Below are 66,428 nucleotides of genomic sequence, written 5' to 3' on the forward strand. Positions count from 1 at the left end.
GGCCTTTGCCTTTCCACCAGCCCCTCCTCGGTCAGAGGGTCCTGACAAAGGGTTCTCCCCCGAGACTCTGGGTGGGCCGTTTAACTCCCAGGAGAAGCAGATGCAGACCCACTGCAGTTTCACTGCTCTGAACCCTGGGGCCCCTCCCCCATGAGTCCCATGGCCTCTCAGGCCCCATGGGTCCTGGGGCCCCTCCTCTGAGCGCTGTGGCCCTGGCCTCTGCCCCCAATGTCTCTCTCTGTTCCAGCTTCCCCTTCCCTCCTCCCAAGTCAAGGCCTGTACGAGGCTGCCCAGACGCTTGACCCCCCAGGATGGACCCTCAGCCTGGGCGCAGGTGGGAGGGAGCACGTGCCTGGCTGGCCTCTGAGCGGTGCAGGTGAGAGCCAGATGCGGTCCCACCCAAGGAACTCAGCGCACGCACCCCAGGGTGGAGTTTCCCATGACCTCCAGTGACTCTGCAAAGCAGAGATGTTTGTAATAAATCCTTGTGCCAAAAACATGACACACCAAGCAAAACAAACATAAAATTACATCAAGGTCTGTTATAGCCAAATTGCTCAAAACCAATGATAAAGGCAAAATCTTCTCTCAGAGAGAGAAGACATCTTGTGTGCACGGGAGCAAAGATGAGGACGATAGCAGAGCTCTCGCTGGGAACAGTGCACGTGAGAAGACAGCGGAGCAATGTCTTCAAATACTAAAACCTGCCAACTTACAGTTGCACTACAAGAAAGATTTTAAAAAGCCCTTACACAGTAGGAAAGTGATACCAAATGGAAATATGAATGTACCAAAAAACCGAAGAGCACCAATAACTGCAACTACATGGAGGAATGGAAAAGGCTTTTTCTTATTATTTAAATCTCCTTAAAAGGTAACTGGTCGTTTAAACAGAATGTAGTGTGACGTTTATAACATGTAGTAGTAAAAGGTATGACAACCATAGCACAAGAGTCAGAAGGGAGAAATGGAGATACCAGACACTACTGTAAAGTTCTTATACTGTACACAAAGCAGGATGCTATCACTAGAGGTACGTTGCGGTAAACTGAAGATGTATACTGTCAACCCTAAAGTAGCAAAAAATAATAATAATAATAACAATAAAAGTTATAGCTAATAAGCCAACAAAGGAGATATGCTGGAATACTTTTTAAAATATTCAATTGATCCAAAAAAAAACAGAACAAAGAACAGATGGGAAGTTATAAAATAATTAGTAAGATGATAGATTTAAACGTAACCTATCAGGACTTCCCTGGTGGTGCAGTGATTAAGAATACGCCTGACAATGCAGGGGATATGGGTTCAATCCCTGGTCTGGGAAGATCCCACATGCCGTGGAACAACTAAGCCCACACACCACAGCTACTGAGCCTGCACTCTAGAGCCTGCGAGCCACAACTACTGAGCCCGTGTGCTGCAGCTACTGAAGTCCATGCACCTAGAGCCCATGCTCCGCAACAGGAGAAGCTACTGCAATGAGAAGCCCACGCACCACAACAAAGAGTATCCTGTGCTCGCCACAACTAGAGAAAAGCCCGCATGCAGCAATGAAGACCCAAAACAGCCCCCCCCACAAAAATGTAATTAAGCTATAAAAAAAATTAAAAATAAACCTAACCTATCAATAAGTACACCAAATGTAATTGGTCTAAATACCAAATTAAGAGTCAGAGGCTGTCAATGTGGATAAAAGAGCCAAACTCACATGCACAGAGCCTACACAAAGCACTCTTTAAAGATAAATACACAACTATGTTGAAAGTAAAAGCATGGAAAAGTGAAAACCATGCTAACACTAGTCAAAAAAAACCTGGAGTCTCTACACTAACATTAGATAAAGTTGACTTTAGAGCCAAGAAATTACAGAAATGAAGATCATTTCAAATTGATAAAAGCGTCAACTTGTCAAAAGCATGTAACAATCTTAAACATTTGTGGACCTAATAAGACAGCTTCAAAATAGGTGAAGTAAAAACTGGTAGAATCACAAAGAGAAATAGACAAACTCACAATTACCACTGAAGTTTTCAATACTCCTTTCTCTATAATTGACCGAACAAGTAGGCAGAAAATGAGCCTATAACCCTACAGTACCAAACAATAAACACAGTAGGTAGGTGCTTATCAACCAATTGACCCAATTGATATTTATTGACCACCCCACCCAGCAACAGAAGAATTCATATTCTTTTCAGGGACGACAGAAGACATTGACCAAGATAGACCATATTTGGGGCTGTAACACAAGTCTCAATAAATGTAAAAGGACACATGTCAAAGTGTGTTCTACCAAATGAATGTAAAATGAAAACCAATACAGAAACATCCCTAAAAAATCCTGAAATACTTGGAAACTTAGTAACACACTGAGTGACCCTGGATGAAAGAAGAAATCAAAAGGGAATTACTATTTTGAACTAAGATTGAAAACATATCAAAATTGTAGGATGCACCAAAGCAGTACTTAGGGGAAAATTCATAGCACTGAGGGCTATATTAGAAAAGAAGAAAGGTTTAAAAAATCAATGACAGCTTCCACATTAAGAAACCTGAAAAAGTAGAGCAAACACAACCCAAACTAAGTAGAAGAAAGGAAACAATAAAGATCACAGTAGAAATCAATGAAATAGAAACCAGGAAACAATAAAGGCAATGAATCTGAGAGCTGGTTGCTAGATATCAGTGGCATTGGTAAGCCTCAGGCTGCCCAAAGAGCTGGCACCAGGGAACACTTGTGGGCTTCTTAGTTCACTTCCGAGGCATGGTCCTACCCTGTCCAGCCTACTCTAGAGCACAGGCCAGAAGCCCTGGGTCTAATTACTGTCCCGTCTGGGGCCTTGGAGCCGAGGAGCATCAAGCTTGGAGTGGCTGCTTGGTTCCTCCTGTTTCTAAAACCATCCTATACTCATTCCCGTCTTCTCCTGCATGGTGTCGTTTTCCCCCCCCCCCCATCTGCCGCCTGTTTTTCAAGCATCTCCAAAGAAAAGTTGTTAACCCTCAAAATAAAGTAAATATTTACAACTCAATAATTCCAAAATAGCATCCTCTCTGCGGAGCTTCATGGATTCTTCCAGCCGTCCTACACTCGGGCCCACACCTGGGGCTGCACGGTGAGCCCTTCCTTAGGGCCCCACTGTTTCTGCACACGGTGGCTTCACTGGCCCACTTCTGTCCTGTGCCCACCGAGGCACCCAGCTCTGCCTGGTCTCTGCAGTCAGACGCCCAACAGCCAGTTCCCCCAGGAGAGAGCGACACCCCCACCGCACACAGGCAGTCTGACTCTCAGCTCTGCCAGCAGAGGCGACTTGAGCACATCCCACCTGGGGGCTTGGAGATGGGCTGGGCAGGCAGAGCGAGGGAGGCAGCAAGGAGGCTCCAGGATGCACCGGGGGGCCTGGGCTCTGGGAGAGCTGGGGCCAGAGCAAAGGTCCCAGGTGCCATGGAGCCCTGGCTCCCTGCTGCCTCTGACCCATGGAGAGTGCTAGGCCCACCACCCCAGGCAGAGCACGGACTTGAGAGTCACTCAGGGCTGGGCCCACCCTGCCTGACCCCCACTGCCAAGTCATCTGTCTCTCTGAGCCTGTTTCCTCTCCCACAAAAGCAGGGGTGATAAGAGGTGCCTCAGAGGGGAGACCAGCTCCCTACTGTTGCCGTAACAACTGACTGCAAACAGCCCAGATTTACTGCTGCACAGTTCTGGGGTCAGAAGCCCAAGTGGGTCTCCCTGGGCTAAATCAAGTGTCAGCGGCCTGGGCTGGTCGTGCTGGAGGCTCTGGGGGACCCCAGGCCTTGGAGGCCGCCCACCAAAGCCAGCTATGGCTAGCTCATTCCTTCCCAAGCTGCCATGTCTCTGGGCCCTTGAGGACCCTCATGATTAGATTGGGTCTACCTGGATGCACCAGGATGGTCCAGCCCAAGGGCAGCTGATGAACAATCTCAATCCCGCCTTTGCCACGTACACTGACATATTGCCAGGTCCCAGGGACTAGGCTGCAGACCTCCTGGGGGGGTGGGTCATTCTGTACCGGACAAAACTATAGGCACCTATTGCTCTGGACAGAGGGGTCACTCAATAAAGATGCGCTTCTCCTCTGATTTCCCCCACCAGGAGGTTTGGCAAAGTTTCAAAGCCCTGGATGTAAAGAGTAAATGTGAAAGTAAATTGGCAGAGAAGATAGAGGTGAACAGGAGAAAAGAAGTGATGTGGGGAGGGACTTCCCTGGCGGTCCAGTGGTTAAGACTCCACGCTTCCACTGCAGGGGGCGCGAGTTCAATCCCTTGTCAGGGAAATAAGATCCCACATGCTGCAAGGTGAGGCCAAAAAAAAAGACGTGGGGAGACACTATGAAGTGATGGGGTCGCAGGATGAGTCCCAGGGCCTTCTCTCCTCAGCTCCCACTTTCATCTGAGCCTTTCCCATCTCATGGGCCTCATCTGACTGGGAACAGGTCCTCTCCTGAGTGACGCCAAAGCATCCACCTGGGGAGGTAGACCTCATGCCCCACCTGGAGGACCTCACGTCCCACCTGCCTCTCCTTTAGCACACCCACTAGCTGCTGGAGCTCATGTCACCTAGTCCCCCTCTGGCCAGAGTCATGGGTAAAGTACCACTTGTGTTTGGAGCAATTTTCCAATAAGTTGAGAAGGAAAAATTCAAAGGCTCCAACACAGATGCCTTTGAGGAAGGGAGTGGCCCCGGCCTTTCAGGCTGAATAGGAGGCTCTCTGGGGCCTCAGCAATGACAGCAATGACACAGAGGATGAGGCACAAATCGATGGTTTCTAACATGGTTTCCCCTGGAGATTACACTGTCTGGGAAGTGCGGCCCTTTGGAAGGGGCCCTGAGGAGTGGGTGGTCCCGCCCTGGAGCAAGACCCAGGAGATAGGCCAGTCATGGTCCCTTGTGTGCAAACTGCGCTACCACGGTGGAGACCGCATCCAGCACGGGATGGCCACCATCCACATACAGAAGGGGACAATCGCTTTCTTCAGTAACGTGGTATCGCCTTCAATCCTGCGGCACCGTCGGCGTGAGCTCGACGTGACCTCACCTCCACAGCATCAAACCCTCCCCTCCACCAGGTTTTAAGAGGAGGGAGAGCATTTCTGTTTGAGTCCCACCCAGTACCAAACTTGCCCGGATAAATCCTACAACACAAAATCCGCTCTCAAGAATCATCTCGCTACACTGACTCCACTGAGGAGGCCCCTCAGGGCTTCCAATCCCCCCGTGTCTGTACTCGTCACTCATTTCTGGAAGCCAAGGATGTGTTCATTCCTCATGAATTCAGCACCAAAAGGAGGCACAGGAACACAGGAAATAAAAGTGTCTGGGCCTTTGCTTGACCTCCTGTCCCCTCATGGCTCAGAGCAAACTGCAGGAACAATGCCACTCGAACTGGGGACAGTGTCTGCCCCAGGGTGGATTGAGTGGGGCAGTCTTTGGGGCTTTGCCGTCATTTCAGGGGCTCACCTGGGACGGGGGGGTGGGGGTGGGGGTGGGCTCCTGTCCACACAACATGCCTGGCTGGCCTGCTCCTGGGCTGCTGGGAAGCCGGGTCCCTGCAGGCGTCTTCATCCCTCCTGGTGGCCAGAGACCACCTCCCATCCCAGGGCCCAGCGGGGCTGGAGATGACACTGTGCTGGAGGCCTGTTTGTGCTCAGTGTTGGGGTCTGGGTTTTGATATCTAAGCCCAGGGGCTCTCCCCCAGCCCCACATCCTCCCTCCCTCCTTCCTCTATCCCCCTGCTGGAGCCAGTGCCAGTCAGGGGCCTGGTCAGCACTGGCCCAGCCTTGCTGGGAACTAGAGACACCAGTCCAACACCCTCAGGGAGCCGGTCCTGAAGGTCGGCCCCTGCGCCTGGCCCCATGGCCCCATCCCACCCCCAGGCTAACCAGGCCGCAGCCAGGCCCCCACTTCATCCTCCCGGAGGCCACCTCCGGATTGTCCTGAGTGGACATGGGGCAGGCGGAGGCAGCTGGCTGTCATCCTCATTAAAATTCTTTTTCAAACGCTCCCGTGAGTGGCCTGCTAAAGATAAACTATCAGGAGAGAGGCCTTCAAAGAAAGTGCTCTAATGATGCAATTATCTTCAATCAACTCAGAACATCTTTATTACATTAGAAAGGGGCAATCCATCTTGGAATGCAGAAAGAACTGATCTAGCCACAGACGCAGGCCTGGCCTGGAGGGGTCTGAGGGCCCCTTTCAGTCATGCTTCTAAATTTGCATGGAGAGAAACTTTCTAATTGATTTTCTCTAGCTGAACTGGATAAAGTGTCACCCAAAGCTAGATTTCATTAAACAACTTTGGTTTTTCAAAAATAAACACGTACGGATTTAGGTTGCTGTTTCCGTGTTCTGGGATATTAATCGGACATAAAGGCGTTACCTGCAAACCAATCTCATGATTTATTCTAAAACGCAGTCGGGGTTTCTTCCGTTCCGGGAGAGGCTGCAGAGCGGTGCCTCGTCTGCAGCACCCCAGAAGGTTTTTAAACCAAAGATTGGTTCAGTTTTGGAAAAATAATCCGAGTAAGTGCAAATCTCTGTCGGGCCTTGGCTCCACCTTCTACGAGCCGGGTCAGGGATCCCTCTCCGCCAGAGCCGCGGGGGCCCCGGGGACAGCCCGGCTCCGTCTGGCCGCGTCGGTCGGAAGCCCGCGCCGCGGGGCTTTTCCCAGGTCCCAGGTCCCGCGACTCCGGACGATTCGGCCGAGCAAGTGCGGAGCGGGAGAGGCTGACGGTGAATCCGACACCCAGCGACTGACCTCGCGCCCCGGCGGCCCGAGGCGCCCTGCCTGTGCCCCAAGCCCTGCGTCGCAGGCGGGTGAGAGGTCGGCCCCTCCGCCTTCTCCGCGGCTCCGGGCCCTGCCCGGGGACCTTCGACGTGCCCCGCCGGCCGCTCCTGGGGCCAGGCCGTGGGACGCCAGGGAGAGCGCTCCGCAGCTACGGGTGCCTGAAAAGCCATTAGGGTCAGGGCACCTGAGGCCCGACCACAAGGCGACAGAAGCAGGGTCCTCAGTCCGGGCGCAGGGTCAGGCAAAAGCAGCCCCCAGGGTTCGGAGGGAACGCCTGGGCCACAGCAGGCACGCGCCGAGGGTTCAGGCTCCGGGCTGGGCGCAGCGGGAAGAGCAGCCGGCGAGCGACAGAGGGACGACAATACGGGAGGCGCCGGCGCCGCCTCTCTCATGGCGCCGAGCTCTCCGCGTCTCAGGGTCCGCGCGCGGTCCCGACCTGTGCCCGGACCGCGGCTCAACCAGGTCGCGCCCACTGTGGGCTCCTGCGCGTGGGGAGGCTGGGGCCAGCTCCTCGTGCTGCCCGGGTGTACCAGCCACCTCCCAGCCGGGCCTCAGCGCTCCGGGAGAGGACAGCCGGGCTCTGGGGAACCGACAGGCGTGCGCCAGGCAGGCCGGGGCTGGGGCGCACGAGTCCCAGTCGGCCGTCCCGCCCTCCCGGGTCAGCGAAACCAATGGACGCCTGGGCCCACGCGGCAGCGACAGCGGCGATTGGAGAGCTGGGCATGAAAGGGGCGCCGCCTTTTTATAGGGTTCTGAGGGCGGGTCGCCGTGGAGCCCCCGGCAGTGTCGCGGCGGGCTGCCCACACGTCGCGCCTGCTGGGCCCCGCCAGCCCCGCGCCCGCAGGCCAGCGCATGGCCCCGGCGTCTCTCGGCATGAACCCTGCTGGGCTCAGAACGTGCAGCGGGGACCGTGCAGGGCCCGGCCCGTTGCCCTTCAGCGTCGAGTCGCTGCTGCAGGCAGAGCACTGGCTGGGCGCGGAGCCCGCGGAACCCCGGGAGGAGAGGCCGCGGGGCGCCGCGGAACCCCGGGCCTGGGTCCCGGCGGCCGCCCCCTTGCCCTCCCCACGTAAGTGCCCTGTCGCACGGTCCTGGGCTGCGAGAGGAGCCCGCCCGGCCCGGGGTCGAAGGACTAGGGCGGGAAGGACGCTGTCTCTCCTAATTTTGGAAAGTAACCAGCCACTAACGCGCCGGCCTGGGCGCAGAGAAAGAAACCAGCCCACACGAGCCCACCCGACCCCTCCCGCGCGCGCGAACCCCACGGCGGCTCCCCGGTCCCACGCCAAACAGGCTTCTGCTCTACCCTGGGGCGGAGCCCGCAACCCAAGACCCGGGGCTTCTTGCCTCGGAGCCTCTCTGGCCGAGCACTCCCCGCGATCGTTGACTTCTGCTTGGCCTCTGCGCTCACCGCTCAGTTCTTGAGGCGGCTTCCCGCCCAAGTTTTTCGCTTCTCCAAGTGGGCAGAGTTCCCCTCCTCCCGAGGGACGCAGGGCCACCGATCTGGGGAGCAGAGCCCGAGTCCACAACGGCCCCCCTCTCCGCGCGGCGTCTCCCCGGTGCCTCGCTTCTATTACCCCGGAGGTTTGGGGGGACCTTGTCTCCACTGAGGCCCGCGATCACGAAGCCGGGACACGCATCCGGAACCGTCCTTGGCGCGCACTGCTGGCGTTTGAGCGCCCGCTTTGTGCTCTTTCCCCCCAGGCGCCCCCAGCCCTCCACCCTGCGCCCTCAGGAAACACAAGAACAACCGCAAGCCGCGGACGCCCTTCACCACCGCGCAGCTGCTGGCGCTGGAGGGCAAGTTCCGCCAGAAGCAGTACCTGCCCATCGCGGAGCGCGCCGAGTTCTCCAGCAGCCTGAGCCTCTCCGAGACGCAGGTCAAGATCTGGTTTCAGAACCGCCGGGCCAAGGCCAAGCGACTGCAGGAGGCCGAGCTGGAGAAGCTGAAGCTGGCGGCCAAGCCGCTGCTGCCCTCGTTCGCCCTGCCCTTCCCGCTGGGCGCCCACCTTCACGGCTCCCCGGCCGTGTATGGCGGCGCGGCGCAGGTGCCGGGACTCCTCGCCGCGCCCGTGGCCGCCTACGGCATGTATTACCTGTCCTAGGGCTGCGAGGCCGTGTGCCCTGGGGGTCCGCTGGGGAGGAAGGACCCGCGCGCGGCGGGGGGGGGGTGTTGTCTTCCGCCACCGGGGCCACCCCGTCCCGGGGCCGGAGACGGGTCCCCGCGAGCGAGCGGCGCCCCGGCCGGGTCCTTGCTCCTGGTGCGCAGCGGGCGTCTCGGGGTTCTCTTCTTGTCTCGTTTTTCAGGTTTTTGTTTTTGTTGTTGTTAATACTGTGTTAAAATGGATGCCGCAAGACTATCTGTGGGTATCTTACGGATATTTAAAAACTGTTTTTAAAAAGTTATGTTAGTGCAAACTTGTCTGAAAGATAGTGAACATAGTTTTATAGTGTCCTCGAAATGGACAAAATAGGGCTTTCCAATGTGTACAAAGCAGCCAATAAAGTATTCTGAGGTTTACTCTGTGGACCTGTCTCGGTAACCGCGGCGGCTCCGAAGAACTTAGTAGATTGTTTCTGCCTGCGGCGGCAGGAAACTGATTCGGAACAAAGAAACGACAGGAACAGTTTGGTGCCGGAATTGCTAAAGAGAAACTTACCAACTACTTTCACTAACTAGGTTTCTCAGCGTTGTGAGCGAGTGGAAACTTTCACGCTTATTTTAGGGAATTTTTCCCGCGTTCATTTATTTATTTATTTATTTTACTAGAGAACTTCCGAGGCGAAGTGCTGTCTCTGTGGCATCATGTGCGCGAGGGTGCGTGTGGTGAGTGTGCGCGGGGCGTCCACGCGTGGGCCCCGCGGCCTCGGAACCGCGGACTCGGTGGAGCGCGCACCGCACCGCGGGCCTGGCGCGGTCGCTTGGCTTCCGCGGGGACGGAGCTGGAGCGGGACAGCGGTCGGCGTTGTCCGGCGGCGGAGAGAGAAGGAATCGCCGCGCACCCGTAGCAGGACCGGCGGCGCCAGCGGCCAGCTACGTCCAACCGACTCACCGGGATTGCCGGCGGCCGGGGACCTGCCGCTCAGCCTTCTGCTGCCTTTGACAACGTGCTGACATAACTTAGGAATCGGGCACCCAGGCGCCAAGCAAGAGGACGGTCCGACCCTCTCCCCTCTCCGAGGGTCTGCCCTGCCGCCCCCAATCCTCCGACTCCGGGCTGGGGCCGTGGCAGGCGATCTTGGGGTTAGCTCACCTCCCCTCCCTCACCCGCAGGGCTGGAGGAGTCACCTGGGCGGCAGACCGCCTCGGCCGCGTGGGCGTAGGGACACGCAGTGATCACGCGAGAGGCCAATTCCAGGCCCTTCTCTCCCTGTAATCACTGCAGGGCTGGGGTCCTGCCGCCTGCGAAGGGGAAGCACTGACTTTTACTGGGCAGGCAGCGGAGGTGCCGCTCCACGGGAAGCAAGGATATTACTGCATTAATTTGCATGTCGTAACCATCATTCTCCCTCGGTTTCCTGGAAAAATGCAAACTCAGGATGAATTTGAAAGAGAAACTAACGCAGTTCTTGAAGTGCAGCTGCTAAGAATGAAGGCCTGGTGATGGGAAGGGGGAGGAGGCCAGATGCGTCCAGTGCCTCCTGGGGTGTGGGCCAGTGAGTCCTGAACCTGTGCTGCTTAAGCTCAGAACCCAGCTCCAGTCACGATTTTCAAGGGGCCAGACCCGCCTGTGGTCTGGAAAGTGCCAGAGAAGGCAGGTGGGGGCCACTGCACCAAGGGAGCTGGACGAGGGGCCCAGGGGCCCTGAGAGCGACCACCCGCCTTCTGTGTGTGCCCAGGCACCTGCAGGAGCACATCTGCAGCTTTTTAAGGCCCGTCAATACTTTGATCCTCTTCTCCACACCCCAGAGCGCTGGGCAGCCCGGGGCTGGCAGAGGAATCGGCTGCATCAGTTTGCTACGGGTCTGCGTAACCAGTTCTGACCAAGACACCTCCCCAGGGGGCCTCTCCTCTCAGGACCCCACAGAGCCGCTCGACCATCCTTTGTCTGGCTCAGGGCTTGGCCCCCAGACCACTGGAGGGTGAGGGAGGCTCTGTGGAAGCCCAGAGCCCACCAGCTGGGTGCCCTTGCTGGGAAAGGCTGAAGCAAACTTCTCAAGACCAGGACTTTTCCGTTGTCCTAGACCAGGCTCCCGGCCAGGGCAGGAGCATTGTGGACCTCTACTGCCTGGCCACCTTCTCATAGACAACTCGGGCCCCTGAACGCCCTGGGCCAGGTCCTGGGGCCGGGGGACACTGCGGGCCATCTCCTCGGCTACTGTGTCTCCAAGGCCTTGAGGCTGCCCGAGCTGGCCGGAGCCAACGCGGGAGGATTCACCCATCAGGACCCTGCATGGAGGGGTCCGAACTCCAGAGTCCTGCTCCCCCCAACCCCGCTGGTTCCCAGCCACCTGCCTCATGCCCGGCTGCTGGATATGGGGACAGCAGCCCTGCCCTTGGGAGACCACCTGGACAGGGGGACAGGAGAGCAGTTCAGGGCAGACCACGCCTCTCTGGAGGTGCAGGGGCCACCTGATCTGGGGACAAGGAGTGGGCCAAGTTATGCAAAGGTGTGGACTGTGGTGACCCCGGTAGTGCCAGAGTGGGGAAGGTGGGACCATGGAGGACCCTAGACAGTGACCCACCCAGCAAGCCTGGGTCTCAGGAAGACTGCCCTGAGGCTCCCACGTCAGGGTCACCTCTGGTTCCTGGGTGGGGATCAGGCTGGACCCCAGGGTCCCTTCCTGGCACCCAGTCAGCTCTAGGGCCCCTGCTGGCCCCCGAACCAACCTTGCCTACTCTGTGTCTGGGGATGCTGCTCTTGGCCCACCCCAGGCAGGGACCCCAGGCCACAGGTCTTGCGCCTGTGGACTGCTCAGAGGGTTGGGCCAGGTCAGTCCTGCTTCAGTACTTCTGGGGGAGGGACTCCCGCAATCTGACCATAGGTTTTGAACGATCATAAAGAAGCAGTTGCCGGGAGGGTAGAGGCCCTCTCATGGGACTCGTAAAAGTAAACACTGGGTGCTTCTTAAGCTGGGTTGTGGGGCTGTGGTATCTACTGTCCTTTCCAGGACGTGTGATTTATTTTATTTTATTTTTTATTTTTATAAATGTATTTATTTATTTATTATTTATTTTTGGCTGCATTGGGTCTTCGTTGCTGTGCGCGGCTTTCTCTAGTTGCGGCGAGCGGGGGCTACTCTTCGTTGTGGTGCGCGGGCTTCTCATTATGGTGGCCTCTCTTGTTGCAGAGCATGGGCTCTAGGCGCGCGGGCTTCAGTAGTTGTGGCTCGCGGGCTCTAGAGCGCAGGCTCAGTAGTTGTGGCGCACGGGCTTAGTTGCTCCACGGCGTGTGGGATCTTCCCGGACCAGGGCTCGAACCCGTGTCCCCTGCATTGGCAGGCGGATTCTTAACCACTGCGCCACCAGGGAAGCCCAGACGTGTGATTTTACATTTGCTTTTGTGCATTTAAAACGTTTCATAACAAGAAAACACTACTTAGGCAGTACTTCCTCCCAACAGACTGTAAAGGTAAAATGATTGGCATGTTAAGAAAAATGCCATTTCTGCATCGCCAGAGATGCCATGCTTCATGGACACAGCCAGGGGCAGGCAAAGGGCAGGGTTCTCTGCTGGCCTCGCTGGTCCCAAATCTGTGCACGCCCTCAGGAAGTATTTCTGAATCACTGTACTGCACTGTGTTTCCCTGGTGTGATAATGCATAATGCTATCCAGATGGCCTGAAGCTCTGGTACTTTCATTTGACTTTTAAAAAAGTGTTGCCTCATTGACTAAATATACACAGTGTTTGCTATTTCTGATATTCCATACATTATGCTGTGTTTCCATTGATTAGACCATTAAGAAAAATAACCATATAACAAATTAACCGACATGGCCATGATGATAAGATGCTAAATTTCAGAGGCAGTAAAATGTGGGCAGGAAATGTCTCAGCATGTTATGAAGCACGTGTTTTTAAAAACCACACCAAACAGCTGCATTGTTCCTTTATGCATCCAAGGGGTGTTACCGTTCTTCCAGGTTGACTTTGAAAATCTGTAGAACGAGGAACCATGTACTCACCCCTACCCTCGGCGAGCCCCTGTTTCCACAACTTGGGGCGGTGAATGCTGCACTCAGAGGCCCAGAGGCAGCGCCCCTGGACCCTGCAGGAGGCTGGGGAGGCCTCAGGGGCCAGAGAGGATTGCGTTCCTACCTGTGTAAGCAATTGTTTGGGTTTTCCGTTAAATGGAACTGAAACAAAGCGCAGTGGTACCCGTCTCTTACCTCTTTCTCCTGTCTTACTGGGCTGGCTAGAGCCTGCAGTGTGAGTGTGTCTAGAAGTTTCCAGAAGGGGCATTTTGTCTTATCCTTGCTTTTTAAAGGAAATACTTTTAACATTTCACCATAAGCGTGATATGTGCAGGGGGGTTTTCAAAATACCTTTTCCAGGTAACCTACATTTCCTTCTGCAACTAGTTAATAGGACGTTTTATCATCAGTGAATATTGTACTTTATCAAAGGTTTTTTCTGCATATATTGAGATGATCAGTTGATTCCCCCATTCAATCTGTTAATGTGGTAAATTATAGTGGAAAGTTCGATTTCTCCATATTCTTTCCAACACTTGCTATTATCTGACATTTTGATTCCAGCCAGCCTAGTGGATGTGAAGTCTCAGGCTTTAATTTGTGTTTCCCTGATGGCTAGGGATACTGACTATCTTCTCATGTGCTCATTGGCCATTTATACATCTTCTTCAGAGAAACATCTATTTAAGTCCTTTGCCCATTTTTTAGTTGGGTTGTCTTTTGTGTTGAGTTGTAGGAGTTCTTTATACATTCAGGATATTATAATCCTCATCAGATACAGGATTTGCAAATATTTTCTTCCATTATGTGGGTTGTCTTTCCACTTTCTTGATTGTGTCATTTGAAGCACAAACTATTTTAATTTTGATGAAATCCAATTTATCTATTTTTAATTTTGTTGCTCATGCTTTTGGTGTCATACCTAAGAATCTTTTGCCAAATCCAAGATCATGAAGATTCACTCTGTTTTTTTCCTAAGTGTTTTATAGTTTTGTCTCCTACATTTAGGTCTTTGATGCATTTTGAGATAATTCTTGAATATTTTGTGAGGTAAGGGTCCAACTAGATTCTTTCTCGTGTGGTTATCCAGTTATCCCACACCATTTGTTGAAAAGACTACTCTTTCCCCATTGGATGGTCTTTTTATGCTGTCAAATATTACTTGACCATAGGGGTATGGGTTTATTTCTGGACCCTCAGTTCTATTCCATTGATCTATATATCTATCCTCCTGCCAGTACCACAGTGTCTTGACTACTGTTACTTTGTAGTAAGTTTTGAAACCTTCCTATTTTGTTCTTCTTTCAAGAATGTTTTGGCTCTTCTGGGTTCCTTGCAATTCCATATTAGAATTAGGTTGTCAGTTTCCACAAAGACGTCCATTGGGATTCTGATAGAGATTGCATTGAATCTGTAGATTAGGGACTGTTTCAGGAAATATTGACATTTTAACAATGTTAAGTCTTCCAGTCATGAGCGTGAGATGTTTTTCCAATTATTTAGATCCTCTTTAATTTCTTTGAACAATGTTCTATAGCTTTCAGGGTATAAGTTTTGCATTTTTTTTGTTAAATTTATTCCTAAGCATTTTATTCTTTTTGATGCTATTGCAATTGGAATTGTTTTCTTAAGTCCATTTTTGGATTGTTCATTGCAAGGGTATAGAAAGATAATTGATTTTGTACATTGATCTTTTATCCTGCAACCTTGCTGAGTTCTTTTATCAGTTCTAATCATTTTTCAGTGAGCTCCTTAGGATTTTCTACATACAATATCATGTCATCTGTGAATAGAAATAGTTTTACTTCTTCCTTTACAATCTGGATGCTTTTTCTTTCTTTCTTTCTTTTCTTTTTCTTTTTTGCCTAATTACTCTGGCCAGAACCTCCAGTACAATGTTGGATAGAAGTGGCCAGACAGGTATCCTTGCCTTGTTCCTGAAAGCATCCAGTCTTTCAGCATTGAGTATGATGTGAGCTGTGGGGTTACCATAGATGCCATTATCAGATTAAAGAAGTTCCCTTCTATCCTTAGTTGGATTTTGTCAAATGACTTTTCTGCATCAATTGAGATGATCGTGTGGTTTTTGTTTTTTATTCTATTGATATGATGTATTACACTAAATGTTTTTCTGATGTTAAACCAACCTAGCATTCCTGGGATAAATCCCACTTAGTCATGGTGTATAATTCTTTCTTTTTTTAAAAAATATTTATTTATTTATTTGGTTGCACCGGGTCTTAGCTGCAGCAGGCGGGCTCCTCTTAGTTGTGGCTCACAGGCTCCTTAGTTTCGGCACGTGGGCTCCTTAGTTGTGGCATGTGAACTCTTAGTTGCAGCATGTGGGATCTAGTTCCCTGACCAGGGATCGAACCTGGGCCCCCTGCATTGGGAGCATGGAGTCTTAACCACTGCACCACCAGGGAAGTCCCATGGTGTATAATTCTTTTTATATGTTGCTGGATTTGGTTTGCTAAAGTTTGTTGAGGATTTTTGCATCATAGTCACAACAGATATTGGACTATGCCTCCCTTGTGATGTCTTTGGTTCTGGTAACACACTAATACTGGACTATAAAAGGAGTTGGAAAGTGTTCCCTCCTCTTCTGTTTTTAGGAAGTTTTTGAAAAATTTGTATTAATTCTTCTTTAACTATTTGGTAGAATTGGTTAAACTATCTGGTCCTAAACTTTTCTTTAGGGGTAGTTTTTTTGTGTGTTTTTTTTTTAACTAATTTAATCTTTTCAGCTGTTATAGGTCTATTCAGATTGTCTGTTTCTTCTCGAGTCAGTTTTATGATTCTGTGTCTTTCTAGAAATGTGCCCGTTTCATCTAAGTTATCTAATTTGTTGGGATACAATTGTTTCATAATATTCCTTCCTAGTCTTTTTTATATCTGTATGGTATGTGGTGATGCCTCCACTTTCATTCTGATCACTGGATGTAGGATTCTTGACAATTTTTTTTTTTTTTTTGGCTGCGCCTCAAGGCACGTGGGATCTTAGTTCCCCAACCAGGGATGACCCGTGCTCCCTGCATTGGAAGTGTGGAGTCTTAACCACTGGACTGCCAGGGAAGTCCCCTTGACAGTTTTTTAATAGCATAAGAGCACTTTGAATATGTTATCTCACTTCTTTCTGGCGTTTGTTATTTCTGATGAGAAGTCAGCTGCTACTTTTATTATGATGTGTCTGGACGCCCTTTGCATTTATCCTACTTGGAATTCATTGAGATTCCTGGATGTATAGGTTATTTGTTTTTCAATAAATTTGGGAAGCTTTCAGCCATTATTTCTTCAAATGTTTTTGCTCTTTTCTCTGTCTTCTCCCCCTGGTACTCCCATTACATGCATGTTGGTGTTCTTAATGGTGTCTCAAGTTTCACTGAGGCTCTCCTCATGTTTCTTCATTATTTTTCTTGATGTTTTTTGGCTTACATAATCTCAATCAATCTGTCTTCAAGTTCATTATTCTTTCTTCTGCTAGTTCAGCTCTACTGTTGGGTCCCTCTAGTGAGTTTTTAGAATTTTTCAGTTTTTGTACTTTTCAACTCCAGAATTTCCATTTTCTTTTTTAAAAAAATAATTTCTATCTATCGATAGTCTCTATTAGATGAGACATTGTCATCAACCCTTCTTTTCATTCTTTAATCATAGTTTCCTTTAGTCCTGTGAACATGTTTATAACATGCTTATAATGGCTACTTTGAAGTCTTTTCTGATAGATTTGACATCCTGTAATGCTCACAGGCAGTTTCTGTTGCTTGCTTTTGCAGATATTTGGGTTATACATTCCTGTTTCTTTGCATGCCTCATAATTTTTTGTTGGAGATTGGACATTATAGATAGTATGTTGTAGCAACTCTGGGTACTGGTCCCCCTCCTCTGGGGCTTATTATTATTTGCTTGTTCATTGTTTTGGTGACTGGCTGGGTTATTTCCGTGAAGACTATCTGCCGCCCCACGCCCACACCCACAGTGTTAAGCCTCTGATGTCCTGAGGGAGATGCACCTCTGGGTAGGTCCACAGTCACCTGGGACCACACCCAGCTGTTAAACTCCAGTAATTGCCAGCTGATTGCTCTACTGTTTTCAACAATCCCCTGGGCATAAATTCCTCTACAAAGTAATCCAATCAAGTTCTCTGACACAGTCTTTTCTGAGTCAGCGTTTCATGTTTGTTTCCACCCCACCCAGCTTTTCTTATCACTTGTTTCCCTCCTGTGAACCAGCCTCCAACTTAGCCTGTATCTTGACCCTCCTCCTCAGTGCCCACCACTACCTCACCGTTCTTGAGAACTTGGGCTTGAACTTCTCCACAGTCTGTTGCAAACAGAGTCAGTTCCTTTGGGAAGAAATTAGGAGTGATCTGTTTTTCCGACTTGCTCATCACACCCCCCATCCCCCCAATCTCTGAGCCGTGGCTCTGGAACTGGGGTGACGACAAGGGCAAACTTCTGTGTGACGCCCCCTCCAGGAGCTCCACGAGAGGGGTACCAGCCTGGTGTCCTCTCAGCCGCCTCTCCTGGTGAGAACCACTGCCCCACAGCCAGGGAAGGTGAGCAGGGCCTCAGCACCCTCAGTGGTGCCAAGGTAGAGCCTCCACTCCAAGAGCTGGGCTGGGCAGGAGGCAGCCCCTGCTCTCAACCAGCCTCACCCGCACCTAGCCTCAGCAGCAGGCACTGGGCAGATAGGAACACCTAGGCCTGCTGCTCAGGGAAGGAAGCCCTTCCACGCGGAGCCAGGGGACAGGAAGTCTTGTGTTCTCAACTGCAGCCTCTGGCGCAGGGTCCCTGCGTCCCCGAGCTGAGTGGGGAGGAGGGAGTGGTCTTGGGTCAGATACCCCACTCTCCTTTCTTACCAAATTTTCATAGATTTTCTTGGATAGATGCTTCTCTATTTGCTGTTTGCCTGTAGGACCATTCCCAGAGGTTGTAGGTATTGTTGTCTTTTTGTTTTTGTTGTTATAGTTTTCACCAGTTTCATTGGGAATGGGTTGTGGAGCGCCTCACGCTGCCTTCATGTAAGTTAACCCGCAGGTAGTCTTGGTTTGGTTTTTCAGTTTGTTTATTTGAACCTGGATCTCACTAAGGTCCACACACTGCCGCTGACTGGCGTGTGTCTTGGGGATTTGGTGTCTGGGTCTTGCTCCCTGCGTCCTGGGTGTGGTTCACGTGTTCTGTGTCTGGAAGCTTGACCAGGGCTCCGGTGCCTCTGTGCCCGCCTCACATCTCTCCGGCCAGCTGAGAAATGAGCAACTCCTCCTTGGGAGCACTCCTCCCAAGATGCCTGGGCCTGCCGACAGCATCTCCCACCGGCCGCTCTGAGGCTTCCCGCCCTGCGGCTTCTCTGACCACACTGACCCTTCACACTGCAGACCTGGAAGCATGAGGGAGCGAGTTCATGCCCGTGGGGACGCCGGTGGACGAATCCTCTGCTCTCGGGTCTCCAGTGGGACAGAGCCTCAATTGCCCACAGTGGGGACCACTCCAATAATGCCCCCCTAGGGTGGGCTTTCCCTCTTTCCTTGTTTCACCCTCCCAGCCCCCCACTCCTGTCCCTCAGGATCATCTCTCAAAATAAACCACCTCCATGCAACCCCTTACCTCAGGCTCTGCCTTGATGTTTTGGCAAGACTATGTAATAGGTTGTGTGGTGAATGTCTATCAGGAAACAGCCAGTGTCTGGTTCACCCTTTTCGTAATGTCCGCAGATGCTGACATCAACACCTCGTTACCCAGAGGTGTAGTTCTTTCAGGAAAGGTAAGAGAAGTCCTTGACTTTCCCTTGATTTAGCAGTTTTCAAAAGATGTCAATTCCTGATATCCTCCCAAAGGCAGTCAATGAGGTTTTGCTTTTAAAGAATGATCATGAACTCATGGATTTAAGTATATTTCATGTGTTTCATTCAATGGTAGCTACTGTTCTCAGTCCCACTCAAGCTGCCCTGTTCTCGGCCAGCAGGACCTTTGTACGGTGGCTCCTGACACCCAGCTTGGCGCTCCTCAGTAACTTCCTTGATTCCAAACAACTAGTCCAGACTTTCAGTGAAGTTACTGATTTAATAAATATGGTATATACATTATGGGTTTATAGCAACACTTCAAATTCAGGACTATGGGGTTTTTATTAACTTCAATGATCCTAAACCTGTATCTTCTTTTTCCCAAGCCAAAAAATTTCAGTTCTCAACACTACTCAGATCATTTGGTTCTCAGTAATTGGCTATTAAAAATTTCACTGAATAGTGAAATACCTTTAGGGTAGATATTTTGAAGTTTTGCCAATGTGAGTTCAGGACATATCCCCAGAAGTAGGACTGCTAGGTCAAAGGGTAAGTGCAGAAGTGACTTTGTTAGGCATTGGGAAACTCCACTTCGTAGGTGCCTGCAGCATTCAGCACCCCACTGACAACGTGCGAGAGTATGAGATGCGTGTCCCCCGCCCCCTGCAACAGGCTGTGCCGTCAAACCTTTGGGTTTTGTCAACTGGATGTGTGAGAAAGGGTCTGTGTGTTTTTATTTCTCTTTCTCTTGCTATGAGTGAAATAAGGGGGTGTGTTTCTGTCACTCAGATGCTCTGCTTTGGCTAAGGTTGTAGAAGGACAACACAGAAAAGGCATTTGCGGAAAAGTGAATTGGGGGTGAAAACTCATACCTAATGATTTTTTATTTATTTATTATTTTATAAATTTATTTTACTTACTTATTTTTGGCTGCGTTGGGTCTTCATTGCTGCGCGCGGGCTTTCTCTAGTTGCAGTGAGCGAGGGCTACTGTGTGTTGCGGTGCGCGGGCTTCTCATTGCAGTGGCTTCTCTTGTTGCGGAGCATGGGCTCTAGGCGCGCAGGCTTCAGTAGTTGTGGCACGCGGGCTCAGTAGCTGTGGCTCCCAGGCTCTAAGCGCAGGCTCAGTAGTTGCGGTGCACGGGCTTAGTTGCACCGTGGCATGTGGGATCTTTCCAGGCCAGGGCTCGAACCCGTGTCCCCTGCATTGGCAGGCGGATTCTTAACCACTGTGCCACCAGGGAAGCCCTTTTTTTTTATTTTAAATTTTATTTTCTTTATTTTTTTGGCTGTGTCAGGTCTTAGTTGCGGCATGCGGGATCTTCATTGAGGCATGCAGGATCTTTTCGTAGAGGTGCAGGCTCTTCGTTGTGATGCGCAGGCTTTTCTCTAGTTGTGGTGTGGGTTTTTTTTTTTTTCCTCTCTAGTTAAGGCGCATGGGCTCCAGGGCGTGTGGGCTCCGTGGTTTGTGGTGCTCAAGCTCAGCAGTTGTGGCATGTGGGCTTAGTTGCCCTGCAGCATGTGGGATCTTAGTTCCCCGATCGGGGATTGAACCCACATCCCCTGCATTGGAAGGCGGATTCTTTACCACTAGACCACCAGGGAAGTCCCTCTTTTTTTTCTAATAATTTATTTTAAAGTTAAAGTGGTCCTAGATCATAGCTCCCCAGTCACATGGCAGAAGCAAATACTAATTATTTCAGGAAGAACCCAGATATGTCAGAGAAACTCCAGAGGTAAAGTTCCAAGAAATACAAACTCACAGCCAAAAATCACAGAATTCACCAGGAAACAAGGCACCATGAGTGAGTCAACAGAAAAAATGGACAGAAGAATCAGACCCACAGAGCCTTCAAACATTGATATTATCAACCAGAGAATGTACAATAAGTTTAACATGTTAAAAAAGAAAAGAATGAGTTGAAAATGTGATAAACAAAAGCTATAAAGTCCAGCAAGTTAGAACAACAACATAGAACTTAAAGAATTGAAAATCGTACCTATGGAAATTAAACACTGAATGAGTTCAACAGCACATTTGATAACAGCTGATCAGAAAATTAGTGAACTGAAAAGTGGATCTTAAGAAATTATCCAGAATGTAGCAAAGATAAGGAAAGGGAAATACGGAAGGGCTGTTAGAAGACAGAGGGAGGGTGTCTGACGTACATTTGGTTGGGGTTTTAGAAGGAGAAGGAACAGAGATTGGAGGAAAGACAGTATCTGAAGAGAGAAAACCCAGATTCAAAACATTCAACAACGAGCAGGTCGGGCGACGAGGACCTTCCCCTGACATCTCAGTGGAACCACAACAGACAAAAAGGAGACAAGCAATCTTGCAAAGAACAACTTTAAACTGACAACCACCAGCCCCGACCCGTGTCTGCAGAGCTGTGCACAGGGCTTGGCGGCGGCGGTCGCAGGCCAGCACCCGCTGCCCCCACCAGACCGGAGCCCAGAGTGGGAGCGGGCCGAGCGGGGCCTCGGGCGGGCACGACAGCACTGGGCACCGCAGGGGGACAGCTGGCTGGTGGGTCCCCACTCCCCAGGTCCAGCCCGGGGGCTCTGATGCCGTCAAATCGGAGGCAAGCCAGCCGCCCGCCTAGGTCTGCGCTCCGCCCTCCCCGGCCCAGGTCCCTCCCGGCTCCCCAGCCCCACCCAAGGCTTCTGCTCACCTTGCCGAGCGCGGGTGCGAGGACCACGGGCATCTCCCTTGCAGCCCCGATGAGCTGCGCAAGCCAGTCACCCCCTCTGAGACGTGGCCGCTGAGAACAAAGTCCTCGCCAGTAATTGCTGCTGACCTCCCTCCCCCCAACACAGAACTCCGACCAGAGACCGCTAATGATAACCATTTACTCCACATGTTTCACAAGGACGTTGGGGGGCGGGGGCCGCTCCCCACACCCCAGTCACCGCACGAGGGGGCCCTTCCCGGAATCCGCGGCTCCCCCACGGCTTCCCACATAGCCACCGGCCTCGTTCAGTTGGTCACGGGCACGCGACATGGAGGGCGGCACGGGCCAGCGTCCTGGGGCCCCCGCGGGGCGAGAGGAAAAGCCTGGCAACACCGCCACAGGGCCGCAGAGGAACCGCCGTTACTGGTGCTTATTTCTCTTCTTGGCACTTTTAAATCCTCGTGAGGCACCTTGACCAAAACAGATGGTAGATGGTATCCTGAAATGAAAGACACCTTCACGCTAAACTGCTACGCTTTTGCTCACAGACAACCCAATTCATGCTGGCAGTCTCATGGGCTCGCGGGGGTCTGATTCTTGCTCTGGACATTCCCTCTTCCCCCGCAGACCGTGCAGGGTGTCCGCTCGCTCTCGCCCGGACTCTCCCCTCCCCGGCTGCAGCAGGCCAGCTGCTCCAAACCTGCTTCCGGTGGGAGACGCTCCCCGCCACTGACCACCTGCCGCCGACCACCCACCCAGGAGAATGTGTCCGGGCTCCAGCTCAGGCTGCCTGTGACCCGCCCTCCAGGTGGCACCTGGGACTCACTCTCAGGCCGAATTCTGGGCAACTGCGCGAGGGCAGCTGAAGGACACGAGTTCATCTCCCTGTCGGTTTGAATTTATTGGCGATTTTTTCCATTTCTCCAACATTTACCCCCAAATTAGATTTGAAATCAACTTTATCCCCGATGAAAGCACAGTTAATACTAGAAAGACAGACTCGTAGGTTGTAACTCGAGCAATTACACCCTGGGTCTCTCCACCCCAGCTTAGGCCACGGCCGAAGGGGGCGGTGCTTTGCAGTCCTGTGCTGCTAGGGCTCCAGGTCGTCCGAGGGCAGTAGGATGGTTGGCTTTCACCTCCCGCTGAAGCCAACGCTCCAACCCAGCGGCGGTTTCTCTCAGCGAGAACTGGGCTGGCCCAGGGTCAAACCCGGAATTCTCCAGGAGAAGCACAGATTCAGAACCTGCTTCAGAAAGGTGCCCAGGTACTGACCTGTGGCTGTAGGCCCGCCTCTCTCCCGCGGGTTCTGGCGAGGGCTCCACGTGTTCAGAGCAGACTTCCATGGCGTCGCCTTCCGACGGTGCCCGGTCATCCCCCAGGGCTTCTGCCAACACCTGCTCAGCGGCACCGGGCACGGCTGGGCTGGGGAAGACAGGTGGTGAGGGCGCTCCCAGGCGTCAGTGCCTGCAGCCCCAGCTTCCCCCACGACTGAATTCGCAAAGCTATCTTATGACTGTTTTATCAGAGAGTAATTTTCAGGCTACCAGAACGTGGAGAAGTGAATGTTCATGTGACGTGAGCCACATTCTATGAATTTAGGTATGATAATCACACTCCGTCTTTTAAAAATAGTATTTTTATGGTATCACGTGGTAAATGACTACCAACGGTACCAAACGTCTCTCCGTCACAGTTACCGAGAAGTTTACTAAAAGCAACCGTACGATACTGAGCATCTCCTTAACGCCAGTGTCTCAATCCAGCATCGTAGGGTTCTTCTCCTTCAAATGATTCCTCGGAAAGGAAGGAGTTACCTTATACTCAAGGCCTTATAAAAATCTCCCATACTGAAGTCGGTTCTCCAGATTATTCTACTGTCAACAGCAAAGTCCTGTCTGGGGACAACAATTTAGTCTGAAACGACTTCAGTCAATGCAACTTTTAGATGGTGATGAAGCTTCACCTGAAGAAATCAGTTAATGAAAAGGCAAAGTAACGTAACACGCACTTACGGGCTACTCCCAGAGGTACTTCCCACAGTGCATTCTGAACAGTACCATGTAACACGGGGCTGTGTCGTCAAGTTAGTAAACATATACTGACGGGACAAGGGAAAAACCAGACGGCCCCACGTGAGGTGAGGGGCTCACAGCCTGGGACAAATTCCCCAAGGCCCACATGAGGATGGAAGGGAGGTGATGAGCGGGGTTGAGGTGAAGCGTGAATGCAGAGGGACGCGGTGGTGTTCCTGCACGCCCGGCAGACCCCGAGATGGTACCCCAGCCACTCCCAGCACAGACCCGGGAAGGCAGGTTCTCCCCTTCCTGTCCTCCCTGCAGCCGGGGGGGCCACACACAGAACCACCCCATCTGCTTAACCCCTCTCGGTTAACGACTCCCGACTTGTCAGGGCTTCTGTAACCTGCAGCTAAATGTAACGTTAGCGGCAGGGATGCTGAACGAGGGCATCTGCACCCTCAAAGTCTACGCGCGCAAAGGCTTTCTAGGCTCGGGAGGTGGCTTCGCGGCGCACCGCCACGCACCCTCTGCTCCTCCTCGGTTTATCGAAGCGGAAGTCCGCAGGGTAGAGATGACGCATCACCAGGTGCTCCTTCCGGTCTCTGCTGGTTCTGAACTTCTCTGTGCAGCCCTCCACCAGGCACTGATACTGAAACGGAAACAGCATCACCCCACCCTGACCCCAGGCTCTGGCACCACGAGGCACACGGCTCAGGGACGAGCCCCCGTGATGACTGCCCTTGGGAGCGGGCGAGCCGTCACCCACCATGTCCTGCCGCTCGGCCAGAATCTGGAAGAGGGAGTCATGCCACTCGAGGATGTGGGTGTCCAGCAGGTGGCCGGAAGGGAAAGCCCGCTTGCAGAAGGAGCAGACGTTTCTGTGCAGAGCGTGGTAGTGGTGCTCGTAGTCCTCCAGGGCGTCGAACACCTGGCAGCAGCCGGCCACCTGACAGGTGAACTCGGGCACCCTGGCGGAGGGACGCCTGGTGGGGATGCCATTCCGCGGCGGACAGAACGTCAGGCTCCCTGTCACCACTCCCCTTTAAGTGGACTGATAAAGCTTCGGATTTTCTCTTGCAAGTCCAAATCCTACTTTCGTAACAATTACATTTTTACAGACAAGCTAGGCGGTGCTGAAGCCAGACACGCAGGCTTCGCAGGCTTCGGTGGTGCTACAAGCAAAGGGGCGGGGCGGGCACCAGGGGCGGGGCGGGCAGAGGGAGGGACCAGGAGAGGGCAAGAAGCGCACCTTGCTGGGCCACAGCACTCACCTGGGCCTCTCGGGCGCCCCGCCCACCTGCGTGAGCACATCCTGGAGGTAGAGGTGCCGCTGCACGTCCCCGTCCTGCGGGAGACAGCGTCGTGGGTTCAGACCCGGCTCCACCCCGGGCCCCGCCCCTAGGACCCCGCCCCTAGGACCCCGGCCCCACCCAGAGCCTCAGCCCCGCCCACCGGGAGTCTGCCCCCGCCCCACCCAGGCCCGCCCCACCCAGGCCCCGCCCCGAGCACTTCCCCCGCCCCATCCAAGCCCTGCCCCCAGGGCGCCGGCTCCACCCCCACCCACAACCACTCTCTCCTTCCTCCGCTCACGCACCTCGAAGAAGTCGTGCTCCCGTGGGAAGCGCACCAGGCGCGGCGCGAAGCTGAAGGGCGTGGTCCCGGCCGCGGGGTCCCGCTCCACGGGTAGAGGCTCGGCCGACCCGGGTGCCCCCGCCAGGCGTGCGTGCAGCGCGGGTGGCAGCTGCATCGCCCTGAGCGCCAGCGGCGCCACGGCCTGTCGGCCACCGTCCGCGAGCCGGCCGGGGCGGGGCCGGACGTGACGTAGAGCCCACTTCCGCCGCCGGCGGGGCTGCCCTGCGGGCTTGGCGGGCTCGGCGGGCTCGGCGGGCTCGGCGGGCTCGGCAGGCTCGGGCCGGGCGCGCTCCTGCGGTGAGTCCCGGGGCGGAGGGGCCTGAGCCTGGGGGCGGCTTCTGTGCGGAGCTGGCCTCGCGCGTCCCGCCGATGGTTCGGGTCCCTTTCCCGACCTCGAGCAGCGCAGGCTCCCGGCTGTAGAGGCTCCCTCCTTCCCTCCTCCCTCCCGTCCCGTTTGTTTCTGCTTTTCTGATAACAGCAGTGAAGGCCCTTAGGTGCTGTATTTAATCGCCACAACAGCTTCGTGGGCAGGATTTAGTACTCACCCCTTTCCAGAGGAAGCTTACAGAGGACAGGCTCCTTGTCCAGGGCCCTACAGCCTGGAAGCACCAAGTCAGGGTTCAGGCTGCCTGGGACCCCGCAACCCAGGCCCCGTGCCCATGACTGTGATCACTGTGAGCCCTCCTGGTGTAGAACGTATGCATGCTGGCGAGTTCCACACCAGCTCACATTTACTGTTCCGCTTTCGTGTTTGGAGACACCCTGCCTCTGGCCGGTATTTGACGTTTATGTAGGTGACTGTGATATTTGTATGTGGGGAACTTGTTTTCCATCACTCAGGATTAGAGTCTCTGGATGTAGAGGTACAAATTAATATCCACGTTGTGGGCGTGTGTGCCGAGCCTTCCCCACCTGCTGTTAACTCATGGTTTGTCTTCACTGGAGCTGTTGACACAGCCGTTCTAACCTTTTTAGAGTCGCAGCCTTCGAGAATCTGTTGAAGGACCCTTTCCTCAGAAAAATCACAGACAGAAAGGACTTTGCCTGTAATTTCCAGCAGTCTTTGGTAGTTCGTGATCCCAAATTATGAACCCTGCGTAGGCACGTTGAAACGCTTATGTGAAGCATGTAAAGTTTGCTCGTGTTTATTTGTTGAATCTATGACTAATTGGCCGTGTTTGTCTGTCTTACTCTTAATAATAATGGCTAATTGGACCAGTCATCAGTGGGAGAACAGAAGTCCTCCTGCAGGCCACTACTGTCCCTTTGGGGACATCTGCATAGAAGTCCTCTTGCAGGCTACCACTGTCTTCTTGGTGGGATCTCATTTATGGTTTTGACCAAAAATGAGATCCAGTGGGGAGACCCTAGGACATCTGATCGACAGAGCAGATTGAGCTGAAGGGGAAGCCCACCCAGCTCAAGTACATAGGAGATGTGTAGCAGTCTTAGCAAAGCCCAGCCTGGGCGAGAAAAGGCAGTGTCCTGGTTACCAGGGTGCACAGAGAACACACAGCTGGAGGCAACTGGAGCTGCAGGTGTAGGCCTCACAGGTGAGGCCGCGAGGGGCGGTGGCTTAGGCCTGTGCAGAGCTCCCTGTATAGATCAGGGTCCCTGAAGGGCTGGGACCACTGTATCTGCACAGCTGGGACTAGAAAGTGCTGTCTGCCACCTGAGGGGAGCAGCTCCCTGCTGGCCCAGGGCCACGTGTGGTTGGGGTCACCCAGGAGGAAGGGGGGCCCGGGCCTTAGGGCCACGTCCAGTCTGTGTGCACGTGCCAGCCCCCCCGAGCTGAGGAGTGAGCCTGGAACCTGGCTGGAGCTGATGGGGCTCAGCACTGATTCCCATGGGAGCTGCCTACTGAGACAGCACCCAGGGAGAATGACAGACCCCAGCGGGGGACGAGGAGGGCAAGGAGGAGTCTCCCCAGGAAGGGGCCCCACGTGCTGGTCGGAGCAGGCTGTGGTGGTGTCTTCACGGGGAACCTTCGGGCCAGGATGAGCCCTGTGACAATTTGGCTTCTCAAAGACCTGACATTGGCCAATTCAATTGCTTTAAAACTTTTTAATTTATAGCTTCTTGTTTTATAAATGGCTCTCCTCTCACCTTTAGGAGAACACAGAGCCAAAGTCATGAGTGAATTTCGGATTCACCACGACGTCAATGAGCTGCTCAGCCTTCTGCGAGTGCACGGAGGGGACGGGGCCGAGGTCTACATCGACCTGCTGCAGAGGAACAGGACCCCGTATGTCACAACCACTGTGTCAGCACACAGTGCCAAAGTGAGTGCCTGTCCCCGGTGCTGCGCTGGGCACAAAGCCCACCTCCCTGCCGAGCGGCCACAGCGGTGCCAGTACGCTGGCAGACAGCACTTGTCAGATGCTTTTCACGGACCGTGTTTTCTGCTCAAGTCTGCTTCCGTTGGCTCCTCCCCATCACCCATCGCACAGATGAGTAAATGAAGGCTCGGGGAGAGTGTTGGACTGGCAGCCTGACCTGGGAACCCAGGCTCTTAGCCACGCCCTCCCTGCGCCCCATGAGGAGGGAGGCCCAGATGGTCCTGATTTCTGTTCACATCGTGACAGATTCTCCTCTGGGTGAAAGAGGAAGCTCCTGGCCTTAGCCACATTGAAATCCCTTCAAAGTGGATTTTTTTAAATTCAAATAATGTAAAATTCAAAATTATAGGTTTTCAGTAAAAGACAATTTTGAAATCTATTTTAAAAACACATTATGAGGCTTCATTTATTTTAACAGCCTAATGATGTTAATCAAGGATAATTCAGAAAACTTACTGAGCAGAATAGAGAGTTTAGGACACCTAGTTATGTCTAATTTATTTTAAGGGGAGCATTTTAATCAGTGAGAAAACATAGCCCCTGAACCTGTGTGTAATAATGAATTCCAGAGGGAGAAGAGTTAAGTGTATGGAATGAATGCATAAACTACTAGGAAAAACGTAAGTGGTTATTCTCTGACCTAAGGCTTAGAAAGCTTAACATGGGAGAAACCACATTAGAGAATATGGGTAAGTTTAACAAAGCATTTTGATGAGTTTTTTTCATTTTAGTTCAGAGACACATGACTATTCCATCTATCTAATTTCACTCTGTTTTTTTGGGTTTAGTTTTTGCAAGGCTTTTTAAAGTTCCTAGTTATCGTCTCTAAATCATTCTGTCTGTGCTTTTGAGGTTAAAATAGCAGAATTTTCTCGTACTCCTGAAGACTTTCTGAAGAAATATGATGAACTGAAATCTAAGAACACGAGGAACCTTGACCCCCTGGTGTACCTGCTGTCGAAGCTCACGGAGGACAGGGAGGTGGGTGCCGGGCTCGGGGGTGGCTGTGTGAGGAAGAGAGCCTCTCTGCGTCTGGGGGGATGGACGGACGGGTGTCCCGCCTGGCCCCCGAGATCTGTCCTCGCCTGGGCGGCCCCTCGTTAACCCCCCCGGCCTCACACCTGTAGCACTGAGGTACGCACGCCCGAACGGAAGTAACGCGCAGTGGTGATCAACACGAGGAGCGTTAACAGTGACCTCTGGGGCTGAGGGCCTTTGTCCTTCGTTTTCCAGGCCGTGTTCTTGTCTGTTTTAAACTGAGCGTGTGTTACTTGTGATACTGAGGGAAGTGCGTGCAGCCTGAGGAGCCGTGGCCCAGGGCATCCAGGGCTGGTCGGCGCTTCCTCTCGCATCACGAGGCCCAGGGTCCGTTCAGCGGGGAAGCGTGTGGCCGGGCGCGTGGTGACCGCCTCGCCGGGACAGATAAAGGGATGTGGTCTCGAGCAGCAAGGGAGGCCGGTCTCGTGTGGAGAAAAGGCCGAGCCACTGGGAGCAGGGTTTGGGATCCCGACCTCCCGTGATCTGGGGGGCGTGGCACCTCGTGGCGGGCAGCGTCCGGAGAGCAGGCTGCAGCTCCAGGGCAAGCGGGGCCCCTGCTCTCGGCCTCCGCGTGGAGGCTGCAGCTGGGGGCAGTGGGGCGGGGCGGCGGGGCCCGGCGGAGGGCACGAGCGTGAGGCCCGCGTGACACCGGGGCCGTGTGCTTCCAGACCCTGCAGTATTTACAGCAGAATGCCAAGGAGAGAGCAGAGCTCGCGGCCGGCGCCACAGCCAGCAGCACTGCCAGCTTCGGCGCCCCCGCCGCAGCCTCCAAGATCTCCATGCAGGAGCTGGAGGAGCTGAGGAAGCAGCTAGGCAGCGTGGCCACGGGCCCCACGTGGCAGCAGGTACCGTGTGGCAGAGGCGTCTGAGTGTGGATTCTGGCCCGGTGGGGGCCTGGCTCTGGGACAGGAGCTCCGGGCCCCGGGCGGGGGGTTCTGACTCACCTGGGGGTCAGCGCCTGCTGCCCGCCCATTCTGTAGGCTTGGCCAGTGCAAGTCCCGGCTCCCCTCATGGACGCTGGGCAATTGGTTTGAGATGATACTTTATCTCCCTCACCTGCCGCTTTTCTTGCCTTTGACTTTGTGTCCAGCCCTGGTCTCCTGCCGTCCTTCTGTCTTCCCACAGTCTTGCCTCTGGCTCTCGAGCCCCTCAGAGCTGCATCCTGAGGTCTGAGCTGCAGGCCAGTGTGGGTTGGGCACGTCCTGTGTCCCCACCTCATGTGGTCCTCCCGCCACTGCCCCTCTCCTCGACGGCCCCTCGCCCCCTGCCAGTGCTTCTGAGAGCTGGGCGCCCGTGGGGACCACGTCTCCCTGCCCGAGCCAGAGTGGCCATCCCCCTCTGTCCCTCAGCCCCGAGGGGCTCGGGTAGGGGCGCCCCTTCTCTGGCCAACTCTCACTGGGCCTTCCTTTCACCTGGCAGTTCGGGTCTAGACCTCGTGCCACCGGGAAAAGCGGTGAGCTGTGCCCAGAGGTCCGGAGAGTGGGCCTGCTTTACCCGTGGGCCCCGTGCAGACCAGACCCTGATGAGGGGCTGGGCTCCGTCTGCCTTGTCCCCGGCCCCTTGCACTGCGATGGGCTCAGACACGTGTGTTTCAGTTCCACACGTGTGCTCAGTGATCTGCTTTTTCATACTGCGGATGTGTCAGTTTTAAGTGTTTGTACTGAAGCTGTATCTTTCTTTTTTGTTTTTAAAAACACCCCCACCAGTCTCTAGAACTCACGAGAAAGATGCTTCGAGACAAGCAGAACAAAAAAAACTTGGGCCAGCGCCTCCCTGTCTTCCCAGCGTGGGTGTACGAGAGGCCCATGCTGCTCGGGGACTTCCTGACAGGCTCAGGCGCGAGCATGGACGTGGCTGTGCCCATCGGTAGGTGACGCGCTGACTTCTGACCGCCGGGGCCTCGCCGCGGCAGGGAGGACTGAGCCCTGCGGAGACGGCGGGCCGGCGTTGTGCCGTCACCCGGGCCCTCTGCTGCCCTTGGCCACGTGGCAAGGAGCAGTGCCCGCCGGACACCGTCCTTCATGTTCCCATCCCCGGTCGGCAGTGGGTGGTGGTGTGCCGGTGTCTGGGCTGGCTCTTGCCTGGCTTTCAGGAGCGCCTGCGTCCCGGGGCTCGGGCAGCCCTGGGACAGCGGGATCACCGGGTCGGCCTTCCCAACAGTGAGTCATGCTGCTGCAGATTCTGCTGCACGGGTGACACGGCCTTGGCCGCACAGGCCTTTGTGCGTCGCATTCAGATGGACTATGGGGCATCTGGGGATGTGGGTTTGACTACTGTCTCGCCCTCTGGCTCCCGGGGCACACGGGAAGCAGGGGCAGCAGGGAACACTCGGTGCTCACAGAGAGGCGCTCACAGAGCCCACCTGGGGAGGGGAGCGTGGCCACGCCCGCTCTGTGGCCATCAGAGGAGCCTGGGCCCCGGGGCCACGTCCAAGGGCGAGAAGCAGGGCAGGCGGGGGCCCCGGTGCTGCAGGCCTGGGGCCTGGCAATCCCAGGGGCTGGCTAGGCAGGCAGATGAGACGCCTCGGGCTCTGCTGCACGTGCAGCAGAACCTGGAGGACTTTGGCAGCAGAACCGCTGAGGGAGGCTCTTCCCCGCGGTCGTGGCGTCTCCGTGTTGCGTTTGCAGGCTTGGGCCAGTTAGAAGCCACGGAGGCTCCAGGCCCGCAGGAGGCGCCTTCGGGGGAGGCGCGACCAGGCGCTGGCTCTCCAGGGCAGGACGCGCTTACGGTGTTCGACGTGCAGGGTTTCGCGTGCAGGTTTCCTGTGTGGCGGCGCGCGCACACCGGCCGCAGCGGGCGGGCCTCGCGTGGGGGTGGCTCTGAGGCTGCCTTGCGTGGCGCCGTTCCCGGGGAGGACTCTGTCCGGACGGGCAGCCTGGCCCGTGTCCCTTCTGCAGCCACACCTCGTGGGCTCCGGAGGCGGGATCGACGCCCATGCCGCAGTCCTCTTGTCACCCTACTGCCCTCTGTCACCCCCTGGCCCAGGGCCTCAGGCCCTGACGCAGCCTCCATGGCCCTCTGGCCCCATCTGTGTTCAGGTGCCTGTGGTCAGCGTGGTCGTCCTCGGCCCTGCCTTGGCCTCACCCGGGAGGGACCTGCCTCCGTAGGTGACATGCAGTGGCCCTGCGGGACACCCCCACCAGCCACGCGGTGTCACCCCACCGGCCGTCCCTAGTCATCTTGCCGTCTGAGTCCCTGTTGGGGCAGGTCCCCCCCAACCCACTTGCCCGCCACCCACCCACAGCCGGGCTGACCCTCCTTGCGCCGGCCTCCAGCTCCGCATGCTCACCTGGGCCAGCCCGTCCACGGCCAGACGGCGTGGCGACTCCCGCCCTCACGAGGCCTGCCCTGACCCAGGGCCTTGTCCCCAAGGTCACGAGCGCAGGTGTCTTGTGACCGCGTGTGTGCTCCCGCGCAGCAGCCTCCGATGGGCCCCGAGCCTCGGGCGCAGGTCTTGCGGACGCCGTCGCTCTTCTGGACGTTTGGGCAGCACAGACACCGTCCTGCGCCACACCCCCCCGGCCCCCCGGGGGACCCCTCGCCCCACCTCGTCTCGCATCCTCGGCCCGTGCTCCTGGTTCTCGTCAAAGGTCCCCTTCCCGGGTGACCACATCAGTTTGAAGGAATCCAGCGTCCCCAGTGTGACCCCAGCTCTGTCCCTGGTGCCGCTCTCCTCAACTCCGGGAGGTTCTGTGTGCTGAGCGTGTCCACAACGGGCTCCGACCTTCCCCGGCGTCTCCTCCTCACCGTGTGGGGTTTGCGTCCCTCCCGCTGCGCCAGCCTGGCCCCAGCCCCACCTCCACCCGCCCTTTCAGCCTGAGGGCATTTGTGCACTCCCAACAGCTGGGGTCTCAGCACAGCCCACAGAACTTTCTGTCTCGTCCAGTGCATGCACCGGCCACACGCAGCTGGTGGGCATTGGATGGCTGGCGTGGCTGAGAATTGGATTTTTGGTTTTCTTTAACTTGACCTTGGTGGCCGGTGGCCCTACACGAGGGTACAGACCTGAGCCCTGTCCTGCCCTGCCCCCAGTGCTCGTCTCCGTCGTCCCAGAGCCGGGTTTGCATGTCCGGCCTGTGCCCTGCACCCCGGTGAGTTGCGGAGACCCCGGCGGCTCACGCGGGCTCCCAGCCCAGCCCCTGCACTGTGTCCCTCAGAGCTAGGCCTCAGGCTGGCCGTGCCTCCCGAAGGTCCTGTACGTAGTCTCTCGGCCCGCCTCACAGTAACGCAGCCCGCGACACTCTGCTCTCCACGCTGGCGGGAGAGGGGTTGGGGCCCGGGTGGCGTCTGCCCCAAGTCCCAAGGTGCCCACCCGGGGCCTGCACCCTGAGAGCCTCAGCCGGACCGTGGCCAGGGAGACACCAAGGCTGGCGGTAAGCAGTGCAGAGGTTAGCAGCCCTGCACTCGGGGGTCAGGCAGCCAGACCTGCCTCCCTCAGGGGTCCTGAGGTCGGAGTCGGACCTGCCAGAGCCATAGAGGAAAACCACCTGAAGTTCAGGGGCAGCTCTGAGTCCTGAGTGACCCGTGCCTGGACAGGGGGCCACTGGCTCAGACCCATCCTGCTTCCACCAGCAGGTGTGCGCCCGCGGACGTGCAAGGCCAGCAGGGCTTCTGTAAGCGTGGGCGCGTGGTGCTCCCCATCCCAAGCTGCCAGGCCCCGGTTCTGGGTGCCCTGGGGCTGACACGGGCGCCCACAGGGTGCCAGCGGTCTCTTGGACGCCTCTCTCCCAGTTCTGCCTTTGGCCCAGCAGTGTCGGGAGGGTGCCCAGGGCCATCTGGGCTGAGAACCAAGAGGTGGGGGCTGCTGGGGCTGCGAGGCGTTTGCGGGGCAGCCCTGGTCCGTGGCCTGTGACTGTCCTGAGTCCATCGGGGTCAAAGGGAACCATCTCGCACTGTGAGAGAGAAATCATCAGCGTTTTAGAGCGTTCAGAGGACACCTTTTTCTCCCTGAGTGACGCAGGCTTACCAGGTTGTAGTGAGTGTTACGAGCACGACACGTATCAGAAGTGCTCTGTCGTTCCCGACTTTGTCCTTTTAAGTGCAAGCGGGTTATTTCTGTGTGGAGGGTTTTACTTGCTTTAAGGCTCCAATAGGCTGGTCCAGGCTGTGTAATCTCCGCCTTTGGCGCCCCGACGGGATCAGTTAAGCCGAGGGATCGCCTTGGCTTTCATGTCCACCAGCAATGGAGGGAGTCAGCCAGGGGCGGCGGAGGGGGGTCTGGGGGAGGCGAGACCAGCTGGCGTCTGCGCCCACAGGCACACTGCCCCTGGCCGCCCAGGAGGCGGCCGTCGTGGAGGACCTGCTGTACGTGCTGGTGGGTGTGGACGGCAGGTACATCACTGCCCAGCCCCTCACGGGGAGGCAGAGCCGCACCTTCCTCGTGGATCCCAGCCTGGACCTGTCCATCCGGGAGCTGGTGAGCAGGGTCCTCCCGGCAGCCTCCAGCTACTCCACCGTGACCAGGTAGGCGCCCAGCGAGGCGCACTCAGCCCCTTGCGGGGACAGTCGCCGCCTCACTCCTGGGCCTGGAAGAGGGAGGGAGGCGTTGCCCACGGTGCCCTCTGGGGTTGGGGAAGAGGCTCCGACCATCCCTTCTGAGGCGCAGCTCTCACCCGCCCGGTGCTCAGGGCTGCCTTTCCTCGCAGGTTTGTCGAGGAAAAGTCCTCCTTCGAGTACGGGCAGGTGAACCACGCCTTGGCGGCCGCCATGAGAACACTGGTGAAAGAGTACCTGATCCTGGTTACGCAGCTAGAGCAGCTGCAGAGGCAGGGCCTCCTGTCCCTGCAGAAGCTCTGGTTCCACATCCAGCCGGCCATGCGCACCGTGGACATCCTGGCTTCCCTGGGTGCGCGGGCCTGGCGGGAGGGGCACCCTGGGCCCGGGCACTCCTCCTCCGATTCTTACTTTTGTGAGGCGAAAGCCGCGCAGCTTCGTGTTTTATTAGTTTGCGGGAGGAAGACTCCGGGAGCTTCCAAAAACCACAGCTTTATAGTTGGAGTTTATCCCAAAAAGAAGGCCTGTCCCCTGAGGAGGGGCTCTAGCCTGTCGTGGCCCGGTGGCCCTCTCGGCACTGAGCGCCGTCCTCTCCCCTGGCAGCCACCTCGGTGGACAAAGGCGAGTGTGTCGGGGGGTCGACCCTGAGCCTCCTGCACGACCGGAGCTTCAGCTACACGGGCGACAGCCAGGCACAGGAGCTGTGTCTGTACCTCACCACGGCCGCCAGCGTGCCCTACTTCGAGATCCTGGAGAAGTGGATCTACAGGGGCATCATCGACGACCCGTACAGGTAGGGGCCGCGGAGGCAGCGGGGTGGGGTGGGGGCCTGCGGGCCCTTCTCAGCTGACGCCACGTTCGGCGCACAGCGTAAAGCGTGTCAGCTCGCGGAGAATTCTATGCTGACGTGTATCTGTTGTACACGTCGGAACATTAAAAAAAATGAAGCTGTTGTCTAGACGTAATTTACTAATGACCCAGATGACAAAATCTAGCATGAGGGCCTGGCGAGGAAGCCCTTCCACGGTAAGCGTAGGTGGCGTCAGGGTGTCTGGCTCTGCCAGTGACAGGAACATGGGCCCCGACGGGAGCGTCGTCTTGTTGCCCGCGTTTGAGATGGAAGAACACGCGAGGTTCCCGTTGGGGGGCGGGTGGAGTAGAGTGGAGTCAGCGTCCCATCCAGCTCTGCAGATCTTAGTCCCCTCTGCGCCCGGGTAATGAGCACTTTGCCCCAGAGGGGGTCGGCGGGTGCGTCTCCGCTCGCGGCTGAGAAGGGCGGCGAGGCCGCCCGTGGCCCCCGTGGCCTCCTGTTGTTGGGGGCAGCCTGTGCGGCGAGCTCTGCCCGTCACCGGCGCCCGTGCCTTTCAGCGAGTTCATGGTGGAGGAGCACGAGCTGCGCAAGGAGAAGATCCAGGAGGACTACAACGACAAGTACTGGGACCAGCGCTACACGGTGGTGCCGCGGCAGATCCCGTCCTTCCTGCAGAAGATGGCGGGCAAGGCGCTCAGCACAGGTGACCGAGGGGGCGGGGTGGGGCCGGGCGGGGCCGGGCGGGGCGGGCGCCCACAGGGCCATACCCGGTGGACTCACTCCGTCCCCGCCCCTGAGCTTGACTCACCGTCCTTTCGTGATTCTTAAAGCTCTGCGGCCACTTAAAGGAAGACTGTTTTCCGCTCCCAGCGCTTTTGACCGCAGGTGTGTGGGTTTCCGCACAGCAGTCAGTTCTCCACTCCCTGTGGACACCAGCTGGGTGATCCCCCCCCCCCCCCCCCCCCCCCCGTTTAACTCAGTTCTGGCACTACGTGCCAGGGTCAGTGCACGCCCCACAGGGTCAGGGCTCCATCCCTCGAGGCCGCCCCCACCAGGCGCCGGTCACAAGTGTCGGGTCCCCAGGCCACTGCACTCCGTCCAGTGTGGCCATGAATCGGGTTCCCACGACCCCCTCCTCAGGTTCAATGTTTGCCATGACAGCTCCCAGACTCAGGAAAACACTTGACTTAACTAGACCGCTGGTCTGTTACAGAGGATGTTGTAAAGGATGCAGATGAACAGCCCAATGAGGAGGTCCGTGGGGCAGGTGTGGAAGGGCCCCGAGCACAGGAGAGTCTGTCCCCGTGGAGCTGGGGTGTGTCGGGCACCACCCTCCTGGCAGGTGGACACGTTCACCAGCCCAGAAGCTCTCCAAACCTCTACCCCCAGGGTTTTCATGCAGGTTCCGGGACAGGGCACGGCTGATGGGCTCGCGGGCTGTTGGTAATTAACTCAGCCTCCAGCCCCTCCCCTCCCCAGATATCGGGACGGGCTGAGGGTTTCACTCTCCCATCACGTGGTTGGTTCCTCTGGCCGCCAGCCCCCATCCTGAAGCTCTGTAGGGATGGCCAGGAGTCCCTTCTTGAGTGTAAACTCAGGTGTGGGTGAAAGGGGCTTGTGAACCACAAAATCCCAGGGGTTTTAGGAGCTCAGTGCCAGGAGCCAAGAACAAAGACCAGAGGCATGTGTCTTATTTCTCAGTATCACAGGCTAGCACAGGAAAAGCAGTAAAGGACACGTGCCCCACTGGGCTGGCAGGGTTTTTAGTCATCTCCTTGTGGTCAGGAACGTGATGTAGAGACACACGTGGGATGAGTTACCTGGAGACACACTCCAGCCAGGGCCTCACACTTTGGTTCTGAGATCTGGGCTGAGGGAAGGGGCCGGGAGGTGGTGTAGGATCTGGTTCTCGTGAGGCTCTCTGAGGTTATTCCTGTGCCCTTGATGAGGCAAGTGCAGGTATAAAGTCACAGGAGGTTGCGGCCCTTTGTGGCGACAGCTGTGCTGTTCTGCTCTGGGCGAGGGGGTTCCGGGATGTGCTCAGCTGGTTGGCCCTCTTGCCAGCCTCTGGCCAGCACTGGGGCTGCGACGTCTGCGGCTCAGGCCTGTGAGTTATCACATACACAGCAAGCGTGGTAATCTGACTTTTTCCATCCCTTTCCAGGAAAATATCTGAATGTGGTGAGAGAGTGTGGCCATGACGTCACCTGCCCTGTGGCCAAAGAGGTCATCTACACGCTGAAGGAGCGCGCGTACGTGGAGCAGATCGAGAAGGCCTTCAACTATGCCAGCAAGGTGCTGCTGGACTTCCTCATGGAGGAGAAGGAGCTCGTGGCCCGCCTGAGGTGCGTCCGCCCCCAGAGGCCGACGGGGGGCCGTGTTTGCCCGCGTCCCCTCGTCTGTGGTGGCACAGCTCCCTCCTTGCGGCCGCCAGCCCCCTCCTTGGCCCCCTGCCCTCCCAGGGACCTGTCTGCAGTCCCCAGTGCCTTGCTGGCAGCATGTCCTGCACAGTGCTGTGACCCCGCTGTTCATTTCACATTTGGAGCCGACCCCTGGTCCCCCCGTAAATGTATTTCTTGGCGTGGGCACCCGTGGACTCGGGGCACCCGTGGGCGTGGGAACCTGCTCCCGGTCTCCGCCCTGCTCCCCCCATCACCCCAGCACCCCTCGTGGGGAGCACTCTGCGGGTCTGGGCTGTCCTCGTGTCCACGGCCTCTCGCCTCTCCTGCCCGCAGGTCCATCAAGCGCTACTTCCTGATGGACCAGGGCGACTTCTTCGTGCACTTCATGGACCTCACGGAGGAGGAGCTGAAGAAGCCGGTGGACGACATCACGCCCACCCGCCTGGAGGCGCTGCTGGAGCTGGCCCTGCGCATGAGCACCGCCAACACCGACCCCTTCAAAGATGACCTCAAGGTGAGCAGGCGCCCCCCAGCGACCTTGGAGAGAGAAACAGCAGAAGCCAGCCCTTGACGAGTGCTTTTCCTGCCTCGGTTGAAATGCTCACAGGGTTTTCCTTGGCTCTGTTAGGGACGCGTCTCAGGGTCGTGGCATGTGAGCATCTCCACGGGCTGCTCTACTGGGGGGTCGGGGTCTCTGGGGGACTCTGCATCCGTGTCTGGCAGGGATGTTGGCTTTAGTCTTCTGTAGCATCTCTGGCCTCGTAGACTGATCTGGAAGGGTTCCCTCCTCCGGATTTCTGGAAGAGTTTCAAGAGGGTTGGTGTCAGCTCTTCCTGGAGTGTTTGGTAGAATTCACCAGTGAAGCTTTCTTTGTTGTGAAGGTTTGGTCGTTTCTTCTGCCTCCTCTCCGGTTACAGGTCTGTTCCAATTTTCTGTTTCTTCTTGAGTCAGTTTTGGTAGTTTGTGTGTGCTCAGGAATTTGTGTAGGAATTAGTTCTCATTATCCTGTTTATTTCTGTAAGGTTGACTGTAATGTCCCCACTTCCATTTCTGATTTTAGTAATATGAGTCTTCTCTCTTTTTTTAGTCAAACGTAACTAAAAGCTTATCAATTTTGCTGATCTTTCAGAGAGCTAACTTGGTTTCATCAGTTTTCTCCGTTGTTTCTCTGTTCTGTGTTTTGTTTATTTCTTCTTTAATCTTTATTATCTTCTTCTTTGTGCTGACTTCGGGTTTAGTTTGCTGTTTTTCTAGTTTCTTAAGTTGTAAAGTTAGGTTGTTGACTTGAGATTGGAGATTGTTCTTTTTTAACGCAGGCATTTGCTGCTGTGAGTTTCTGTCTGAGCTCTGCTTTTACTGCATCCCATCAGTTTTGGTTATAGTGTTTTCATTTCCCTTCGTCTCAAGATGTTTTTGAATTTCTCTTGTGATTCTTCCTTGACCCATTTGTTTTTAAGAGCATATTTAATTTTCACTATTTGTGAATTTTCTCATTTTATCCTACTACTGATTTCTAACTTCATTCTGTTGTAATCAGAGGGCATGTTACGATGTCAGTTTTGTTAACCTTATTAATAAGTCTTGCTTTGTGGCCTCACATATGGTCTGTCCTGGGGAGCATTCTGTGTGCACTGGCTGTCTGGGGCCGTGTCCCGTGGGGCTCAGTCAGCTCTCTGTGCTCACGTCCTGTCTCTGACCTGCCCGGTTGTCTCTGTTGTTGACAGCAGGGAGTCAGGCCTCCCACCGTCATCGTAGACCCTTCTCAGTTCTGTCAGCTCGCACTTCATATGTTTTGGGGTCTCTTGTGAGGTGCAGGAGTGTTCTTATAGGATAAGATCCTGGAAGTCAGATTCTTGGGTCAAAGCACACGGCCAGTGCTCCACTGGGCTGACATCACTGATGCTCAGTCCCCGGGCCCCGGGCTGCCCGCTGAGTCGGGCCACGGCCCTGGTGGGAGGGAGCACAGCCATTCAGGGTCCGCTTCTGCAGCAGGTGACGTGAGTTCTCATCTGCGGATTCCTGCTTATTTCTTCATCCTTCCTTGTTTGTCTTTCATCGTGGTTCTGTCGTTCATTCTCTGTCCTCTCCGTTTCTCATCAGTTTACAGGAATTGTCCCACGTCTCTGGCACGTAGGTGGCACCTTGTAAGGGTGTGAATGAGGCAGTGTGTGGACCACATTCCCTGCCCAGAACCACTGTGCCGTCCTCACAACGTGCTCCCTCCGCCTGGCCTGTGCAGGCGGTGGAGAAGGGCTAAGTCTCGCGGGATTCAGGGTTTCCCACTTGCCCTTGTTTCTCCTTGATACCATCAGGGATGTTTTTAAAGTAATTTCTCTGTACTCTTCTTTTTCTGTTTCGACTGAAAGCAGTTTTGTTTTTTAATTAAGGTTTATCAGTAGATGTTTGGTGTTTTAAGCCAGCCTCCCAGACTTAGAATCCATGTCTGGAGGAGATTCCTCGGCCCTGGACTCACTTTTCCATTTCGTGATGCAGGGGCGGGGTGGGGTTAGGACCTGATGCTTTTTTGTTTCTCTTTCCCCAGATCGACCTGATGCCTCACGACCTCATCACCCAGCTTCTGCGTGTCCTCGCCATCGAGACCAAGCAGGAGAAGGCGATGGTCCACGCTGACCCCACCGAACTCACGCTGAGCGGCCTGGAGGCCTTCTCCTTTGACTACGTGGTGAAGTGGCCCCTGTCTCTGATCATTAACAGGTAAGCATGAGGCTCTCGCGCCTGCTTAGGCCCCTGGGGGTTACTGGCTGCTCAGGTCACGCTCCACCCCGTGAGCCTCGCGTTTGATGTCTCGTGCCAGCAACAAGCCCCAGGCGTCCGTCGGAATCCGCCTTGTTCCTTCTTCGCAGGAAAGCCCTGACCCGCTATCAGATGCTCTTCAGACACATGTTCTACTGCAAGCACGTGGAACGGCAGCTCTGCAACGTTTGGATCAGCAACAAGACTGCCAAGCAGTACTCCCTGCACTCGGCCAAGTGGTACGTCCTCCGGGGCTCCCGTGGAGCACGGCGGTTCCTCTCCACACCCCGGAAACGGAGACCCAGGAGCTGGCATGTGCAGCCTCCGTGCCTCTGATGTTCCATGCTGCCGTTAGACTGTGGGCTGGCGGGGCATGTCTGGGCCAGAGCCCTTCGTGGACCCCCGGCTCCTCCAGGGCTGGGAGCGCCTGCAGGCCCAGGGGTGCTCGGCACATCGCGAGTGCTGGGGGCCCGCGGGCGCCCTGTGTATCTGACGCCTTCGCCTGGCGCAGGTTCGCGGGCGCTTTCACCCTGCGGCAGCGGATGCTCAACTTCGTCCAGAACATCCAGTACTACATGATGTTCGAGGTGCTGGAGCCGACCTGGCACGTCCTGGAGAAGAGCCTGAGATCTGTGAGTTTAGCCCAGCTGGTCACGCCGCCTGGTCAGAGGTCAGGGAGGCGGAGGTGGGGCACGGACCCTACAGCTCCCCCGATGGCCCCCCCGACGCCGCCGGAGCCGCGTTAGCAGTGGAGGGCAGGGCACGCAGCACTGCGTGGCCCAGGCTCAGGCTGCCGGAAGAGCGTGCAGCTCCCTCGGGGCCTCGGCGCTGGGTCAGCGCCCCATCCAGGCCCATCCCAGGGCCCCTGGGGGCCGTCAGCCAAAAAGTTCATGTCACCAAATTCCAGGAGCGGAAAGTGCAAGGGGGCAGTGTTTCCTCCTTGTTTTCTGTCTTTCAAAACTAAAACCTTGGACCTTTTAGGGCACATTCAGTGTGTTCTTTTAGCGATATTTTGAAGTTTTCCCCCAAAAGACCGCAGGATTGTTTAAAACATGGAAACAACACAGAGCATACAAAGCAGCCCAGGCAGGGCCTCGGTGCGGTCGTCTCAGCAGAGCGGCTCTGACAGTGTCTCCCGCCCAGGCCTCCAACATCGATGACGTGCTGGGCCACCACACCAGCTTCCTGGACAGCTGCCTGAAGGACTGCATGCTGACCAACCCCGAGCTGCTGCGTGTCTTCTCCAGGCTCATGTCCGTGTGCGTCATGTTCACCAACTGCATGCAGGTTCGCCGCCAGGGCTCTGGGTGGCGGGGGGCCCGTCCTGCAGGCCAGGCCGCCCAGCCACGTGGGGGCCGCGTTTCCTCGAGTGGGCCGGTCGTGGCTGATGAGCGTTTCCTCCCGACCCCCAAGAGATTCACGCAGAGCATGAAACTGGATAGCGAGCTGGGCCACCTGACCCTGGAGCACGGCACGATGCGGGGGCCGCCCACGGAGGCCGAGCGGGCTGAGGAGCGTGCCCGCAAGGAGCTTGCCCGCAAGGTGGGTGGTGGCCGAGCGGGCGTCCCCGAGACCCTCCTTTCTCCCGCTGGGATTTGACACAGCGTTAGGGTCACAGCGCTTAGAAAGCACACCTGCTACAGCCTGCCATTCCTGTCTTCCCTTCGATTGATAAAAAGACTCTTAAGTTTATGTTCCAAATACAAGCCACGGAGAATCTCCCTTCCCGACTTCCCACAGCGAGGCTGCGTCGTTCAGGGGGCGTGTGGTAAGGCTGAGCCGTGCGGACACCCCGCAGGGGCCTGCGGCTCAGCGGGCGTGGGGCTGGGGCCCTGTGGTCGCCGTGACTGAAGTCTGTCCGTGACTAGAAGGGCCAGGCGTCTCGGCGGGTGCAGGTGTGCGTCCTGTAGGGTGGGGTGCGGCGGGGCAGGGTGAGCCCAGGCAGGCGCTCCCGGGTTCCCCGCTTGCTGAGCGGCGCTCAAGAGAAAACAGTGTGAGCTGGAAAACCTGAGCCACACACGGAAACCCTGAGGTTCGTGTCCTTCCTGGTTCCATGTGGTGGGGCCGCAGGGCCAGCTACCTGGAGCGTCTCTAGGTCCTGCCGTTTCAGGGGTTTTCACAGTGCCTAACGTTTTACCTTTCATCACGTGAAGAATTCCCGAGACACATTTTTCTATTTAAAAAAAGAAGAAGGGGGGCTGAGCTGCTGGCGGGCGGCCGAGTCACTACAGCCGTGTCTTGCAGTGCCTGGCCGAGCACGTGGACGCCCCGCAGCTGGCCTCCAGCTTCGAGGCCACCATCAGTAAGTTCGATAAGAACTTCTCAGCCCACCTGCTCGACCTCCTGGCCCGGCTGAGCATCTACAGCACCAGCGACTGCGAGCACGGCATGGCCAGCGTCATCTCCAGGTGGGCGCCCCACCCCCCGCCGGCTCCCTGCCCCGCCGCGCCCTCCCGCCGTCCCATGCGCCCTCCCATGCGCCCTCCCGCCACTCGGAGCAGGTGTGACTGAGGCCGCGGCTGCTCAGCCGAGGCGCCGCCCTTGGCCTCCTCGTGCTGCTGCTGGTCACCTGCTGGAGGAATGGCATCTGGGCTTTCACACGTGTGAGGGTGTGCGTGTGTGTGTTCGCACGTGCATCGTGCGTGCTCACATGCGTGCTCACATGCGTGCACGTGTTGACCAGCACACGTCAGGCCGCCCCATCAGCCCCCTCCCCGTTTGTCTGTGTTCCGAGGGCCAGGCCTGGGTCAGCTGCACTGGCCGCTGTGCCCCAAGCCAGGACCCAGGACGCTGGAAGGGCCCTTTGGCCCCCAGCCGCGGGCCGTCGCACTGTGTCCAGGTGAGCAGTGAGGAGGCGCTGCCTTCCCACTGGCGGCAGGTCAGAAGACCTCGGGGAACGCACGGAAGGTCAGGGCAGCGCTCGCCTGGCCTGCCGTGTTGGCATGTGGGGCCGGCCGCGCCTCGAGGGCCACGTTGGTGCCCCCCTGGGGTCCACCTCCCAAGACGCCGGGAGCGGCGAGCGTGCAGGTCTGACGCAAGCAGGAGTCCGCGGAGTCTGGGGGGCCATGGGGAGGACTGTGCAGAAACGGCGAGGACGGGCGCACGGGGCCCGAGGGCCGGTCGGTGGGGTCTGTGGACCTGGGGCTGGCGGTTGCCTGCTCCTCAGAGGGGACGTGGCGGGCCTGCTCACTTTGGGGGCAGGTTCAGGTGAGGAGGGGGCTATCCTTGCCCTGGGAAGTCTCCTGTTGGGTAGCCTCAGGCTCGGCCAAACGTTGGGCTGCCCTGTTCTGCCCACAGGTGTTCCAATGTCCCGGGCTCCGGGGTTCGGAGAGCCCCAACATCCAGGGGCTGGAGACATTTGTCTCACTTCACCTGTGTCTTTTTTTTGTGTGGCTGTGTTGGGTCCTCGTTGCTGTGTGCAAGCTTTCTCTAGTTGCGGCGAGCGGGGGCTACTCTTCGTTGCAGTGCACGGGTTTCTCATTGCGGTGGCTTCTCTTGTTGCAGAGCGCAGGCTTCAGTAGTTGTGGCTCGCGGGCTCTAGAGCGCAGGCTCAGTAGTTGTGGCGCACGGGCTTAGTTGCTCCGCGGCATGTGGGATCTTCCTGAACCAGGGCTCGAACCCGTGTCCCCTGCATTGGCAGGCGGATTCTTAACCACTGCGCCACCAGGGAAGCCCTCACCTGTGTCTTTAAGCTTTATTCTCAGTATTGCTGGGGCAGGTGGAGCCTGGGGCCCGTGTGTGTGTCCACGTGCGCGTGTGCTGGCGACTTGAGTGCCTCCCATGCCCTTCACCATGGGGTGGTAAGGGGGACGCCAGCGTGGCCACGGAGGCGTCTGCAGGGACCCTGCCCACTTCCCCTGCAGGCTCGACTTCAACGGCTTCTACACAGAGCGGCTGGAGCGCCTGTCTGCAGAGAGGAGCCAGAAGGCCACGGCCCCCCCAGTGCCCAGCCCGCGGGGGCCCCCAGCTCCAGCGCCCAGGGTCGCCGTCACTGCGCAGTGAGGCCAGCGCTCCTGCCACAGCTGAAGCCTCAGGTGGATGAGTTCAGAGGTTTCTCACCAGATGTTTCCAGAACGCTTGTGCTGTGTGTCCTGTTTAAACATAAAGTTGAATTGTCTGCACTCAGCTCCTCTCGTTTCTCGGGGCTCGCGCACTCAGACCAGAGAGGGTCTGCTTGTCTGCGCGCTTTCCTGAAGCGAGCAGAGTCACTTTAAAGAGTTTTTTGGTTTCAAGTCAGACAAAGTGAGAACACATGGCCTTTGAACAACATCAGGACAGTCACCAAGGTGCCAGGCAGGGGCGAGGTCTGGGCCTGATGTCCACACCCGTCCCTGTGAAGTGGGGCTGGGCTCCCTGGGGTCGACAGGAACCCCTCACACCGCAGGCAGGGGATTGATCCAGGCAGCAGGGGGCAGCACAGCCCCTTGTCCCGAAGCTGGAGCAGCTTGGGGGGTGAGTCAGCGACACGCCCACTGAGGATGGAAGAGCTGCCTGGGGCTGGCGGCTGAGGCTGTGACCTCTGTCCTGTTAGGCCCAGCTTTGTCCGGCCCTTCCCGACGGGCAGTGGGTGGCACTGCCAGCCCCAGGTGTGGCCTGTGGTGAATACCTTTGTGCTGCTCTGCTCCCCTCCCAGCCACGCTACCCCTTCCTGCAGAATTCCACGTGTGTCATTTTCAAAATTCAGTTCTGACCGCCTGCTCCAGGTCCCCCCCCCACCCCGACCTCCGCAGATAAGGAACGACAGGGTTCCCCTAGGGGCAGGGGTCGGGCAGCTCCCAGCCCCGCTGTTGCCCTGCGGAGGGGGCACCCTGAGCTGAGGGCCTGGACTCAAGCCACAGACTGCTTCCTCTTCTAAGCTGCAGTGCGTGCGGGTGCACCCAAAATGCCACAGTCCGGGCTTCTGCAACACAGGCTCTGGGCAGAGGCGCCCACTGGCCCTCCCACCTGGCCCGAGGCCCAGAAGCCCTGCATCCCTGTCCTGGGCTCTGGGCATTGGGGTTTCCTGAAGGAGACACCTCCGGGTTGCAGGTGTGGACGGCGGGAGGGGAGCACCCTGTGGGCTTGGGGAGGGGTTCTCTGTGGTAGGGGGGCTCTGTGGGCCCACGTTGGTCCTGTAGGTGGGGTGGGGGTGCCAGGGCTGAGCCCGTGTTGCCGAGTTCCCTGTTGAGGTCTGGGCAGCAGAGCATGTAGTCCCAGCAGCTGGGGTTTTTGCCCAAATAGGGACACGTAGCCTTTGAACTTCTGCTATCAGATAACACGCAATACCAAAAAAGAGAAGTACAATGGCCAGGAGGATTTGGGGTGGTTCACACACATCGTTGTGTGAAACACGGTCATGTGTGGGCTCAGGGACACAAGCTGCCTGTGCCCCTTGCTCACTGTGGCCCTGGGGGCTTCTGTCACCCACGCCCGAGATACCCCAAAGAGTGTGCAAACCCCTCCTGCCTTGTTTTCCTTTTTCTGCTGTTCACTTTGGGGGAAATGATGGTCCGTTGAACTTTGACCTCTGGTCTGGACCCACTGTGGACACCACACCCTTTCACCTGAGGCCTTGACATGCTCTGATGTCCTGCCTTCCCAGGGGCACGTCCAGAATGAGGCTGGGGTGCCACCGGCCGGCTCAGCTGCAAGAAGCCCGGGTCCCCAGGTACCAGGCCGGAGTGGGGCGGCCCCAGCCTGCAGGGCAGGTCACGGCGGGTAGAAACTGGGGGCCGGGGGCAGCAGCGGGCAGGCAGCTGCGGACTTTGGCCCATAGCGACCGCATCCCAGGGCTGTCCACTGGGCCTCCACATCCGCCCTCTCCACAGAGCAGGGTCTGCTCCCTGAGCCAGGCGGCTGCCCGGCACCTGGCCAGCAGCGCCCCCTGTGTGCTCCCCTTGCCCAGTCTCCCCAGTGAGGCCTCAGGAGCCTGGGAGCAGGGCTGGCCACGGGCTGCTGGAGCTTTCGCACGCCTCACACCCTCACACGCAGCAGGGCCTCCACTCCCAGCCCCACCCTCGCGGGGCCCCGGCCGCCCCAGCCTGTTTCTTCACCTGCCTGGGGGATGCGGTGGCAGGAGTGGCCCAGGGTAGTCTGTCCACCTGCCCTGCTTAATTCAGTCCACATTGACAGAACTTCTGTGTGCTGAGCACTGGACACAGGACACTGTCCAGGAGCCCCAGGGGACCAGGAGACCGGGGAGGCGGGGTGGGGGCGGGACGCACCCTCAGGTACCCAGGTCCGGCCCCTCCCAGCCCTGAGGGGCTGATTGGCTGCGGGCAGGGGGCTGGTCGCTGGGGCAGGGCGGGGCGCGAGGGCACGAGCCTCAGAGGCGAGGGCAGGACCAGAGCCAGCCTGAGCACGGAGCTCCTTCTCCCCGGCCCCCCGGACCCGTGGGTTCGGATCCGCACCCCGCCCGCACCCCCCCCCCCCGCCATGCACGGCCTCGGGCTCCTGCTGCTTGCTGCGCTGTGGTTACAGGGTGAGCGCGTGCTGGGCGTCTGGCTCTGGCTGGTCCGGTCGCCTGAGCCCCGCTCCCTGCGCGGGGCTCTGGGCTGGTCTCGGGGGTTCGGCGGCATACAGGTGGCCAGTCGGCGGGGAGGCCCTGGGCGGTGCACACACGGGAACTTCAAAAGGGAAGTGCGTGGGGAAACGGCCACCTGGGCGTTTCCTGCGCTGGAGGTGGGGACCGGCTGGGACCGAGCGGGGTGGAGGGCCTGGCTGCTTCGGCTCCATTTGGGGCCTCGGGGGGATTGCCCACCTCCACGGGGACCCCCCAGCCTGGCAGGGAAGGGAGGGCCGAGGAGCAGTGGCCTGGAGCCGAGGGGTTGGGGGCACCCCAGGGGGTTGTTTTGCCACATGGGGACCTGCCTCTCCTCTGGGGGGACTGACTGTGCTGCTGGCCTTGGCCCCCACCCTAGCTCCTGAGAGCCTCCTGGGGTTCGGCGGGAGGGTGCTTACGGGGCAGGCCCTCCCCACGGCCTTCACTCCGGGAGGTTTGCCAGATAGCGGTTCCAGAGACACAACCATTAACACCTTGAAAGAGGGAGAAAAGAGTCACCTGGGGAGTAGGTTTCCAACTCGGCCTGGGCTGGGTCTCTGCTGTCTGTTGTTGGATACGGGGCAGCTTCTAGATCTGGGCTGGGTGAACCCTGCGGAAGAGGGCTGCCAGTTCCCCGTTAGATGCAGTCACGTGATTAGTTGGGATGAAAAATGTCAGCTCTAAGCACTGGACGGGCAGACCTGTCGCCCCGCGCCGCCCCCCCCCCAGCCCAGGGCCTGTGTGTGTCCTCGTCCTGAGAGGAGGAGGGGCCATCCGGGCCACCCCAGGGTCTGGGAGGCAGCCTGGTGGGCTCCTGGAAGGGCAGGCGCAAGTCTGCCCGACCCCACCCACGGCGGGGGTCCTGTGGCCTTTTTCACGCAGAACCCGGCTTGGGCTGGGGAGCCAGGCCTCAGCGTCTGCGGTCCCCACGCTGCCGGGTGACTCCCCAGGAGGAGGTGCCGGCGCACAGCAGGCTGGGGAGGGACCCCCAGGGCGGGAGGGTGCCCTGTGCGCCCGCTGACCCCCCTCTCCTGCAGAGGCCGCCCCCAGGGCCAGCCTGCCCCACGTGGAGCAGTACGAGGTGGTGAGGCCCCGGCGCCTGCCAGCACCCCGCACCCGCCGAGCCCTGCCCTCCCACTCGGTAAGCCTGGGCAGGAGGCTGGCCTGGGGGTCCCTCCCCGGCCCTTCAGAGCCCATGTCTGTCTGTGAGCAGGGTGATAGCTCCCCGTGTGCCCAGCGAGTCGTGAGGGGCCGCCTTTGGGGCTGAGGGCCAGGTGGGCTTCTGGGCTTTCGGGCAGACCCCTGGGGAGCTCACAACCCAACTGGGCCGTCTCTGCCTGGGCCGCCTTCCTCCTCCCCCCAGGGCTCACCTTCTTCTTCCGTCCCACGCACCCTTGGGCAGGGCCACAGCCGCCCCGCCTCAGGGGGTGGGGGGTGCCGGCTGGGCAGGAGCTCCGCCAGCCGCGGCCACTCCCCAGTTTCACTCCAGCGATGAGTCAGACTCTTCTGAGACCGGAGGGGATGGCCCAGCGGGGGCGTCGCTTACGCCCCTTGGGAGTTTGGGGCTGGGATTCCCCGGGGCGCCTGGGGGCATTCTGAGACCTGCAACGTGTGCGCCTGCGTCTGGGCGGGTGTGCGGATGGACGTGCCCAAGTGTGTGTCGAGGACAGCCCCGTCCTGACCGCGGGGTGCGGGCACAGGGCACAGTGTCCTAGGGGTCAGCTGCGGGCTGGGGGCACCCCTCTAGTCGGGCCCAGGGCTGGAAGGGGCGGGGCCTCGCCGGGGCGGGTCACCTCTGCCGCCTGGGTTCTAAGGCTGCCTGTCAGGGGCTGTGTCCCCCCTTCCCTTGCTTCCTGGTAAGGGGCATTCTCCTTTTCCCTGTGTGGACTTGTGAGGAAACCGAGGCCTGAGGCACCTGAGGCGGTGGTTCTGGGTGGAGCTCCCCACCTGCCCACTGCCTCCGGTACGGCCTGAGGCCCCACCTCCTCCTACTGGCCAGGTGCTACCCACCCCCAGGTTTGAGGTGGGCGTGGCCGGGGCAGGGCCCCTCTCTCTGGACCCCTCCCTTTTCTCCCGGCTCAGGGCCTGTATCCGGAGAGTGTGAGCTACGTCCTGGGGGCCCGAGGGCACACCTTCACCCTGCACCTTCGGAAGAACAGGTGAGCAGGGGCCTAAGCCCGCAGCCTGCTCCCACCCCTGCCCCCAGCACACCTGTGTCCTGGGCATCCAGCTCCCTGGCCCAGCCTCTCCTCCACACCAGAGGTGGCTTCTGGGGCAGGCAGGCGGGGCCCAGAGCATCACGGGGGCTCTCTTCCAGGGACCTGGTGGGCTCGGGCTACGTGGAGACCTACACGGCCGCCGATGGCGCCCAGGTGACAGAGCAGCTGCCGAGGCAGGTATGGCCCCCCGAGTGACCCTCCCCAAGGCCAGTGGTGGCGGTGCGGGGAGCGCGGGCACCGGGAGCGGAGCCCTCATGCCCTCCTCCCGCAGGACCACTGCTTCTACCAGGGCAACGTGGAGGGGCACCAGGGCTCCGCTGCCAGCCTCAGCACCTGCACCGGCCTCAGGTGGGTGCTGCCGACCAGGCGGGGTGCGTCAGGACGTCAGGGCCCAGCACTGTCTCACTCTCCAGCGAAGTGAACTGAGGCCAAGAAGAGAGGGGTGGGCTGGGGGCAGCTGCTGCCCTGGATCCCTCACTAACTCAGAGCCATGGGCTTCGCTCTGCCTCAGGGGCTTCTTCCAGGCCGGCTCCACCGTCCACCTGATCGAGCCCCTGGATGGGGGCGGGGAAGAGGGGCAACACGCGCTGTACCAGGCGCAGCACCTGCAGCAGAAGGCCGGCACCTGCGGGGTCAACGACAGCAGCCTGGAGGCCGTCCTCGGGCCGCGGGTCTCGGCGGCCCTCAGGCCCCGGGTGAGGGGTGGCCCTGCCCGCTGCTTCCCCGTCCGCTTGGCCCGTGCATCCCCAGACTCCTGGGTGCCCAGCGAAGCGGGGGCACTGCCTGCCACCCCCGTGGCTGGGGTGGGCCTGGGCCTGGCTGTGCGCTGGCTGCAGAGCCAGCTCCTTAGTCTGCGCCAGAGCGCCCCCCCCCGCTCCCACCAAGGCTCCCCCAGCACTGCGGGGCCAGCTCCGGGGCCCGGAGCTGCTCAGTGTGCAGAGACGGGCTGAGGACAGGCGGGCTGTGGCTGGGTGGCTGACCGGCTTCTTGTCCCCACCCCTCAGAACTGGCCAGTGCCCCGAGAGACCCGCTATGTGGAGCTGTTTGTGGTCACGGACAGCACAGAGGTACCTGGGGCGGGGCGGGGGTGGTGCAGGCGGGCCGACAGGCCGCAGCTGAGGGTCTGCTGTCCTCCAGTTCCAGCGGTTGGGGAGCAGAGAGGCTGTGCGCCAGCGGGTGCTGGAGGTGGTCAACCACGTGGACAAGGTGGGGCCACTTCGCCCTGGGGGCTTCCTCTCAGCAGGGGCTGCCGGGCAGCACACACCCAGCCCAACAGAAACCCTGGCTGTAGAGGCCTGTAGGGCACCGGGAGAGGAGGCGAGGGCTGGCCATGGGGGGCACCTGGCTGCCGGTAGAACCATCCGCCAGGTGATGGGGCTAGGACTCTGCCCCAGCCCTCGTGACCTGTCCCATCTCAGCGGACGCTGGGGGGACCTCTGGCCCTTCGCTGCCATCACCCTTGGAACCTGACCCTCGGGGCTCCCTATCCTCTGGCAGCTCTATCAGGAGCTCAATTTCCGCGTGGTGCTTGTGGGCCTGGAGATGTGGAACGGTGGGGACAAGATTGACGTCAGCACCCAGGCCGACACCACACTGAGCAACTTCCTGTCCTGGCGGGTGCAAGACCTGGCGGGGCGGCACCTGCACGACAACGCGCAGTTCATCACGTGAGTGGGCGGAGGGCCACGCTGTCGCCGGGACGAGGGGGCCCCCAGGGGAGGCGGGTTCCGAGGTGTCCACATGCAGACACTGCTCTCCTTCCCAGCGGGGTCAACTTCGCAGGGACCACCGTGGGACTGGCCAAGGTGTCCGCCATGTGCTCCCAGGACTCGGGGGCTGTGAACCAGGTGCGGAGGATCCAGCTGGGTTTGCTGGACAGAGGCTGGAGCTGGCCACGGGGGGTGGGGGGCAGGGAGTGGGGATCGGAGCTTGAGCTGGGGCCTGTGAGGGGGGACCTCAGGACTCAGGTCCACCTGCTGGTCCCTATGCTGTCCCCCGGACACCTGAGCAGCTGCCTCTTCCGAAGGATGCACTGACGCTTTAGGTTTGAAGAAGTGATGTTGGCAGGAGGCACCGCCGAGCCCCTCAGCCTGCTGGGGGCGGGCGGGGGACTGGCCACCAGAGTGGCCCCAGCCAACATGGCCCCTCCTGTAGGACCACAGCCCGAACCCCATGGGCGTGGCGAGCACCATGGCCCACGAGATGGGCCACAACCTGGGCATGGACCACGACGAGAACATCCAAGACTGCTACTGCCCGGTGCCGCGGGCCGGCGGCGGCTGCGTGATGGCGGCCAGCATCGGGTGAGGCTCGGCCCCAGCCAGCCCGCCCGACGGCCCCCCGCCGAGCAGGGGTGTCCCAGGGCGCGGGCGGCCGGCCCCCACCCACCCACCCTTCTGATGACAGGGACTCCCCTCCCCACAGCTCCAACTTCCCCAGAAAGTTCAGCCACTGCAGCCGGGCTGACCTGGAGACATTCGTGGAGAAGGCCCGGACGGCCTGCCTGGTGGACGTGCCGGACCCCGCCCGGCTGGTGGGCGGCCCCGTGTGTGGGAACCAGTTCGTGGAGCGTGGGGAGCAGTGCGACTGCGGCGCCCCCCAGGTGCAGGGCCGGGCCCCGCCGCCGCCCTCGGTGTTCCGCCCACCCACGTGGGGGGCCGGCCCCCATCCACAGGCTGGGGCGACCGTTCCTGAGCCCCGGGCGCCCTGCGCTCGCACAGCGACACCTCCTGTCCTCTGGCACTGAAACGACTGGCAGGGCTCATGGGTGGGAGTGACCAGACCACCCGAGGGGAGGGCCTGGGGCCGGCCCAGCGTGCAGCCCGCTCAGACCTTCGCCGTTGCCCCCGCCCCCCAGGACTGTCAGAACCGCTGCTGCAATGCCAGCACCTGCCTGCTGGCCAAGGGGGCCGAGTGTGCCCACGGCACCTGCTGCCACGAGTGCAGGGTGAGCCTGGGGTTCTGGGGCACAGCAGCAGGCGTGGGTGTTTGGGGGCCTCCCGTTCCCGCGGTGAGCTTGGCTCTGCTGAACCAGGTGAAGCCGGCCGGAGAGCCGTGCCGCCCTGCAAAGGACCAGTGTGACCTCAGAGAGTACTGCGACGGCCGGCAGCCTTTGTGTCCCGAGGACGCCTTCTGGGAGAACGGCACGCCCTGCCCGGGGGGCTACTGCTACAACGGGGCCTGCCCCACGCTGGCCCAGAGGTGCCGGGACTTGTGGGGGCCAGGTGAGCGGGCTTGGGCCCCGGTCATGGGACCCTCAGGCCTGCCAGGGTGGCTGCCGGTCCTGAGCCGGAGGGCTGACCTGCTTCTGCCCCGCAGGCGCTCGGGTTGCCACGGAGACGTGCTACAGCTACAGCATCTCTGCAGGCTGCAGGAGCGGGATCCCCCTGGACTTTGGCAGGTGAGCGTCCACCCGTGGCCCGACTCCCCTGGGTCCAGGGCACGGAATGTTTCCACCAGGAGAGTCCTCTGCACAAAGGAGTCCGGGAGCTGAGTCAGGGGCCTCTCTGGGGGCCTACCTGGCCCTGCGGGACCCCCAGGCCAGAGCATGCTGCCCTTTGGGAGAGTGGGTCACTGCGGCTGGGCTGTGGACCCCTGCGGGAGGACCCAGGGCCTCACCCACAGCTCCTGGTGCGCTGAGCACGGCTGTGAGCACCGAGCAGGAGTCCCCGTGGAGCTGGCTCCACGCACGTCCATCTGTCCTCAGGGTCAACAGGTGTGGCACTCTGTTCTGTGAGTGGGGGCAGAAGCCCCCGGAGCGGAGTTCCTGCACCCTCACCTCCTCCTCGGGTGATTGCCAGGCTCTTGTCCAGGACAGCAGCAGCGGGTACGAGCCAGTGCCCGAAGGCACCAAGTGTGGCAAGGAGCAGGTGGGCCGGACGTGCCTCTCGGTCGGGCTGCTGGACCCCAGGGCGAGCTGGCGGGGCCCAGAGCAGGGCGGTGGCGGCTGGAGAAGGGCTCTGTTCTGGGTAGAAACTCGGAAGGCGCACGGGGGGTGCGGGAGAAGACCCTTCTCAGTTAATGGGTTTAAAGACTATTTGTCCTGCAAGCCCTCTGGGGATGGGCGGGGCCAGTCCTCTGTGGCCCCGGTGGCAGCAGAGGGCTGGCCGGGCAGTGCCTCTCCCCGTGGCCAAGGCCAGCCAGCAGATGGGCTGCGGGCGAGGCCACCGGGGGTGTGAAGGCTGTGGCCTGCCCCTCCGAAGCCCAGACGCAGGTTTTGGGTCCACTCTGGTTGATGGTGGAGAGCGGGGGTGCTTCAAGCAGGAGTCTAGACTGGCTGCCTACGGAGACCCCCACTGCCCTCTAGGTTTGCTGGAAAGGCTTCTGCCAGGACCTCCGTGTCTACAGATCCAGAAACTGCTCTGCCCGGTGTAGCAACCATGGGGTACGTGGGCCCAGGGGATGGCCTGCCACCAGCCCTTTGGGCTTGAAAGATGCGCAGGCCGTGCTTAGGATAGCCCAGACAAACAGAGGGCCGAGGCTGGTGCCCTGGGACTGTGCCAGGAGCCCGCTGGGGCCTCCCGAGGCTGGAACTGACAGAGATCTGGGCGTCCCGTGTAGACACGGAAGCCCGGGGTAGTCACGGTGCCGGTGGACACGTGGGCCAGGCCGGTCTGATGTGAAGTGTCCTATTCTGAGCTCTTAGTAACCTGTGCTATGACGTTGGGGAGGTCAGAGCTCTGAGGGCTAGAAACCGGGGGGCCTGGGGCAGTGCCCTCCTGTGCCCCCGTCTCAGGAGGACAGCCTGCCCCGAAGTCACCCTGCCCCTCCTGCGGCGATGCCTGCTTTGCTCAGAAAGCCCGCAGCGTCCCGTCAGAGCCCTCCTCCCTCACCTGGGGAGGGGCCGCTGCCATCAGCACATCTGACGAAACCTGCGTGGTGGCGGTCCTGGACCCCTAGCTTGTCCTCTGTCAGTAGGGGCCCCAGCAGAGCAGCCGGCGCCTCAGTGGGCACTGGGCAGTGCGGCAGGTAGGGGTCTGGAGGCCCTGACGCCTGGTCGTCCCCCAGGTGTGCAACCACAAGGACCAGTGCCACTGCCACCCGGGCTGGGCCCCACCCTACTGCGCAGAGCTGCTGCCTAACGTGCGCACAGGTAGGCAGGGCCCGCCCCGCCCCGCGCCTTCACACACCTTCACAAGCCCAGTGGGGTCTGGCTGCGGGTCCTGCCTTTTCTCAGGCCACCTGGGAGGGGCCGAGAAGGAGGCCGTGTGCCCCTAAACCGTGAGGGGCATGTTGAAGACGTGGCCTTGCAGCCCCCGGCATCCGGACCCCACAGGTCCGGAGCGGGGACCAGGATCCCGAGTCCCCACCTCGGCCCTATGGGAGGAGGGGGGCCCGTCCCAGAGGGAGGGCTGCAGGAGCAACGTGGGACAGCGCCAGCTCCTTGCCGGGTGCTCCGCCCCATCCTGGGCCCGGGAGCCTCGGGGCCTCCCACCCCCACAGGTGTCTTCCTCCCCAGTGGTCAGGCCTACAGGGCCTGGCCTGGCCGCACCCACGTCACTGAGGGCCTGGGGCCGCCCACCGCCAAGCCCTCCAACCGGTCCCCTGAGAGCCCAGAGCGCTGGCGTCATGTACCGGTTCTCAAGGCCAAGGGTCCTCAGATGGCCCTGGCCTTCGCAGGGGGCCCAGGGCTCTGGGTTGTTGGCGTGGCCAAGGAGGGGGCACCTTCCTCAGGCCCCTCCTTGGCCCCAGGCTGGCCTGGCCGGCGCTGAGCTGCCCGCGGGCCCTCCCAGCCCCTGCTGCCTCGAGGCACGTCCGGCCCTGGTGGCACCTGGCCTCTTGTGTCCCCACAGCTTCCGGGAGCCTCCTGGTGGGCGTGCTGGTGCCTGTGGCGCTCCTGGTGCCTCTGGCACTGACCCTGGCAGGCGTGGTCATCTACCGCAAAGCCCGGAACCCCGTCCGAAGGAGGTGCGTGAGCTCTGGGCTTGCAGAGCGTCAGCGTGTGTGTGCAGAGCGAGTCGCCTGCTTGCACTGCTGGAGGGGGAGGGGGAGAATGCGCTCTGGGCCCCCTGCCTTCACTGACACGGGAGCAGGTGCGGGTTGTGGTGACAGGTTGGTGATGTGGAAACGCAGAGAGGACCCCGTCTCCCCCTCACACCCCAGCGGGCGCCGGCCCACCGCCCTCGGTGGGCACTGCGCTCTGAGCCTGCCCTGGGCTCTGGGTGTCCCCGGTGCCCACTCTGGGGGGACCTCGACCCCCACGCTGGCCGCAGCAGGACACACTTGCCCAGTGGCCTCCAAGTACCTCCTGCGGGCCCACCTGGACCCCAGAGCCAATGGGGCCAGGACACGAGAGGCCGCCTCTGCCTCTGCACACGGCTGTCACTGGTGCATCCCGAGGGGCAGCTGCAGCTGAGTGGGCCTCTGGCCAGGCCAGGGTTCCCACGCCCAGGAGCCCCAAGTCCCTGGGCTGAATCCTGAGGCCAGGAAGCACTGACCCATCTTATTTCTCCCCAGGAATGTGGCAGCCAAGACGGCCATGGGGCTCTCCAACCCCCTGTTCCACGAGGGGCACAGGACACCCGTGAAGGGCAGGGCCCCGGCTCCCACCAGGGGGCCCCCAGAGCCGGGCCTTTCCTCCCACCCCAGCCAGCCCCCCAAACCCACGGCTTCCGCGGTGACCCCTAAGTGGCCACCCCCTGCTGTAAGCACCAGGCATCCCCGACGGGCTCCCCAGGCCACCCCCAAAGCTCAGGCCAGGATGCGGTCCCCTGGGGCTTAGAGTGGCCACCACGACCGCCACTTAGAGGCGAAACGAGGCTTTAGGACGAGTGGAGCTGGTGACAGAATTGAAGCTGAGGCTCGAGGCCTCTGCGAGGTCCGCCTCGGGGCGGTTTTGAGGCCCAGACGCCCTCGCTGCCATGCGGCGCCTCTGCGCGTCCCCAGGGCTGTGGGAAGGGAGCGTAAGTCAGGGCCCTGCCCAGCGGTGGGGCAGGGTGGCGCCCCCTCTGCGCACACGGGGCTTTGTTCTTCCCACTCTGGGAGGGGCCGGAACCTTGGGTCCTCAGCTGGGTGGGGGCAGCTCCGAAGCCGGGGCTCCCTGGAGGTGGCCGCCCTGGGACCCAGGCTCACGGCCACCTTCCTGCAGCCTCCAGCCGCTATGTCCAGCCCACCGTCCCCAGTTCCTGTGTATACCCGGCAGGCCCCGGGCCAGGTGAGTGGGGGGCTGGCAGAGGGGCCGTCGCGGTGGCATAAAGCAGATCCTGGGAGGCGGAGGGTCTGGGGCTGGATTTGGTGGGCCAGGGGCCCTAGGGTGGTGGCCACTGCACCCCCAGGGGGCCGACATGAACTGAACCCAGGGGAACTGGGGTCCTGACCGCTCCTCCCTTCCCACCAGCTCAGACCTGCTCCTCCCACCAAGCCCCTCCCGGTGCTGAAGGCCAAGCAGGTGAGAGGACCACCGGGGGAGGGGCGCAGGGGTGAGCGGGCCGTGGGCTCCATCGTGGTGCTCCCTTTGGTTTGAGGCTTCAGGGGTTTGGGAAGGGTCTCTCCCAAGTGTGAGCCACGGGAGCCCCAGCAAGCCCCCTGCCTTTGGGCTCGCTCGGGAGGCCCTCCCGCCTGTCCTGAGGTCTGGCCCTGACGGGTCCCCTCCTTTGCTGGGAGCCCCATGGGTACTGCCGAGGGTCCTGCGCACCTCCGGACAGGCACACTCACCTCCCGGCAGGCGGGGAGGTCACCTGCTCTGGCGAATTGTGAGGCAGGGAGGCCCAGGCTCCTCTCTCCGCCCACCAGGAGCCTGGGGGGCCCCGCGGCAGCCTGTCCGCCGGGCGGTGTGGAGTCATCACTTGGTTGCAGTGGTGTCTGCAGGGCTTCAAATCTCTGTAGGGCCCGTCTTCCCTTAGCGGTTAATGTCGTGGAGATACTTGGAGCGATGCCCGGCTGGTTACTTCCTAAACTGACCCGCGGTGCCTCCGTGGGTGGATCTCACCTACAACAACCAGTACTGTGGCGTTTGCTTAACGGAGATTCTCTATTTTTTGCTTTTTATTTTGAATTAATTTTAGAGTTACAGTGAAGTTACAAAAATAGTCCGTAAAAAAGTCTTAGGAGGGGTTTTGACAGGCCAAACAGGGAAGGGGGGTTGGGCAGAGAGATTTCTGGCCAAGGAAATGGTGGCAGCCAGGGAATTGTGCTGGGGGAGAAAAGTGCAGGCGACTTCTCCCTCTCTGCTCAGCAGGGCCCTTCTCAGTGTGCTGGGCCCACCCCGTCCCTCTGGCGCTGGAATGAGCTGCCTGGGCTGAGCAGGGCCCCTGCTGGAGGTCTTCCTTCTCCATCCCAGCCCTGGCCCCGGGGAAAGCTGAGATGCAAACAAATGCAAATTCTAGTAGTGGATCCTTCGCTTTAGAGCTTCCAAAGACACACATTCTGGCAATTTAAGAGCTTTTCCTGGGTAATGTTGGGGTAGGGTGGAGGGGGGAGTTGAGGGAAGAGGGTGGGGGAGTTGAGGGAAGAGGGTGGGGCAGTGAGATAAGCCGATGGGCCCAGGAATGGGGGCCCTGCCACATTTCGGTTTCATTCCGGGGCAGTGGCAGCTGTGGGTGGGGAGGGGGTTGGGGGCACTTCTCTGTAGAGAGCTCAGCGAAGAGAAACGTGCAGTCCGGTCTGGAGCAGAGCAGAGCACCCAGGGAACTTTCTAGAAGGTGCTCAGAAGCTGGCGCCCTGGTCCAGCTGGCCATCAGCTGTGTCTACCTCCTTCCAGGTCGTCAAGCCAACCTGCACTCCACCGATGCCACCTGTCAAGCCCAGGGCCGGAGGGGCCCAGCCTGGACCCACTCAGGTGAGGCCCTCACACACAGGGCAGTGCCCACCTCGCCGGGCAGAGCGAGCTGTCTTTCCCCATCTGGCTGCCTGGGGCACAGCCCTGAGAGGGTATAACATCCGCCCTCTACTCTGTCAGAGGACTTTTCGGTGCTTGCCGCTTCTTCCAGCTGTTACTGTGTCTTTTTCGCCACTAGTGTAAGCACAGAAGTCTATTCTTTTTTTTTTATTTATTTATTTATGGCTCTGTTGGGTCTTCGTTTCTGTACGAGGGCTTTCTCTAGTTGCGGCGAGCGGGGGCCACTCTTCATCGCAGTGCGCGGGCCTCTCACTGTTGCGGCCTCTCTTGTTGCGGAGCACAGGCTCCAGACGCGCAGGCTCAGTACTTGTGGCTCACGGGCTTAGCTGCTCCGTGGCATGTGGGATCTTCCCAGACCAGGGCTCAAACCCATGCCCCCTGCATTGGCAGGCAGATTCCCAACCACTGCGCCACCAGGGAAGCCCCAGAAGTCTATTCTTGATAAAGCATCAGTTGTTAATACCCGGGCTGTCTCCACTCAGCTCTGAGCTCTGAGCACAGTCATATCGTTGGATGAACTGAGGATCCAAATTTTAAGAAAAGTATAAGGAAATTAGATTCAGTTGTGCTCTTTGTAGCAGATGGTTTTTAATGTCAGTTCTTTCTTCCTTTTCCAAGGGAGTTGTTGGCCCAAAGGTTGCTCTGAAACCCCCCGACCAGAGGAGGTGATGGGGCCCGAGCTCAAAGCACCCTGGGGGGCATCTGTGCGCCTGTCTGGACGTTGCCTGTGGTCATGTGACCTCGCCACCAGCACTGACAGACCAGCTGCCTGGCCCCAGGCCCTCCGTCCCCCTCCCTGAGGGTTGGGTCCACTGTGAAAAGTCCTAGCGGAAGAGCCAACTCCTCATGGCCAAGGTCACTCTTCACCCCACGGTCACAGCCCAGGCCCTCTCCGCCCAGGACTCGCGGTTGGGCCCTCGGCTGCTGTCCTGACCTCAGGAACGGGGGCCAGGCCAGTGCCTCCTCACCCACGTGTGTCTCCAGACTGCCACTGGTGTCTTGTCTGGGTCTCTGGAAACCTCAGGTGCACATTCAGTAGGGCTGAAAACTTTAATGAAATTTTTGTATTCTACAATTAAATTATTGATCAAATTCTAAATGACGGGAGATCGGTGGAAAATGTTGCATGCGAAACAATGTGGAATTTATAAGATTTAAGGGTCCAACGCTTGTTAAAATAAAAGTCTACTGTAAATGGGTAAGGTCAAACTTTCCCCTTATTTTCTTCTTAGACTTTATCGTAAGCAAGCCCTCCTCTGCCTAAACTAAGCAGCGCCCCTCCCCTTCCGACCCCCGCTCCGGTCTCCCGGCAACGGCCCCGCCCTTCCGCCGCCGTCTCCCGGCAACGGCCCGACCACCCTCCCGGCTCCACGGTGGGCGCCGCCAGGCCGAGCCCCCCGCCCCGGCCGCCGCTGCTGCCCGGCGCCCTCCGTGGCCTCTACGCCTAGCTGGACGCACTGCCGCTCAGCCGCCGCGAGCGCCACCTGGCCCGGGACTTCAGCGACGGCGGTGAGGGCGGGGCGGCGGCCACGACGGGGGCCGGGGGCCGGGGTGACCGCCGGGGGTCCAGGCCGCAGGGCCGCCGCCTGTCAGCCGGGTCCTGGCGCTCTCTGCTCAGGGGAAGAGCCCAGCGGTCATCCCTCCCGGCCAGCGAGTTGTGCCGGTAGTCGGGACGGCCAGGCAAGGGCCGCGGCCCCGGAAGTGTCCCCGCTCCCCGGGCTCCCTGCAAGATGCAGAAGACCCCAGAGGCAGGGCGTGAGGGGCCTCTGGAAAGAGTGGGCAGGACGTGGGAGGGGCGCTGCCTCGATGGCCCCAGAAGGAGGAGGAATGCGGCAAAGAGAGGGGCCGGTTATACGTTCAACCTGGCCACGGGAATTCCTCCTGCCCCCGGACCCCGCGTTCCCCGGGGGAGGATGGGGCAGACTGGGGGTCTCCTAGCAGCTCCTCTGACCCCGCCGGCTCTCACAGCCCTCTCCCCTGGGGCGCCCACACCCTGCGGCTGCTCCCCAGGACTTCTCTCTGTCCTCATCCGCCTCGGAGGCCCTGGATGACTGATGATTTAAGGCATCCAAGGACTCTTAGCTCACCTCGCGCCCCTGCCCGCTCTGCCCCAGTGATGCTGGCCGAGACTGTGAAGCTCTTCCGCCCCCGGCTTGAGGACATGCTCAGCTACATCCCCACCTGCAACACGCTCCAGAAGCTCAGCAACTGGAGCATTCCCAACAGGCAGGGCTTCGCGGTGGGCTTTCTGCCCCCTGCCCTTTCTGCTGGGGCCCCACTCCTCACTCTCCAAGGCTGGCCCCAGCCCCTCCCAGCCCCTGGGACAAGTTTTCAGGCTGCGTCCCTGCTGTGGGTCTCCCTGACACCGTCCAGTCCAACCTGGGGCTCCTGGGGGCGCCCCGCCAAGAGGATGGCACTGGTCAGCTCAAGACCCGCTCACCGGGGCGCCAGCCTTGCCCTCTGACCGCGTGACCGGCTCATGCTAACCACACCTCTCACCCACCCACCCGCCCGCCAACAACTCTGGCTGACCGGCTCTGCTCAGGCCCAGCAGACACAGCAGTAAATGGGCCCCTGCCTTCGTGGGGTGTACGTCTGTGGGGAAGACAGATAAATGAAGAGATGGGACCAGTGTCAGCTGTGACAAGTCCCATGAGGGACAACGAGGCAGAACCTGTAAGGCAGTGACAGTGAACGGAGTGGGGCTGCAGTGGGGAGGGGATGTCACCAAGGGTCCTTGGAGGACACCGCCTTGGCGGGGGGGGTCACTGCCGTGGCAGGGTCGAGGACTTATTCTGAGGAGAGAGGGGGCTTTGGGGAAGGGGGAGGAGGGGTGGGCTGACCCCGCCCCCAGAGGCGAGAGGGTGGCAGCTGCAGGCAGACGTGGTGAGAGGTCAGGCTCTGAGCACTTTGGAGGTAAGCCAGAAGGACTTCCGCCCAGAACAGAGGAGACTCGGGCAAGAGGATGAGTCCTCCGCAGAGTCCCTGGGACACTTATCGGGGAGGTGGTGGCCCAGGCTGGGACTCGCCTGGCCTGAAGGCACAGGGCACCATGTGTCCTGTGACCCCTGATGGGGCGGCCGGGAACGAGATGGCCACGGGTCTCTGTGGGTACCGGGGCGGGGCAAGCAGGTGCCCCTGTCCCGGCCCCTCTGCGCGTAGGCGAGCCAGCCCTGCTGCCCGGCTCCACAGGGTGCTCTGCTCTGAGGGCTGCACCCTGCTTCCTCTGCAGGAAAGTCCTCCACAAGCTGGGTTTCTGTGTCTCAGAGGAGGAGATCTGCAAGGTGGAGGCCAGCACGCCTGGGGCCATCGAGCCGGTCTCGTGTGCAGTGAGGGATAAGGTGGAGGCCGGCGAGGACCCGCCCGGCAGGGCTGGACATGCGGGTACCGTCGTACAGCCTTGGAACCTGCTGTGTTTGGACGTCGGCTCGTTATCTGCCAAAGAGAGAGTAAAACCAGGAAATAAGTGGGGATGAAGCCCCAGGCCCCCACGGCCCTGGGGCCCAGACTGCAGTGAAGTCTTGGCTGCGCTGCCAGTGCAGGCCCAGGCCAGGGCCCCTTCCAGCCTGACCCGTCTGCTTCCCTTTTCAGAAGTGCTCAGGCCCAGCCCCCCCCAGTTAGCCCCTCCCCACTCCCTGTCTTTGACTGGGAGACCCAGCAGAGTCAGCCCCTCCCGCCGGTCTCCCTGCACAACGTTTGAACCCTCTGCAGGACCCAGGAGCCTCCAGTGGCGACACTGACAGACCATGGGTGGGGCTCACCGCCTCTGCACACGTTGGTAATGGCCAACACCCCCCCACACACAAGTGGGCGCCCCCGGGCCCTGTCCACAGGCCGTGCGGGGAGGCCGTCATTCAATGGTCACCTCTCCAAACGGGGAAGCCGTTCAGGGGCACCAAGGGCTGCGCCTGGGCACCACGTGAGGCCCGACTGTGCCCCCGTGGTGCTGTCGGTGTGGGCTCAGCCCCCCATCCCACCACGCCCCTGTGTGCCCCTCTCCCAGCCGGAGGCCCTGAGCTGGCGGTCCACTCATCTTGCAGGCCTGCCGAGCCCCTCAGCGCCCTCCGGGGCGGAGACCCTTGGGAGTCAGAGGGCTCCAGAGGAGACGGGCTGCTGGGCACACAGAGGGTGGGCCCCATGTCGAGCCCTCTGCGCCCCCAGCCCCACCTCCGCTGGCCCGCGGGCCGAAGGCCCCGGGTTTGCCTTTCAGTCGGGGCCCAGCTGGCGAGCCCTGGCAGCGCCTGGACCCTGGGCTGCAGCGCTGCTGGAGGAGAAACAGGTGTTCTGCAGGAGGCAGTCAAGGTACAGGCCTGGGCGCCCCTCCCAGCAGCTCGGACGGTGTGCGGGGAGGCGGTGGGGGGCAGGCGGGGCCCCTGACCGGGGACCCACGTTTAGTTTGATTATTTAAATACAGGACGTTCCGAAGATACCTAGAAGCCCCCATCCCCACAGACTGACCACCCAGCTTCACCAGTCATCAAACCTGGGGCCCACGAGCCAGGGGCTGCAGACACAGGCGTTGCCACCGATGTGCTGGACAGCAGCCCAGGGGCCGTGGGGGGTCAGGGAGAGAAGGCACGGGGGACATCCCTAAGGTGCACACCCGGTTCTGGGGGCGCAGCCCGGTTCTGGGGGCACAGCCCGGTTCTGGGGGCGCAGCCTCTTCCCCTCCCTCTCACCAAGGGTCTCCAGCATTCCTGGGTTCAGGACGTGCTCAGGTCCCTTCACTGCCACACAGCGACCACTGCGTGCTCCCCCAGCCCCCTGGGAGCACAGGCTGCATCTTTGGGCCCAAGACAGGGGGGGCGGGGCGGGCGTGCAGGCCGAGCATGTCAGGCCTCAGGGTCCGAGGGGTTGTGAGGAATTGTGATGACAGCGCGGTTCCTGAGGGCTGCGCGGATCTTGACTCAGTTTTCTTGAGGAAGCAGGAAAGTGGCGTCATTGTGTGGTTTGCGTGTGTTGCACAGCAGAGAGGAAGCCGTGGTAGGAACAAAGCTGCTGTCTCAGCAAGGCCCCTCGCAGCCCTCGCGCCCATGGCCGTGGCTCTGGCCACTGGGCTGACACAGGGAGCCCTGGCCTCCGTGGGCCCTTGAATAACATGAGTTTGAATGGCGCGTGTGTTTTTCAGTAGATATGCACCACGGCGCTGCGCTGTCTGTGCCGCAGACCCAGGGTGCGGGACTGAAGGTAAAGTTGTAGGCGGGTTATTGATTGTGCGGGGCGAGGCAGGGTTTAGCACCCCTAACATCCCGCCACCACTCCTCGCCGCATTGTTCAACTGCCAACTGTGTTTTGTTTTATGAAACCCAGAGGGGAAAACAGTTCACCTGCCATTTAAGATGGTGACACAGGGCTTCCCTGGTGGCGCAGTGGTTGAGAATCTGCCTGCCAATGCAGGGGACACGGGTTCGAGCCCCGGTCTGGGAAGATCCCACATGCCGCGGAGCAACTGGGCCCGTGAGCCACAGCTACTGAGCCTGCGCGTCTGGAGCCTGTGCTCCACAACAAGAGAGGCCACGATAGTGAGAGGCCCGTGCACCGCGATGAAGAGTGGCCCCCGCTTGCCACAACTAGAGAAAGCCCTCGCACAGAAACGAAGACCCAACACAGCCAAAAATAAATAAATAAATTAATTAATTAAAATGAATAATGCTTTAAAAAAAAAAAAAGCAAGCAACTGAGTTAAAAAAAAAAAAAAAAGATGGTGACACAGTTAAGTGCCCTTCCCGTGACTGTCACTGATGTAAGATAAAGCAGGTGGGGGGAGGGCCGTGGAGAAGCAGCAGCCCAGGGGCCTGGGTGTGCCGGGCCGGAGCCTGCTGCGTTGACTGAAACTAGAACTGGACACGCTCAATCGGTGTGCCGCCTCGGGACGCCCCTGCCCTTCGCAGCTTGTCACTGGGGAGAGGTGTGGCCAGGCCGCGTGGGGGGGGCACACTGTCCCTGCTGGTGCACCCTGCCCGGGGCCTCGGAGGGGTCTGTCTGCTGGATGCCGACCCCCTGCCTCGGCCAGCTGGAGCCATCTGTCCTTGGACACGGCATCTGGGGGCAGATGAGCTTTTCCAAATCTATTCTCTGTCTCACCCGCTTGAGCGAGGCGGGCTCTGTGTTCCCAGTAAGGGGAGGCTTGCGCCGTGGCCGCCCGTGGAAGGAGGCTCGGGAGGGCCAGCGGCTGCACTCGAGGCAGGACAGCGGAGCAGGGGCGCCGGGCGGTCCCTCCCAACCGTCAGTCTTCACGGGAGCGTTTTCTTGGCTGTTTCTCTTCAGAAGTGACCCCTGCACATGGCGCCGCACCATACCTCAGCGGGCGTGCTCCAAGGACCTGCCCGGGGCCAGGCAGGGGCTGCAGAGGGGAGAGGCCGGGAGGCTCCCGGAGGTCTCAGCCCACGGCTGGCAGGACCCAGGAGTAGGCTGGAAGGGATGGGGGAGGGAAGCCAGCCCCTCCCTCTCGTGTCCTGCCCTCCATCACCCTGGGTCCCTCAGGCTCATTTCGGGGAGATGAAGGCGGCCAGGCTGGAGCACCTGGTGAAGCTGGAGGACCAGCGGTTGGAGAGCTCGCGCAACAGAGACCAGCCCCGGTGACAGAGCGACCCCCAGGGCTAGAGGGGCCACGCTCCCCGTCCACCAGACTCTGACCTTGAACCCACACGGAACTCCCCCAGACCAGGTGCTTCCAGGTGTGGCCGCACACCGTCCAGCAGGCTCAGAGCGCCGCGGGGGCCGAGCGAGTGTGTCCACAAGCGTGAGGCCTGGGCCCGTCCCAGCTGCGCGTCCCAGGGCTCCCGGCTGGCATGGCCCCCCTGCGCCCGAGACTGGTTTGGACGTGAAGACTTGGGTCCGATTCCCCGGAGACCCTAAGCTGTCCCGTCATCGCTGTCTGTGGATGTGGAGGGTCTGCGGCGTGCTGTGTGCCGTGGGGGCCCGGGGGCGGCAATGTTGCTTGTCAGCTGACCTGAATTCCCTGACGACCCCGGAGAAACAGCTCACTGGGAGGTCGTGTGCCCTGAAGAGAGCCTGTGGGAACCGGCAGAGCCTCACGGTAATCGCCCCGCTCTGCTCTGGAGGCCGGGGGTCAGAGCGGAGCCAGGACCTGTGGGATGGGCCCCACCCAGGCGACGTGGGGCCCCTGGCCCTGGGCGGGGACTTCAGGGCGGTGGGTGGGTGTGGCCAGGTGCCCCAGACGCTGAGGGGGGCTGGGGGGTGGGGACAGGGGCTGCATCCTGCTGGCTTCCGTGTCCTGGCATCCAGGATGGGGGGCTGGGGGGCACCCCGGAGCCTTGGTTCTGCTCCCCGCCCACTGACTCACGCTCCTGGGCCCCTGCAGGGTTTCAGGAAGCGGCGTCAGAGCTGAAAACCTCTGTCAGGGTTTCAGGGCTGCTTCCAGCTGTGAGTCAGCCTGCATCCCCCCTAAGTCAGACTGCGGGGCCCGGGTCAGGGCCATGGCGCTCCAAGGGCGGGCTCCAAGGCCCTTGTGGAGAGAATGGGGGCTTGAGCTCCTTAGAAGCACGGCCGAGGCCAAGGACCTGCTCCCCCCAGGAGGGGCCCTGCCTCCGGGAGAGCCTGGAAGGGACCATCTCTGGGGGTTGCCCTGGACACAGCCTCCAGGGGGGCAGCACACTGCCGTGGGGGTAGCAGCCCTGCCTGTGGAGCCAGGACCGCAGGATCCGTGTGCTGGGGCTTCCAGACTGCCGGCTGCGAGGTTCCGGGCCACAAGCGGCCCCTGCTGATTCCTAGTGTCAGGAGCTGGCAGGCCCACGGAGATGAGCTCCCGCAGCCCGGAGCTCACAGCGTCTTGCCAGCTGGGCAGGAGCCCGGGTGTGGTGCGGGCTCCTGCAGCCTCCCTCCACCTCGGGGTACAGCAAGGGGCTGCCACCGTGCTCCAGGGCCAGACGCCCAGACGCGGGAGGCTGGCTGACCCCTTGTTGAAGCAGGAGCCTGCTGTGCGCGTCACACACGTGCCCGTGTGTCAGGGAGTGCCCATGTGCTCGCCCACCCGGGGAGGTGGCCATGGGGCTGGCCCGGAGGCTGGGCTTTGGAGACAGAGGATGGAGCTTGGGAAACACAGCCCAGGGCACAGGGCTGCCCTGACAGGGACCTGGGAGCAGGTGCTGAGCTGCAGGGGCCAGAGGCGGGGCCGCTCCCAGGTGAGGAGCACGGCACCCAAACCACCCAGATGCAGGCCCCGGATCAAACCACCCAGATGCAGACCCCGATCAAACCACCCAGATGCAGGCCCCGATCAAACCACCCAGATGCAGGCCCCGATCAAACCACCCAGATGCAGGCCCCGATCAAACCACCCAGATGCAGGCCCCGATCAAACCACCCAGATGCAGGCCCCGATCAAACCACCCAGATGCAGGCCCCGATCAAACCACCCAGATGCAGGCCCCGATCAAACCACCCAGATGCAGGCCCCGATCAAACCACCCAGATGCAGGCCCCGATCAAACCACCCAGATGCAGGCCCCGATCAAACCACCCAGATGCAGGCCCCGATCAAACCACCCAGATGCAGGCCCCGATCAAACCACCCAGATGCAGGCCCCGATCAAACCACCCAGATGCAGGCCCCGATCAAACCACCCAGATGCAGGCCCCGATCAAACCACCCAGATGCAGGCCCCGATCAAACCACCCAGATGCAGGCCCCGATCGCTGGCCGGCAGACGAGCCCACAGGTGGCCCCTGCAGGGGTCCCAGCCAGAGCCCCCGCCCGACTCCAGCTTCGAGGGGCCTTAAGCCCAGGGCTGGGGCTGGGGGCAGGCAGGGGGCTCGCCAGGGGGCTCGCGGCGGGCAGGCCTCGGGAGGGGCTGTGCCACCAGCCCGGGAGGGGTTGGGCTCAGGGCGCATGGGCGGGGCCTGATTCGGGGGCCCGGGAGGGAGGCCCCTGCCCTGGCTGGTGGGCCTGGGGGACGTGTGATGGGCAGTGGCTCTGAGTCCTGCTGGGTTACGGGCAGAGCTGGCTCA

General features: G+C 59.4%; 4 protein-coding genes across 9 annotated transcripts; 3 read left to right on the top strand and 1 right to left on the bottom strand.

Moving 5' to 3' along the window:
- The first annotated feature begins 7,679 nt into the window (after positions 1 to 7,679).
- On the top strand, positions 7,680 to 8,906 carry VENTX (VENT homeobox). Its single transcript, XM_057531369.1, has 2 exons — positions 7,680 to 7,872; positions 8,505 to 8,906. The coding sequence occupies exons 1-2, from the start codon at positions 7,680 to 7,682 to the stop codon at positions 8,903 to 8,905; spliced, it is 594 nt and encodes a 197-aa protein (XP_057387352.1). The 3' UTR covers position 8,906.
- An 11,658-nt stretch (positions 8,907 to 20,564) lies between these two features.
- On the bottom strand, positions 20,565 to 25,161 carry ZNF511 (zinc finger protein 511). Of its 4 annotated transcripts, none has more exons than XM_057530473.1 (7): positions 25,009 to 25,161; positions 24,686 to 24,759; positions 24,181 to 24,382; positions 23,939 to 24,063; positions 23,211 to 23,291; positions 22,669 to 22,818; positions 20,565 to 21,892 (listed from the first exon to the last, which is right to left on the bottom strand). In XM_057530473.1, exons 1-7 carry the CDS (start codon positions 25,159 to 25,161, stop codon positions 21,814 to 21,816), a joined length of 864 nt encoding a protein of 287 aa, XP_057386456.1. In that variant the 3' UTR covers positions 20,565 to 21,813. The 4 variants fall into 4 exon arrangements, with proteins under 4 accessions (XP_057386456.1, XP_057386457.1, XP_057386455.1 ...); XM_057530474.1 differs by having other exon boundaries at positions 20,565 to 21,863; positions 24,181 to 24,397; XM_057530472.1 differs by having other exon boundaries at positions 24,181 to 24,397.
- Positions 25,162 to 25,205: 44 nt separating this feature from the next.
- On the top strand, positions 25,206 to 44,004 carry TUBGCP2 (tubulin gamma complex component 2). 2 transcript variants are annotated; one of them, XM_007173323.3, is made up of 18 exons: positions 25,206 to 25,343; positions 27,159 to 27,328; positions 28,238 to 28,366; positions 29,092 to 29,268; positions 30,130 to 30,289; positions 33,679 to 33,886; positions 34,069 to 34,268; positions 34,520 to 34,709; positions 35,285 to 35,430; positions 36,892 to 37,072; positions 37,463 to 37,643; positions 39,672 to 39,844; positions 39,994 to 40,122; positions 40,395 to 40,515; positions 41,027 to 41,170; positions 41,297 to 41,425; positions 42,128 to 42,291; positions 43,747 to 44,004. In XM_007173323.3, exons 2-18 carry the CDS (start codon positions 27,179 to 27,181, stop codon positions 43,883 to 43,885), a joined length of 2,721 nt encoding a protein of 906 aa, XP_007173385.2. In that variant the 5' UTR covers positions 25,206 to 25,343; positions 27,159 to 27,178; the 3' UTR covers positions 43,886 to 44,004. The 2 variants fall into 2 exon arrangements, with proteins under 2 accessions (XP_007173385.2, XP_007173384.2); XM_007173322.3 differs by lacking the exon at positions 25,206 to 25,343 and adding an exon at positions 26,437 to 26,599.
- A 961-nt stretch (positions 44,005 to 44,965) lies between these two features.
- On the top strand, positions 44,966 to 58,619 carry ADAM8 (ADAM metallopeptidase domain 8). Of its 2 annotated transcripts, XM_057531605.1 has the most exons (24): positions 44,966 to 46,343; positions 47,441 to 47,544; positions 48,486 to 48,562; positions 48,721 to 48,799; positions 48,894 to 48,970; positions 49,134 to 49,317; positions 49,627 to 49,689; positions 49,760 to 49,828; positions 50,120 to 50,289; positions 50,388 to 50,469; positions 50,777 to 50,925; positions 51,047 to 51,224; positions 51,480 to 51,569; positions 51,657 to 51,846; positions 51,941 to 52,022; positions 52,329 to 52,491; positions 52,929 to 53,006; positions 53,630 to 53,714; positions 54,415 to 54,529; positions 55,079 to 55,265; positions 55,710 to 55,775; positions 55,959 to 56,009; positions 57,321 to 57,398; positions 58,077 to 58,619. In XM_057531605.1, exons 1-24 carry the CDS (start codon positions 46,298 to 46,300, stop codon positions 58,125 to 58,127), a joined length of 2,514 nt encoding a protein of 837 aa, XP_057387588.1. In that variant the 5' UTR covers positions 44,966 to 46,297; the 3' UTR covers positions 58,128 to 58,619. The 2 variants fall into 2 exon arrangements, with proteins under 2 accessions (XP_057387588.1, XP_057387589.1); XM_057531606.1 differs by lacking the exon at positions 52,929 to 53,006.
- The last annotated feature ends 7,809 nt before the right edge of the window (positions 58,620 to 66,428 follow it).

This window comes from Balaenoptera acutorostrata, chromosome 16, assembly GCF_949987535.1.
Source record: "Balaenoptera acutorostrata chromosome 16, mBalAcu1.1, whole genome shotgun sequence".
Classification (NCBI taxonomy): Eukaryota; Metazoa; Chordata; class Mammalia; order Artiodactyla; family Balaenopteridae; genus Balaenoptera; species Balaenoptera acutorostrata.

Excerpts from the sequence above, each read along its gene's own strand:
- VENTX (XM_057531369.1), top strand. The coding sequence starts at position 7,680 with ATGAACCCTGCTGGGCTCAGAACGTGCAGCGGGGACCGTGCAGGGCCC. Across the intron at positions 7,873-8,504 it reads CGCCCCCTTGCCCTCCCCAC|GCGCCCCCAGCCCTCCACCC; the intron begins GTAAGTGCCCTG and ends CTTTCCCCCCAG.
- ZNF511 (XM_057530472.1), bottom strand. The coding sequence starts at position 25,161 with ATGCAGCTGCCACCCGCGCTGCACGCACGCCTGGCGGGGGCACCCGGG. Across the intron at positions 24,760-25,008 it reads GGGAGCACGACTTCTTCGAG|GACGGGGACGTGCAGCGGCA; the intron begins GTGCGTGAGCGG and ends TGTCTCCCGCAG. Across the intron at positions 21,893-22,668 it reads AGGCGGGCCTACAGCCACAG|GATACCATCTACCATCTGTT; the intron begins GTCAGTACCTGG and ends CTTTCATTTCAG.
- TUBGCP2 (XM_007173322.3), top strand. The coding sequence starts at position 26,482 with ATGTGTAGCAGTCTTAGCAAAGCCCAGCCTGGGCGAGAAAAGGCAGTG. Across the intron at positions 29,269-30,129 it reads CGGGCCCCACGTGGCAGCAG|TCTCTAGAACTCACGAGAAA; the intron begins GTACCGTGTGGC and ends CACCCCCACCAG. Across the intron at positions 40,123-40,394 it reads TCCCTGCACTCGGCCAAGTG|GTTCGCGGGCGCTTTCACCC; the intron begins GTACGTCCTCCG and ends CGCCTGGCGCAG.
- ADAM8 (XM_057531605.1), top strand. The coding sequence starts at position 46,298 with ATGCACGGCCTCGGGCTCCTGCTGCTTGCTGCGCTGTGGTTACAGG. Across the intron at positions 48,563-48,720 it reads CTGCACCTTCGGAAGAACAG|GGACCTGGTGGGCTCGGGCT; the intron begins GTGAGCAGGGGC and ends GCTCTCTTCCAG. Across the intron at positions 53,715-54,414 it reads GCTGCCTAACGTGCGCACAG|CTTCCGGGAGCCTCCTGGTG; the intron begins GTAGGCAGGGCC and ends GTGTCCCCACAG.